Here is a 72,089-nt window from a genome sequence, read left to right on the forward strand (position 1 = left end):
AGGACAGGCGAGGGTAATTATTACAGGTTACATTCCAACATAATCCTACGATAAAGATAACCTGGAAAACCCTAATAGTATGTACCTCCGCCGCCATTGCTAAATAAATATTACCGTTTGTGCAAATCTGTAAAATTGTTTTGTATGGGTTCCGCCACACAGAGACGTAATAAACAGGCGTAATATGTAGACCCGATGAACTAATCAGAGGTTTTACGTAGATCGGGGCGGTAAACCAATCAGAGGACTAATTGGTCCTCGAGTCCTAAGACGTCGAGTATGTACCTAGGCCGCCATTGATAAATAAATACAATCGTTTGTGCAAAGAAAACAGCATTACAACCCTGTAAAAAAGCATAGACAAAGAGACATGCTTGTGAGGCACAATTCAAGCTTCCTGGAAAGCTGTAATCATTGCCAAAGAGCAATGGGACAACGTCGAGACAATGACGTGGGAAATTGCCATGTCAGATGGCGAACTTGCCCAACTGTTTAATTTGGATACAGAAGATGAGGACTTGGACAGATTTGTGTATGAATATCGATCAACATAAATGTGAGTACAGTAGAGTACATGGTTAAACAGTAGAATGAAGTACAACCGAACTCACTTTCTTACCCGTGACGTTTTTTTTTATTTTTTATTTTTTTACCGTAAATCATGGCATGCATGCGCCCTATGATGCGGTGCGCCCTATGTGTGTGTTAAATACAGTAATGGCACACATAACTGAGACTGCACCTTTTAGTACGGTGCGCCCTTTGGTCGTGAGAATACGACCAATATAATTGTGAGCGGTTATGGAAGAATTGTTTGTTGGTCCACACACAAGCCACATTAATCTCCATAAGAATCCACCAATACATCGGACAAGGCGAAGCGAAAGTTTTTTTTTTTTATTATTTGATCTTATTTCGGCAAGTACAACACACTTATTGCAACTTCATTTCACATTTTGTTTTACGACTTGTCGAAAAGGGAAGTGAGTTGACGCAATTTTGCTTATCTAGTCCCGTCCTGATTACAACCAAGGTTTGACTGCCAGACAATGTACACAATGAACATTACTTCAGTACTACTTAGTATAATACAACCCTAATCATGAAACGAGAGAAACAAAAGATAGCAGAAATTTGACCAGGATAAAACGTCCCAAAGTCTGAATGATCGTCGTCACACACAGATCTGGGTTTGGTGAAATTTGTCCCCTGCATTTAACACATCCCCGTGTGATTTTGATCCATCCCCTGGGGTAGAGTGGAGCAGTGAGCAGCAGCGGTGCCGCGCTCAGGAATCATTTGGTGATCTAACCCCCCAATTCTAACCCTTAATGCTAAGTGCCAAGCAAGGAGGCAATGGGTCCCATTTTTATAGTCTTTGATATGACCCGAACGGGGTTTGAACCCACAACCTTCCAGTCTCAGGGCGGACACTCTACCATGAGGGCACTGAGGTGAGATAACATGTGATTTGAATATAGCCATAACAAATAAAGTGCAAGTTTGAAAATGATTTGAATACAGCAGTGATTAGAATACAGCAATAGCAAATAAACTGGCAGTTTGAATATGAGTTGAATAAAGCAATAACAAATAAACTTTTGGTTTTTCATATCAATCCACATGCCAAATGTAATTTGAACCCATGGAGCGTTAGGTGCGTCATTAACCTGCTGCGTGTTCTCAGTGTAGTCCTATGTGGATTAAGTTGCTTCAACAGCTTCATTACAACATCCTGTTTAAAGGGCATGGAAAGACACTATGGGGTCCCAAAATGTATTTGATAAAGATGGACTTGTATTTTTGTAAACTGTCGTTAATTTTTTAATAAAATTGCGAAGTGAGGAGTAATCAATGAAAAATCAACAGTTTGTATGTGATCGTTGAAGTTCATCCTGGAAATTGCCGAAGTAACTGTGACGTAGATTATAAGGAGGCCGAGCGTTGCCGAGTTACTTAGCCCATGTAAGCATAATGGCGGATACAGAAGTGGAAGCGATGTCGTTTTTGTTTTGTTTTATTTACAAATAGCAAAGCGATGTCGTCTGACGAATCTCCTTCAGATGATTCTTTACCTTCTGACAAAAATGAAGAAGAGTATGATTTCTTTCTTGGGGTACAAGGCTACCAATTTGAACCAGTGAGAAGTACCCCAGCAACTGAAGCATTGCAAAACGAAGGCGCGGAAGGTACAGCCAGATCAGGAGGAAATCAATGGCTATATACTGATATTGTTTTGGGTGTCCAATTTAATGAATTGTAAGAAAGTTGCAAAGAAATTTATCTTTTAATAATATATTCGGCAACATATTTTTTATCGGGTAGAAAACAGTAGGACAATTAATTTTTAGGACTGGGAAAACCCATGAACGATTATTACTTTGTTGTGCTAATTCTTACTTTCCCTTTGCACACAGTATGTTACTACCGAAGTTACACCTATAGTTTTAAGCCTAAACTTTTTTTATTTTTCAAATAACATAAAGGTAACATTTTATTATTATTATTATTTTCATACCCCAAGAATCTCCCTTTTGGCAATTGCACGGCTCTGTCTTGGCACTTTCAAGGGGGGGGGGGGGTGAACTTGGGGGTGCTCCTGTAAGGGATTGGACAGTACAGCCAAGTGCGTAGCGACAGACTTTATTGTGGAAGGGGATGGTGGGGGTGGCTGGCGCTGAGGTGGCTGGCGCTGGAGCGGCGATCTGGCTGGGGTGGACAAGCAGTTCTGTGGATTCGAATTGTAAGTCAGATTCTCAGGGACAGATGAGCGAAGCATCACGGGACAGACTGACACTTGGGTCTGCGCTGGCGGCGCTGATATAGCGCTGTCCATGAACCCGTGGCAGGTGACGGCGATTCCACTGACAGGGGGGCGTGGTCCTGTCGCCGTGGTGACGAAACACCTCCCGCACCATGATGGACGCAGTCTGCTTCGCAGATGGGAGCTTAGGCAGAGGGATGAAATGTGTCATCTTGCTGAAACGGTCCACCACCGTGAGGACCACCGTGTTTCCCTCTGAGGGGGGGAGGCCCGTGACAAAGTCGATTGACAGGTGAGACCAGGGACGCTGCGGAACCGGCAAGGGTTGAAGCAGTCCGGCCGGAGGACGAGTAGACGTCTTGCAGCGGTTACAAATTGAGCAGGCTCTGACGTAATCACTGGTGTTCACTTGCCAGGTGGGCCACCAGAAACGCTGTGCCACCACGTACCTCGTGCGTGCAGCGCCGGGATGACAGGACAGGCGTGAGTCGTACGCCCATTGCAGCACGGACAACCACAGGCCTTCAGGGACGAACAGGCGACTCTCCGGGCAGTTGCTGGGGCCGGGTTGATTGCGTTATGCGGCTTCCACTTGGCGTTTGATCTCGCATGTAAGAGCCGCCACCCGAACCGAGCTCGGGAGGATAGTGGGAGGCGGACCCTGTCCCTCCTCCCCCCAGGAAACAAACGCGACAGGGCGTCCGCCTTCGCGTTACGGGAACCCGGTCTATAGGAAAGAGAGAACTCAAACCGGTCAAAGAACAGAGCCCACCGTGCGTGTCTAGCGTTCAGTCTCTTGGCCGATCTCAGATACTCCAAGTTGTGGTGGTCGGTCCAGACGATGAACGGAGTGGTGGCGCCCGCCAGCCAATGCCGCCACTCCTCCAAGGCCAACTTGACGGCGAGGAGCTCCCGATTACCGATGTCATAATTTTGTTCCGAGGCTGACAGGCGGCAAGAAAAGAAGGCGCACGGGTGGAGACGATCGTCTTGGCGGCTACGTTGAGACAACACCGCCCCGACACCCACGTTCGGGAACCCTGAGGATGGGAGCGGATGTGAACCTCCTCTTAAGCTCCTGAAATGCCTGTTCTGCCCGTTCCGTCCATTTGTACGGGGAGGCGGGGTGGTAAGGGCGGTGAGGGGTGCGGCCACCGTGATGTATCCACGGATAAAACGGCGATAAAAGTTCGCGAATCCTAAGAACTGTTGCAGCCGCTTGCGTGTTTCGGGAACAGGCCATGACGTGACCGCTTGCACCTTCCCAGGGTCCATTTCGATGGATCCCTCATGCACCACGTATCCGAGGAATTTGACAGAGGAGGCGTGGAACTCGCACTTCTCTGCCTTCAGGTAGAGCGAATTCTCAAGGAGACGGCGCAGCGCCCGAACATGCTTGATGTGCTCAGGGAGCGAGCGGGAGAAGATGAGGATGTTGTAAAAAATAAACGAACACGAATTTGTCCAGCATGTCTCGTAACACGTCGTTTATCAGGGACTGGAAAACCGCTGGGGCGTTGGCGAGCCCAAACGGAACCACCAAGTACTCGTAGTGTCCGCTCGGGGTGGTGAAAGCCGTCTTCCACTCGTCTCCCTCCCGGATGCGGATCAGGTGGTAGGCATTGCGAAGATCCAGCTTTGTGAAAATGGTGGCACCCTGAAGGCTCTCGAAGGCGGAAGACAGAAGAGGCAGAGGGTACCGGTTCTTTACAGTGATCTTGTTTATTCCCCGGTAGTCGATACACGGGCGTAGCGTGCCCTCCTTCTTCTTCACGAAGAAAAACCCCGCTCCCGCAGGTGAAGAGGACGCCCGTATGATACCGGCTGCCAGGGACTCCCGGATGTATTCCTCCATAGCCCGGCGCTCAGGAACGGACAGGGAGTAGACGCGTCCCTTGGGAGGGAAGGTGCCGGGCAACAGATCGATGGCGCAATCGTAGGGCCGGTGTGGAGGAAGAGAAGTGGCCCTGGCTTTACTAAAAACCTCCTTGAGTTCGGGATAAAACGCTGGGACATTGGAGATGTCGGGACTGTACCTGGGCAGGGCTCTGCCGAGTGGGCTGGTGGCCGCCTTCAGGCACACCGATGGCAGCGTTCGCTCCACTGCCGAACAAGCCCCACCTCTCAGTCCAGCACCGGGTTGTTCTGCCGCAACCAAGGGTGCCCCAGTATGAGCTGCTGTCCTGGGAGGGAAAGAAGAAAAAACTGGATGGTCTCGTGGTGATTGCCGGAGAGTAGTAACTTAACTGGTTCCGTCACGAAAGCCACCTCGCCGATCAGACGGCCATCAATGGCACGTGCAGGAATAGACAGGCTCAGAGGGAGGAAGCCGACACCCCACTGGCATGCCTGGCTAATGTCCATGATGTTCCCCTCCGCGCCGGAATCCACCAAGGCCGCCACGTTCTGGTCGCCCGCCGCAAGCTGGACGCGTGCCTGTAGCGTGAGCGTGCTGGGACTGGGAGAGCCGGTGCTGGTCGAACTCACGTGGATCCCCCGACGCCGCGTGAGCTCCGGCCTTTTAACGGGCACCCCGCCACCCGATGACCCCCCTCCCTACAGTAAAAACACAAGCCGTCGACGGTGCTCCTCCGAGGGGACCCGAGCCCCTCCCAGATCCATGGGCTCGGCGGGTACTGTGGTTGGCGGGTCCCCAGCAGACGGAGGAAGGTGACCACGCGGGTTCCGCGGGGACCTCCTCTCCCGATCGCGCCGCCGCGTCCGGATCCGCCGGTCTACTCGGGCCGCCAAGTCCATCACACACTTCAGGGTTTGCGGAAACCAGCTCGTCTTTCATGTACTCAGCGAGGCCGTTGAGGAATGTGCTAACGAGCGCCGGCGTGTTCCATCCGCTGCTGCCGGCCAACGTCTGGAACTTAAGGGCGTACTCCGCGACCGATCGGCTACCTTGACGCAGCGTCGCCAGTTCCTCTGCGGCGTCTTCAGCGGCGGAGCCCAGGTCGAACAGGCAGAGCAATTCCTCCGCGAAGGCGTCGAATGAATCGCAAGCTGGGGCCATCCTCTCGTATTCGGCCAGACCCCACAGCCGCGCCTCGCCCGTGAGGTGGGTTAGGACGAACCCGATCTTGGCAGATTCCGACGCAAACGTGACGGGCTGGAGGCTGAACATTATACAGTAGTTAGTCACGAATGCCCTCACGTGCTTGGGGTCTCTGTTAAACTTCTTGATGTTGCCAAGGCGGGGCTCCGGGACGTCCACGAGCCTCCTGGCCTCGGCAGATGGGCGGTGCGGGGGTGCCGTGACAGCCGGGGACGCAGCCACCGACAGTCTCTGGAGGGCTTGGGCCATCTCCTGCTGCTGTAGCTGTTGTTGATGACCAACCTCGATCAGATTCCGGATGTCGGCGGACAGGCTGCTGATGGCGGTCTCGGCTCGCTCCAGTCAGCTCAATGCCGTCTCGTCGTTCGCTGGCTGCATAGCGTGGTCAGTCTGTACTGTAAGGGATCGGACAGTACAGCCAAGTGCGTAGCAACAGACTTTATTGTGGAAGGGGATGATGGGGGTGGCTGGCGATCGGGTGGCTGGCGCTGGAGCGGCGATCTGGCTGGGGTGGACAAGAAGTTCTGTGGATTCGAATTGTAAGTCAGATTCTCAGGGACAGATGAGCGAAGCATCACGGGACAGACTGACACTCGGGTCTGCGCTGGCGGTGCTGATATAGCGCTGTCCATGAACCCGTGGCAGGTGACGCCGATTCCGCTGACAGGGGGGCGTGGTCCTTTCGCAGGTGGCACCAGCACGTGACAGCTCCGTTGTCTCTATTATGCTTATATGTGAAGTATTGGGGACAAATCACCAGGAAATTGTATGGATCTTCGCGCTATCAATCGGTAAACAATGGGGGGAGTCCTATCATCTACGTCACGGTACCATGTGATCCAGAATGGCGCGGTTCATGACAGGGGCAGGATAGATCGAGAAATACATACAAATTGACTGCGTTTGGCTCACGAATGCAATTTTATTTCAAATCCTATAATATTATTTGGATACAAGTGAATATAATCGAACATGTTAAAGGTGCCTTTACATACGCTTTAACATGTAACTGGTGTTTCTTTCAGTTAGGTTTTGCCGTCTGTGCAAATCAACTTCTTGCATCTTAGGTGCGTGCATACTCATATGACTGTTGTGATGAGTATATCCAGTATCACATCATGTCCAGGATCAACATTTTATTTATTTATTTATTGTTGTGTTATTTATTCATTATTTATTCAGCACGCTTTTGTTATACTTGTTTACTTGTTTGTCTGTTGTGAGCCATGTCTTGTCACCGTGGGATAGGGGGGAACGAAATTTCGGTTTCTTTGTGTGTCTTTGGCATGTGGAGAAATTGACAATAAAGCTGACTTTGACGAACAGTGCTTTGTCCAAGCAAGTTGTCCCTCTCGTTCACTTAGCTGTGAGTCTGGTAGCCCTTGCCCTCTGCTCACACGCCTCGCTTTTTCTAGTTTGTCAGCCTTTTTTGGTTTGCCAGCTTTTTCTAATCTGTCACATTTTTCTTGTTTGACAGTTTTTTCCTCTTAGTCACTTTTTCCTTGTTTGCATGTTTTTTCCTGTTTTTTCTTGTCACCTTTGTCAGCTTTTTTTGTTTGTCACATTTTCCTTATTTGCCTGCTTTTGCTGGTTTGTCACCTTTTTCTTGTTTGTCATCTTTTTTTGTTTGCCTGTCCTTTCTTGTCAGCTTTTTCTTGTTTGCCTGCCTTTTCTGTTGCATGTTTGCATGTTACCTTTTTCATATTTACCAGCCATCCCTTGTTTGACACCTTTTCCTTTTTTAAATGTTTTTCTTGTTTGCATGTTTTTCTTTTGTTTACTACCTTTTTCTTGTTTGCGTGCTATTTCTTGTTTCCCACCTTTTTCTTGTTTGTATGCTTTTTCTTGTACGTCAGTTTCCTTGTTTGTGTGCTTTTTCGAGTTTGTCACCTTTCTTTTGTTTTCATGCTTTGATTTTTTAGATTTTCATTCACATTTATGTTTTGTAATGTGTTTTTGTTTTTTGTTTGCAATTATCTTAGTTGGAAATTACTGAGAGAAGTACTTACCACTAAAAAGACAAAAATCACTTCCCCAGGGACCTTTTATGCACTGTGCATGCATGTGTGCTGAAAGGAGATAGTAGCCATTGTCAGCAGCCACACTTTCTGATTTCTTAGTGTGACTTAAGCCTTCGGCAGTGTGTTAACAACTCTGGCCTCCCTGTGTTGATTTAATGTAGGGAATTGGCTGCTGCTGCATTGAATCAGACTTGTGGCCATATTGTTCAGCTGGAGGGGATTACACGTTTAGCAGCGAGTGATCTGGCTTCAGTTATAGCACCAGTCTTATCAGCCATGAGGAGCCTAGTCACTGCCTTATTCACAACCCTCCAATACACCTTAATTGGATTTCTTTTTAGAGACAGAGAGGCTCAGACAGATCACGGCATTCAATTTACCACCTCTCGTGTCAACGCTTAGATCCCACAACCATTTCTTCTCTTACAGAAAGAGGCATCTTAACGTTAGAAAAAGAAACTTACAAAACCCAAATTCATCTCTGTTCCCTCACACACTCTTTTTCTACCGCCATCCTCCTAACCATGTCAGTCATTATATCATTTCAATGAAGGCTTGCTAGGAAATGGGCTTATCTTTAGTGGCAAAATATCTATTTCTTTCAGGCACTGATTTAGTGTGTTTAAAACCATGGCGAGAACAGGAAGACTGTCAGCTTTGTGCAGCAGTAAAGCAGTGATGTTATCTGTTTCAAGCTAAAAAAAAAAAAAACTGATAAATGAAGAGATGAAGGGAAAGAATGAGAGAAAGAGAGTGGGATGAAAATCAAAGGCAACTGCAGAAAAAACCCCTGCAGAGTGACAAGTAAGGGAGAATGTAAGATGAAAATAAGAGACAATATGTGAAAAGACAAGGGACAAAGGACTGAAACGCAATTAGAAAAACCCCAGCTCTATCAGCAGAAGAAAATAATGATGTATGAAATCACAAGAAGTGACATGAGAACCAACTGCAACAGCAAATAAAATACTTATGTAGCAGTTAATAATCAATTTCACATCAGCTTCTATTTTTACACCCCACAAGATCAATTTCACATCGGCTTCAATTTTTGCGCCCCACGAGAAGAACAACAAAAGTGGTGTGCTGTTATAACACTAAACATGCAATGTGTGTCAAACATGGAATATAAGACTAACCAGCTCTTTGTACCTCTTTGCTAGAATGACGCAAGAGACGCTCAGTCACAATTGAACTAAGTCAGAGATGTCAGAGATAGCACATTATACTTACACTTAATATACTTGTGCCAAATTTGACCTGAAGTGTAATTACATTTGGCCCGCTAAGATAAATTGTGCATCAACTTTGTGTCAATACTAAAATTGCAAATTGCCTTCACCTTTAAAAAAATAGAGATGTTTCTAGGATTTTTTATTACAATTCATCTTTTTAAAAATTTGAACATTTCTTACTAGTCTCTAGTTTCAAAACTATTCATCAGTTTGTTGTGTAGCCTATACTGTATATTATATGAGACGTCATAATGGCCCTCCAAAGGAAACTGACTACGATGCAGCCCACGACAAAAATGAATTTGATACCCCTGCCCTCAGGGGCGTGGTAAACTGTACAAATGCTAGTTTTTCATGTACAATTTTCTTTTTTGTTGACGTGGCGTACAAAGGCTTTTCAGCCAGCCAATTCAGATTTTTAGCCAATTCTGATTTTTAGCCCATCCCAATTGAAACTCGATGGCTCTTTTGTAGTCTGAACAGGTACAACACACATAAAATCAATTTCATGTGAGACAGATTGAAACTACATACTTGAGCTATTTAAAGAACTGATTTTCACAGGATTTGTCCAAGTCTGAAAGACGCCATGCCATGCACGCAAATCATTTTTTTACTGTCATGATGTCACGCTACGCGACATAAGATCCATCGTCCCAAAGCAGAGAGCACCAAGCAAAGAGTGAAGCAGTAAAGAATGGGTCACATATAAGAAATTGAAGACAGCAGGCCCTTGACATTGGAGCTCGACAGTTTGTGTCAGAACTAGTCCATTATCAAAGTTGTTGGAATAATTTTAAGTGAAGCTTTGGCCTGCTAGACCTGGAGGCTTCGCCTTTACGAGTTTATCTTTTCCTTTTATATAGGTTCTTCCTTTTTAGTGACAGGGATGTCTTTTGATCCCTGTCAGCCATTTGTATCCTTCCTGTCCTTATGTTGTCTGTGTGTTTTGGTTCCCGTAAGAGGCCTTCACTAACAATGAGCAGGGCTTATTTGCATAGGTGACATGATCTTTGTTTGATTCACAGGAACTTCATTCCTTTTATTTAGTGGTAGGTTTGGTTCTTAGCTTGTAGTTTATCAGACCTGTTTTTCTTTGTTAAAGGTTACATACAGTTAGAAGTAGTTGCATAAAAGTTATCCCATATTTACTCAATGTTTGTTAAAGGAACTGCATACCGGTTACCTCACGTTTGCTTAATGTGTGTTGAAATGTTTAGGACAAGTTACTTATTACTATTGTGTGTTAATTACCAAGTAGATAAAGTTAGCAAAGGTCTAGTTGCATTTGTTCCACAGCAAAGCGGCAATCAACGTGCGTCAGGGTATTTGTTGACCCGGGTCGAGGGAGAGTCAGCCAACTGAGGGAGGACAGCTGGGGACGGCCTCTGCGGGGGGTCACGAGCCAACAACGAAGTGCTAATTCACACCACACTACATTCTTTTGCTAATCAGCGTTGCTACAGACACAATCCCCCCTCCCTTTAGTGTAGCAACGCCTCTGTAACCAGGGCAACCATAACATTAAAAAGAGGGGCACGTGGAGGAAGGACTCAGAACTGGTGGAGGTTGTAACTGAGATTGCGTTCTCTATCGTTCTCCTCGCGAGTAAACCTGTTCTGGTTGTCTTCTCCTCTTCATTCCAGCGAGTGATTTAATGTCGTATTTAGACCCAACATTTAATTGGCCCTTCGAGCCGGATGCCAACACACCTGAGGATTCCAGCGGACGGCACCAGAGATCCAGAAAGACCGCGCGTGGCAGGACCTTCCTAGGTGGGGTCCTAGAATCCTTTTCAAAGGCTGGCTGTCTGCTCGTCAGCTGGGATCTAAGGGTTGAAGGCAGTCTGAGGTGCAGAGGTGAAGAGAACCAGAGGGTGAGTTTGTTTTTTTATATAAAAGGAATGAGCGGCCGAGGGCTCGTTGTGCCCTATAAAAGTCCTAGGACAAAACGGAGAGGTTCGTTCTAAAGGTACCAAAACGGAAAGTTCCGTTTAAATAAAAGTTACACAACGCAGGTGTAACAAACCGGTTAAAGGACAGAGGTGTCCGACGGAGAGACCCGTCAAAAAAAAAAAAAAAGGTCAGCGGAAGTCCACGTGATGCCGAAAATTCCGTAATACTGAGTGATTGGGAGTGTGAATGGGAATACGTATCACTAGATACAGTATTCCATATTAAAGCAGTGGGGAACACATAACGTAGTTCTGTGGACGCAATAGGCAAGGATTTTCCAGCAGAACGCTGGTAGACGTGAGAATCACCACAGGATCTTTTCGTTATCCCACTGGAAACACCCGACTTTAGAAACCCCTATGGTTTTACAGTTGGGACCAAATTGATTAAAATGGGGAATGGGAAGAGTAAAAATAATATCCGAGATAATCTTAAATGTAAAGATTGGAAAATAATTGAAAGGCAGGATCCCGACCGACTTAAAAAACTCGATAAATGGGTTAAGAAATATAAATTTGAGGGACAACTAAAAACAACCAAATTGATAGAACTTAGAGGCGCCATGAAAGAGAAAACAAAGAGAGACCCTAGAAAGATGAAAAAAGAAGGAGATGAGGACAGTGACGCTTTCTACCAAGATACAGGCAGAGGGTGGAAAGGTCAGAGGGGGCGAGGAGCCACTAATAGAGGAGGCTCCAAGGGCCACGGGAGAGGAGTTGTACCTTATAGTGAACGTGAATGTTGGAATTGTGGAGAAAAAGGCCACATGGCACACAATTGTCCATATAAACAAAACAATAATGACTAGTACAAGATCAAAATAAATCAGATTCTCATGTAATAAAGTGGGGACCTGGCAGCCAAAATTAAAGAGAAATTAGCTTAAATATACAGAAGATATTCGTGTTAAAAGGATAAAGTAAGATAAAGAAACACTGAAGTTAAACATTGCAAAATAAATGGAAAATAATTACAAATAGCTCCTAAAACTAAAATACAGAATGAATCTGACAAGTAAGATGAGCAAAAAGGTGTTCTTAGTACGCTCTATGTGGTTTTATATGTTGTGCGTCATCCTCTTGTGCTGGTGTTTGTGTGTGCGTGCGCGCAGAGGATCCTCATGAATGTTGTGTATATGTGTGTGTGTGTGAGTGAGATGTGTGTCCTATGGAAAAAATCAGTAATGGAGAATGTTCAGGAGGCTGTTGAGCAATAATAGGGTAATTGAGAAGTGGATGATGGTGTGCTTAAGTTGGTTGGAGAACCTAAGATGAGCAGTGTGTGGCAGTAGAGAAAATAAGACGTGTGTGGCAGAAAGTGACGAGAACGGTGGCTTGATAGGAAGCGTGCCTGCGCTCGCGCGTAGTCGCGGGTCGGGGCTGTGCGCGTAGGCCTGTGCTATGCTCGTGTGGGCGGTGGGCCGGCATCATGATTGTTGCAGGAAATGGCCAGCCTGTGACCAATCGACAATGATGCCGCGTCCCCCCCTCGCACGGGGGGTGCTATGGCTGTGGGCGAGGCAGGGAAAGTGTGAGTTTCTCAGAGAATGTTTGAAGCAGGGTGATGTTAGAGATTTGCTCACTCCAACTTATTTTGCAAGAACCACACAGAGACAAGGCAAGTTCTTTTAGACACCTGCAGGTGGAGAGTCCATTCGTCGCTGTCTGAACAGCGATTATCGAATGAAGTCTGAAAGGTCTCCTTCCTGCAAGGGCATATTTATTAGGAGGAACAGAGTGGGGGTGGGAGTGGACAGGTTTGGTGAACCCCCGGCCTCTGGTAAGATCAGAGCAGGGGGTGTTTTACGATGTTGTGGGAAACAGAACAACTTTGATTGCTTCCTCTGCAGCTAGTCAATCAGTTCAAAAGATCTTAGCACTTTGTTCTACTACTTTTGTTAAGACAGGACAGGCAAGTTTAATTATTACAGGTTACATTCCAACATAATCATAGGATCAAGATAACCTGGAAAACCCTAACAGGTGATGCTTAAGGAAGATGTGACAACATTAGCATGAAGGATAAAAGGCACTGATGAGATTAAAAAGAAAAAGCTATAACCAAAACGTCAAAATAGAGGATGACGTTTGCGCAGCGTTGTTTGTTGGTATTGTTTGTGATCTGTGTCTCTGCTGTTTTTGTGTTGTCTGTGTGCTGTCAGTGTTATGTGTTAAAAGGATGAAATTGGCTAATATACGTAGGTGCAAAAAATAATTTATTAGACTGTAGTCTATCTGATTTGCACCGCAAAACAAAATCAATTTTGAAAAAATAGGAAGTAAAGAAAAGCAAGCAATTTGTTTATGGGCAGAAACTGGTCCACACTGCATTAATGCCTAGCCTTGATGAAACAAAATTTGAGAGATGGAAAGAACTTGCTTTCTGGAATTGGATGAAGAAAAATTATGTAATAACGACATTTCAAAGCTAAATTTAAAATTTGAGAATAAGAGAGCGATTGAGCTAGTTAAAGTTAAGAAACAACAACAATTAACTATTATATTAATTCACTGGCAGTTATTTTGTTGATTTTTTTCCGATTGGTGGATTGGTTTGTCACTTTGAGAAAGAAAAACTTCCGATGCAAATGGGCAGCAATATTATGTGATCGTACAAATGAACCGATACATATGGGCAGCAATATTGAGCCATGAAGTTGTCACGTGATGTTGACACATGGCTCAACAGGGGGGATGAAAGGGCAGTTCAGTCGGCTTTATACAACATATGGATTTGATTCATATTCAAAACATTTATAAAAAAAACATTGTAGAGCTTGTTTACCATGTGCTAAACTCAATCCACAGGGTTATAATGCCTGGTCATAATAGATGCATTCTCAAAATGGATTGAATTGGCTTCAAAGTAAACACTGAATGCCTTAACAGTGGCAAAAATGTTATGTAACGAAATAATACTTTGGCAACAACAGCTGTAGAAGTTAAAGAATGAAATTAATATCTCTAAAATGAATGTTTGATAATTGGTTTCAGGTAACTACCTATAAGAGTAACTGGTAAAAGAAACGATTGATTGCTAATGGAAAAACAAGCTGCAAACCAGAGAGAAAAAAAAAGAAAAAAATGAATATGTCATGTGTATGGGTTTGCGACCGATTCTTTGTTGTACCATTACCATTGACCAAAGATTGTGTGAAATCTGTCACGTCTACTGATTGTGAAATGTACAACAGAGCGTTCTATATAATATCCGTTGAGGAAAAGAAAAGAAACCACTGCTTCTAGAGAATGTAGTCAAGCAAAATTGTATATGTATCGACACGCCAAGATCTGGGGAAAAGCTGGTAAAAACCAAAATGTCTTTAAATTTGTGAGGCGACGATGATCTGACTTTAATTGATGCAATTAGAGTCCCTAGAGGAGATCCTGATTAATAAGAATTAATTGACCAAATTGCAGCAGGATGGGAGTCTTCCATTTGTTGGTGGTGTACGATAAACAAAAACGTAGACAGGATAAATTACATCCATTACAACGTGCAAAAATTGGGCAATTGGACACAAGCGGGGCTTGAGGCAGTGCATGAACAGCTAGCCACGACTTCCCTAATGGCCTTCCAGAATCGCATTGCTCTTGATATGTTGTTGTCTGAGAAAGGAGGGGTCTGTGCAATGTTCGGAGAACAGTGCTGTACCTTTATCCCCAACAACACCGCCCCTGATGGGAGCCTGACAAAGGCCATTGAAGGCCTGCGATCCCTCAACACGAGGATGAAAGAGCACTCTGGCGTGGACACATCAATGTGGGACAACTGGATGCATGCCTTTGGGAAGTATAAAGCACTTGTGTCCTCAATTATAATATCAGTTGCAGTTTTTACTGCTATACTCACCTTGTGTGGATGTTGTTGTATTCCATGTCTGCGTGCTCTGTTTAATCGTCTCATCACTACAGCAATATCGCCCATGGAAGACAAGATGGCCCGGGTATGCCTAATGTCTGAACGCCAACATGTTGATGATAACGATGAAGATGAAATTTTTGCACTCGAGTTTACAGACTTTTTCCCAGATCTGTGTGTTTCCAAATGATGACGATGCAACAATTAATCGAGATCGAAATTACGTTCCCACTATCCCACGGTGACAAGACATAGTCCACAATGCACATACAAGTAAACAACACAAGAAAATAAAACAAGAAGGCACAAACAATGAATAAATACGAGTGATGAATAAATAATAAATAAATAAATAAATAACACAACAAATAAGTACAGGACGCTACGCAGAAGGGGGAAGAGAGTTCAGGATCCTAACAGCCTGGAGAATGAAGCTGCTGGTGAGTCTGGCGGTGCGGGAGCGCAGGCTCCTGTACCTCTTCCCAGAGGGCAGAAGATCAAACAAAGAGTGAGCGGGGTGACTCACATCACTCACAATCGTGGTCGCCTTGCGGGCGAGATGGGAGGTGTAGATGCCCTTCAGGGAGGGGAGTGAAGCACCAATAATCTTACCAGCCGTATTCACTATGCGCTGCAGGGCCTTCATGTTGTATTCAGTGCAGCTACCACCCCAGACAGCGATACAACTGGAGAGGACGCTCTCAATGGTGCCACGGTAGAATGTAGTCATGACGGCCGGAGGAGCACTTGCTCGCCTGAGTTTCCGCAAGAAGTACAGGCGCCGCTGAGCTTTTTTCGCCAGTGACGCGGTGTTGGCGGACCAGGAGAGGTCCTCACTGATGTGCACCCCCAGGAATCTGGTGCTGCTCACCCTCTCCACCACAGCACCGTCGATGGTCAGCGGCAGGTGTTGGGTGTGACCCTTCCGGAAGTCAACAACAATTTCCTTGGTCTTGTTGACGTTCAGCAGGAGGTTGTTGTCCCTGCACCACGCGGTCAGAAGGTCAACCTCCAACCTGTACCAGCACTGGTCAGAATCACAAACGACATCCTCATAAACCGCCTTCACTCCACCATCGGACTCCGCAACACCTCTCTGGACTGGTTCATATCCTATCTCTCCAAATGAACCGAATGCTTATTCTTGGGAGATGCAAAGTCCCGGACCCAGCCTGTTACCTGTGGTGTCCCACAAGGACCTGTACTCGGTCCCACTCTTTTCACCCTGTACATGTTACCCCTCAGCCGTGCCATCAACAGACATTGTTTTTCCTAACATTGCTATGCTGTTTGACACACAGCTCTACATAAAACTTGACCAAACACTTCATTCAACCTCAACTGCACTCACCATCTGCCTGGAGGAGCTAAAGGCGTGCATGAGAGAAAATGTCCTGCAATTAAATAGTTGCAAAACAGAAGCAATCCTCATCGGCACTCCACACCAGGTCAAATCGTCCCAAATAACAACCATCACTTTCTCTGGTCAGGACATCCCGCTGCCATCCGTCGTCACCAACCTCGGCGTGTGAATGGACCCCCATCTCAATTACAAGGCTTATCCTCTAGTGGCACTCACGCCACTAGATCGATCGTCGCTCTTCGGATACAAAGTATGGCAGCGGACCAAGAGGTTTGTACGGCTTCGTGCACCAACTGCACCCTTCTCTTAGAGAGGTTGTCTCTGCTAGAGGGACGTGTCCGCCAGTTAGAGCAGAATAGTGCGATAACAGTAGTTGCGGCGGACACAGACGCGGGCTGTAATCATCCCGCTAGCCCGGTTAGCATTAGCCCGAAACGGCTTGCTAATCGCGATGAGCCAGGTAAGACGCATAGCCGTCCAAAGTCATCTCGGTCTACTGGCCCTCGCACTTTGGTCATAGCCGACTCCATTACCCGAAACATTACGCTTTAAAATCCAGCCACGGTAATGTGTATTCCTGGGGGCAGAGCACCCGACATAGAAGCTAATCTTAGGGAGCTGACTCGCAATAGGCCTAGTCAACAGCGTAGTTCCACCAACACTAGCTACTCGGACATAGTGATACACGTCGGCTCCAATGATGTTAGGATGAGACAATCAGAGATCACAAAGAAAAACATAGCGAGGACTTGTGATCTTGCCAGAAAGATGAGTTGGCATCGAGTATTTGTCTCTGGTCCCCTGCCTGGGAGAGGCACTGATGAGAGGTTTAGTAGATTAGTCTCCCTTAATCGATGGCTGGCTGGGTTCTGTAAAAAGCAGGGGACTGTATTTTATAGATAACTGGTCCTCCTTCTGGGGCCGCCCCGACCTGCTGAGGAAGAACGGCCTTCACCCTAACCGTGAAGGCGCCTTCACTCTTTCTAGGAATATAGATTACTTTTTGAGCCACTCAAGACAGGTCACTTTAGAGCAGGCCAGGGTACAGGTGATTAGACCACCTGTGAGGATGGGTTTGGAGTCTGTTAAGTTAAAGTTAACTAGCGCTAGGCTAGACTTTCAGCATACACATAGCTCCTCGTGTAGACTAGAGCGCGACAGTTTAAATAGTGCTGTAGTACACATAAACACACTTTCTACTGGGGTAGTAGACAAATCCAATCCCGACCGGTCTTACTGATGAAACGGTGCCTGTTTTAGATAACTTTACATGTGTAACAAATATTCATCATCAAATTCCCACGGTCGTTTCATCCCACCGCGCTAATAAACTTTTGAGAGGTGATGTTAGGCCTAGAGAACACAATTTTACTCGCGTCCCGTTTAAAAATCCTTCGATAGATACGCACCCTGATCGACCGATTACACTTAAACTCGGTTTTATGAATATTAGATCGCTTCATACGAAAGCAGTTCTCGTTAATGACCTTATCACGGAACATAATCTAAACGTTTTTTGTTCTTTGCGAGACCTGGTTAAAACCTAATGAACTGCTGCCATTTAACGAGGCCTCGCCTCCAAATTTTGTGAGCTCGCATGTGGCACGTCCTCGAAAAAAGGGTGGGGGTGTCGCCCTCATCTCAAATTCTGAGCTTAGATTTAGGCCTCGCTCAATTCACGTATTTAAAACATTTGAAGTTCTCATTGTGCGATCCACTGTTTTACCGTCATTCTATCTTGCTGTTATTTACGGTCCACCCGGGGCTTACTCTGGCTTCCTGGATGAATTTTCAGAATTTGTGGCTGATCTAGTGACAAATGCAGATAATATAGTTATCATGGGTGATTTCAACATCCACATGAATTCACCGTCAGAACCACTGACTTCGGCATTTCAAACTTTAATCGATACGTTTGGTTTTACGCAAGCCGTACAGGCAGCAACGCATAAGAATGGAAATACCTTAGATCTGGTATTATCCCGGGGACTAGCAACCTCAAATATAGCAGTACTGCCATACACTACTGTTCTGTCTGATCATTTCTTAATAAAATTTGAAATTTTAGTTCCTTGTCAAAGACAAGAGAGCAATCAGAATTTTAGCAGCCGTAATTTTAACTCCACGACTGCAACTGCGCTATCTGAGTTACTGTCACCGGCAACCGCCATGTTTCCCCGCATACAGCGGCTCTATTGATAATCTTACAAATTAATTCAATGCGACATTATTAAAAGCCATCGACTCTCTGGCACCGCTACGTCTGAAAACTCGCCGTAGATGGCCAACTCCGTGGTTCACAGATGAAACACGTACGCTTAAACAATTATGTAGAAAGCATGAGCGCAGATGGTGTTTAACCAAACTTGAGGTTTTCCATCAGGCATGGAAGGACAGCCTCCTGAAATATAAAGATGCGCTTATTTTAGCAAAAACTCGTTATTTTTCGCAAGTCATTAATCTCAATAAAAACAATCCTAAATACCTATTTGATACAGTGGCAAAGCTAACTCTGCGCCAGCCGACCCCCGATAGCTCCTTCCACTCAGCTGACGAGTTTATGAAATGTTTTGCTCAAAAGATTGAGTCCATTAGGGACGAGATCAAGAACACCATTCCAATCGCTCCGCCGGTTACTAGCGCTGGGGATCATGCAATAACCCTCTCAAATTTTAAAAGCGTGTCCCTTGAAATGCTTACAAAATTGGTTAGTGCGGCTAAACAAACAACATGTTTACTCGACCCGCTTCCAGCCAAACTACTTAAAGAATTATTTCCAATTTTAGGACCGTCCGTCTTTAATATAATCAATCTGTCTGTTTCCTCTGGGATAGTCCCAACAGCCTTTAAAACCGCTATTATTAAACCGCTACTTAAGCGAGCGAATCTTGACCCCGGACTGTCTCAGTAATTATAGGCCAGTTTCAAACCTCCCATTCATAGCAAAACTTCTTGAAAAAGTAGTAGTGCAGCAGCTTATTGATTACATGGTCGCTAATAATCGATATGACTCTTTTCAGTCTGGTTTTAGAGCTAATCATTCCACAGAGACAGCACTTGCTAAAGTGACTAAGGATCTCCTCATAGCTATGGATTCAAATACGTCGTCTGTATTGTTACTACTCAATCTTAGTGCTGCCTTTGACACTGTAGACTTCGATATTTTATTAGGGCGTCTTAAAAGTTGTGTTGGTATCTCAGGGTCAGCACTCAGCTGGTTCAATTCCTATCTATCAGACAGGACGCACCGAGTGGTCCATGGCAATACGTCCTCTGAGCTCTATAATGTTACGTGTGGTGTCCCACAGGGATCGGTACTCGGACCGATTTTATTTAATATTTATATGATTCCGCTTGGGGACATAATACGTAAATATAATATTAGTTTTCAATGCTACGCGGATGACACCCAATTATATATGCCGTTATCGATGACAGATCCGCGGGACTATTGTAATCTCGAGGCGTGTCTTGCGGAGATCAAGCAATGGATGTCTCTCAACTTCCTTCGTCTTAACCCAGATAAAACTGAGATGTTGATAATTGGTCCTACTCGTTATCAACACTTATTTAAGGAAACCACTATAACTATAGATAACCGTACTATCACTCAGAGTGATACGGTAACTAATCTCGGGGTAATATTTGACCAAACGCTCTCCTTTCAAAAACACATTAAGAATATAACCAGGATTGCGTTTTTTCACCTTCGTAATAGAAAGATTCGTCCTATCCTCTCGACCGGGGATGAGGAAACTATTATACATGCGTTCGTCACGTCGCGCCTGGACTACTGTAATGTATTATTCTCTGGTCTTCCTAAGTCCAGTATCAAAAGTCTACAGTTAGTGCAAAATGCCGCTGCGAGGCTGCTCTCACTGTCAAGAAAATTTGATCACATTACCCCAATATTAGCCAAATTACATTGGCTCCCGGTCCATTTAAGATGTGACTTCAAGGTTTTTCTACTAACCTATAAATCACTGCATGGCTTAGCACCTTCATATCTCGTCGACCTAGTCATTCCTTATGTTCCGTCTCGTAACCTTCGTTCGCAAAACGCTAGTCTTTTAGTTACACCGAGGGCCAAGAAAATGTCTGCAGGGTCTAAAGCATTCTCTATTCGGGCTCCAGAGCTTTGGAATGCCCTACCAATGGATACTACTACTACCTCAGTAGAAACATTTAAGACACGTTTAAAGACATATTTCTATGAGATGGCCTTTAACTAACTTGTAGTGGCCGATTTGGCCGGAGTTTGTTTTGTTCTCTCTGCCCACCACCTCCCTGGCTGGGGAGGGTGTTAGGTGGCTCAAAAGCTGATAGTGGCTAGCTGGATTCTCGGGGACCAATTCAAGATGAAGAAACTGCAGCTCAACCTCTTTGAAGACACTGCCAGGACAATCGAGGGCACCTCCGACATCCATTTTTTCATTGATTTTCATATTATGAATTACTTGTGCCCTCTCTGCATCCATTACAACCTGGTGATCCTGAAAGGGGGATCCTTCCATCTGTGGTCCCTTCTCAAGGTTTCTCATTTTCCCCTGGCAGGGTTTTTTTGAGTTTTTCCTTGCCCTTTTGGGAGCTTAAGATCAGGGGATGCTTTGAGAATAATTGTCAATTTTGGCCATGTGAAGCCCTTTGAGACTGTTTGTGATTTAGGGCTATACAAATAAACTTGACTTGACTTGACTTGATCCTGCCCTCCAAATATGTTGAATATCCGAAGACAGTAAGCTCAACCACTTTCACTCATCAAGACTCTCAAGGCTAGGTTGAAGGTTTACTCCAGGTTTAGTAACAAGGGAAAAGATGAAACTAGGAGAATACAAACCACATTGTATAATCAGTCATACGAACTAAATGAATTAAATGAATAAGAAATCTCTATCATGTCACTGTAACAAACACATCTTATTATCTTATGAATCGCTGTATAGAAACACAATCACTGTGTTTATTAATTGTATTTGTCTGTTTAAACTATGAATTAGTGAATTATTATTAACATATTTATTACACATGTACACATTGACTACGGCCACAATAGGGCGACTAACGACTAGCGACTAATAGGAATGACTAACGTTAGCCATGAAACTCAATGCTAACCGACATGACGTTAGCTTTCTCAACAGATCGTCTAACATCATAGAAAACTATAATTTCTGAACTCAAAAGACGTATTTTGATACATAATAACTTATACAAAGGTACATACCAACGATGCCTTGTATAACACAAAATGTAGGTAGTAGTTTTGCCGAACTGCAGGAGAAAATAGAACAATCAGTGTTGGCTTTCAACACCGTGCTAACATGCGCTTACTTCCTGATTCTAGTCACATGACCTACTTTATCGTAACAATGATCACAGACTACAAAGACATGACAAGGCTCACATCAAACACATTTGCAAAACATCATTCTTTCACCTCAAAAATATAACCAAACTGCGCCCCACCCTGTTACTGCAGGATGCGGAAAAACTCGTCCATGCCTTTGTCTCCTCCAGGCTTGACTACTGCAACACACTTCTCATCGACATCCCTAGCAAGAGCCTTCAAAAGCTTCAATATATCCAAAACAGCGCTGCTAGGATCCTGATGAGAGGGCACAAATACAACCATATCACACCCATCCTGGCTGTCCCATTTCCTTTCAGACTTAACATAAAATCTCCCTGTTAACACATAAAACTCCATGAGTCGTCACCTTATCGTGGTGGAGGGGTTTGTGTGCCCCTATGATCCTAGGAGCCATGTTGTCGGGGGCTTCATGCCCCTGGTAGGGTCACCCATGGCAAACGGGTCCTAGGTGAGAGGCCAGACAAAGCACGGCTCACAGATGCCCCTTATGATGAGTGATATAAATGGACTTAGTTTTCCCTCGCCCGGACGCGGGTCACCGGGGCCTCCCTCTGGAGCCAGGCCTGGAGGCGGGGCTCGAAGGCGAGCGTCTGGTGGCCGGGCCTTCGCCCATGGGGCCCGGCCGGGCATAGCCCGAAAAGGAAACGTGGATCTCCCTTCCCATGGGCTCACCACCTGTGGGAGGGGCCGAAGGGGTCGGGTGCAATGTGAGCTGGGCGGCAGCCAAAGACCCTTGGCGGTCTGATCCCCGGCTGCAGAAGCTGGCTCTTGGGACATGGACCGTCACCTCTCTGGCTGAAAAGGAGCCCGAGCTGGTGTGCGAGGCAGAAAAATTCCGACTAGATATAGTCGGACTAGCCTCCACGCACAGTTTGGGCTCCGGTACCAGCCCTCTCGAGAGACTCCACTCTGGAGTTGCCCACGGTGAGAGGCGTGGAGCAGGTGTGGGTATACTTATTGCCCCCCGGCTGGGCGCCTGCACATTGGGGTTCACCCCGGTGAACGAGAGGGTAGCCTCCCTCCGCCTTCGGGTGGGAGGATGGGTCCTGACTGTTGTTTGTGTCTATGCACCAAGCGGCAGCTCAGAGTACCCACCCTTCTTGGGGTCCCTGGAGGAAGTGCTGGAGAGCGCTCCTTCTGGGGACTCCATCGTTCTACTGGGTGACTTCAATGCTCACGTGGGCAATGACAGTGAGACCTGGAAGGGCGTGATTGGGAGGAACGCCCCCCTAACCCTAACCCTAACCCCCCCCGATCTGAACCCGAGCGGTGTTCTATTGTTGGACTTCTGTGCTTGACACGGATTTTCAATAATGAACACCATGTTCAAGCATAAGGGTGTCCATGTGTGTGCACTTGGCACCAGGGCACCCTAGGCCGCAGTTCGATGATCGACTTTGTAGTCGTGTCATCGGATTTGCAGCCGCATGTTTTGGACACTCGGGTGAAGAGAGGGGCGGAGCTGTCAACTGATCACCACCTGGTGGTGGGTTGGCTCCGATGGTAGGGGAAGATGCCGGTCCGACCTGGCAGACCCAAACACTCTGTGAGGGTCTGCTGGGAACGTCTGGCAGAATCTCCTGTCAGGAAGAGCTTCAACTCCCACCTCCGGCAGAGCTTTTCCCACGTCCCGGGGGAGGCGGGGGACATTGAGTCTGAGTGGACCATGTTCCGCGCCTCCATTGTTGAGGCGGCCGACCGGAGCTGTGGCCGTAAGGTCGTTGGTGCCTGTCGTGGCGGCAATCCCCGAACCCGCTGGCGGACACCGGCGGTAAGGGATGCCGTCAAGCTGAAGAAGGAGTCCTATCGGGCCGTTTTGGCCTGCAGGACTCCGGAGGCAGCTGACAGGTACCGGATGCCCAAGCGGAACGCGGCTTCGGCGGTTGGTGAGGCAAAAACCCAGGCGTGGGAGGAGTTTGGTGAGGCCATGGAGAATGACTTTCGGATGGCTTCGAGGAAATTCTGGTCCACCATCCGGCGTCTCAGGAGGGGGAAGCAGTGCAACGTCAACACTGTTTACAGTGGGGATGGCGTGCTGCTGACCTCGACTCGGGACGTCGTGAGTCGGTGGGGAGAATACTTCGAAGACCTCCTCAATTCCACCTACACGCCTTCCATTGAGGAAGCAGGGCCTGGAGACTCTGAGGCGGATTTTCCAATCTCTGGGGTCGAAGTCACTGAGGTAGTTAAAAAACTCCTCGGTGGCAAGGCCCCGGGGGTGGATGAGATCCACCCCAATTTCTTAAAGGCTCTGGATGTTGTGGGGCTGTCATGGCTGACACGCCTCTATAACGTTGCGTGGACATCGGGGACAGTGCCTCTGGATTGGCAGACTGGGGTGGTGGTTCCCCTCTTTAAGAAGGGGGACCGGAGGGTGTGTTCCAATTACAGGGGAATCACACTCCTCAGCCTCCCTGGTAAGGTCTATTCAGGGGTGCTGGAGAGGAGGGTCCGTCGGGAGGTCGAATCTCGGATTCAGGAGGAGCAGTGTGGCTTTCGTCCTGGCCGTGGAACAGTGGACCAGCTCTGCACCCTCGGCAGGATCCTCGAGGGTGCATGGGAGTTCGCCCAACCAGTCCACATGTGTTTTGTGGATTTGGAGAAGGCGTTCGACCGTGTCCCTCGGGAGGTTCTGTGAAGGGTGCTTCGGGAGTACGGGGTGCCGAGCCAACTGATAAGGGCGGTTCGGTCCCTGTATCACCGATGCCAGAGTCTGGTCCGCATTTCCGACAGTATGTCGGATTCGTTCCCAGCGAGGGTTGGACTCCGCCAAGGCTGCCCTTTGTCACCGATTCTGTTCATAATTTTTATGGACAGAATTTCTAGGCGCAGCCGAGGCGTTGAGGGGGTCCGGTTTGGGGACCTCAGCATCGCGTCTCTGTTTTTGCAGATGACGTAGTGCTGTTGGCTTCTTCAGGCTGTGATCTCCAGCTCTCACTGGAGCAGTTCGCACCAGAGTGTGAAGCGGTTGGGATGAGGATCAGTACCTCCAAAGCTGAGTCCACGGTCCTCGGTCGGAAAAGGGTGGAATGCCTTCTCCGTATCAGGGATGAGATCCTGAAGGAGTTCAAATATCTTGGGGTCTGAAGGAATGAGGTCGAAATACAAAAAGTCCTGCCTCGCTACAAAAACAGATATGCTCAAACCTCATTGAATAAAGTACATAAGCAGACAAGTATATTCACATATTAAATAAATAAAAGAAACATTTGAAGCATATAATTATACGTACACACCAAATCAATAAAGAAGACATAACTAGACATTTTTGATAAGTGGTGATGAGAAAGGTTTTTATAACTTTATGATCTGATATATATATTTCTGAGGACTTTGAAATAACAAATGACTTTTGATATATTGCCTAAATAGCTTAATGACCCTTAAGGAACTGTGGAATGCATGCCTGATGTTTTTTCTCTGAATCATGGACATGGCCAGAGTCGTCTTGACCGTTCAGTACTTGATTGTATCTTATGTTTTGACTAATGCTAGACGCCAGTTTTTGATTACTACTGAACGCTCTGCACAGAGGGAAATAGTTTGTCTAACAAAGAAAAGATACGGTTGAATGCGGTACGACAGTGTATGTCCAAGATTGGAGAAGAATGTTCACAGGAAGGTCACGTGGAGATAAAACCAGTGGGTGCCAGAAGGAGCCACCCGAGAACTCGGCCAAAGATGATCGCCAAGGCCGAGAGACGGGATGGAAGACAACAGCCCCCTCCACACACACACACACACACACACACACACACCAACAGCCCCCCACCAACACACCGAATCGCCCATAACCAGCACCACTCCCATGGAAGCAGACTCTCCTTCGAACTTGCCCCACCCCGAAGACTCATCGCCCATCAATCCCAGCCCACAATGTGCTACTGAATATAAAACTGATCTAACAACCTTGGACTTTGCCTTTTCTGAATGGAGACTTTCCGCTCTTGAAGGGCCCAGCGCTGTATTGTACTTTCCTGAAAACCGAGCTTTTTGAACAAGAATTGTGATTGAACTCAACCAATCTGCGTAAGTCTAATTTCTGCTTCAGTGTCTTTGCATTTTCCTAAATCTGAAGAAATCAAACGAACACGCAGTGAGTAAATTGGATAACAGGTGATTGGCAAAGGCTTGTGCCGTGAGGCGCATCTAGCGCGCTCCCTAAATTGTGGACAAAATCCAACAGTATGTATGTATGTTAAATGTTTGTGTGTGAGATATATGTATGTATTAATATTGTGTAGGTATACGTTTAGTGTTCTAGCGATCAGCAGGTGGAAGATAATTTCGTAGTTTAGTATTTTATTGGGATAAGTGAGGAAAAATGATTTATGGCTGGGTATTTAGGGATTGTTAAAAGGGGGTGGGATTAAATGAATTATACTTCTTCCCACTCCTTTTCAGGCATGTGAATATGATTAATGGTTACTATTTTTGGTTATATCTTGATTGCTACTCTTTTATTTTATGTGCGTGTGTATCTGTATGTATGAAATCAAACGAGCACGCAGTGAGTAAATTGGATAACAGGTGATTGACAAAGGCTTTTGCCGTGAGGCGCAGATAACGCGCTCCCTAAATTGTGGACAAAATCCAACAGGTCTTCTTCATGAGCAAGATGGAGCGTGAGATCGACAGGCGGATCAATAGAGCGTCGGCTGTAATGCAGACGCTATACCGGTCCGTCGTGGTGAATAGAGAGCTGAGCCAAAAGGCAAAGCTCTCAATTTACCGGTCGATCTATTTACCGGTCGACCGGTCGACCCTCACCTATGGGTCGAAAGAACAAGATCTCGGATACAAGCGGCCGAAACGAGTTTCCTCCGCAGGGTGTCGGGGCTCTCCCGTAGAGATAGGGTGAGAAGTTCGGTCATCCAGGAGAGACTCGGAGTAGAGCCGCTGCTCCTCCTTCTTGAGAGGAACCAGATGATGTGTTTCGGGCATCTCACCAGGATGCCTCCTGGACGCCTCTCTGGGGAAGTGTTCTGGGCATGTCCCACCGGCAGGAGATCCCGTGGGCGACCCAGGACGCGCTGGAGAGACTATGTCTCTCAGTTGGCCAGGGAACATCTTGGGATCTCCCGGAATGAGCTGGACGAAGTGGCTTGGGAGAGGGAAGTCTGGGAGTCCCTCCTAAAGCTGCTGCACCCGCGACCTGACCCCGGATAAGCGGAGGGAGGGAGGGATGGTAATGTTGGCTATGTCAATCCTCAATAATATATAATGAGTGTGAAAGAGAGAAAGAGAGTGCTGCTGCATAAGTGGTGAAAAGATGATTGTGAAAGGTTAGATTAGATAGACACTTTATCGATTTCCGGGGGGAAATTCAGGTGTCAGCAGTTAGATACAGAAATACACAGATTAAACAGATATACAATATTGCTTAATATTAATAAATAACAAATAAATAAATAATAATTAATAAATAACATATATATAAATAGATTAACAATTAATGGATAAACAATAAACAGTGTAATCCTCACAACCCCCTTTCCCTTGTACAGGTGAGAAAGAGAGCGATGCAGCATATAGGCAACAGCATCCTCTGCCCCCACCTTCTCTCGATACGCAAATTGTAGAGGATCAAGAGTATGGCAAACCTGAGGCCTAAGGTGGTGAATCAGAAAACGCTCCAGAGCTCAGCGCAAGACAAGTGCTGTTGAACCTGTTACAAAAGTCATTCAGCTGGTTCGGCCTCTCCACACTGCCACTAGCGGTGAGACTTTGCCTCGGACCACAGCTGGTGATCAGCCTCAGTCCGTCCAACGCCACACTGTTCCACTTTAGCTTCTGTTCCAACTTCTTGAGCTGAGCCCTGAGCTCCTTCTGCACACGGGTGAGCTCCTGCTCATCACCGTCCTCGAAGGCCCACTTCTTTTGATTCAGGAGGTCCTTGATCCCACTCGTAATCCATGGCTTGTTGTTGGCATAGCAGTGCACCCTCTGTACTGGAACCACAACATCCATGCAGAAGTTGATGTAATCAGTGATATGGTCAATAGCCTCCTCAAGGTCCTCAATGCGTGGCCCCCCCAGCAACACATCCCAGTCGATAGTCCCAAAGCAGTCCCTCAGCAACTGCTCAGCCTCAGGAGACCACTTCCTGAACAGGCGAGTGGTCACTGGAAGTCTCTTCAGTCTAGTCTTGTAGCGCGGCCACGGGAGAACCAAATTGTGATCTCCTCTCCCAAGTGCTGGCAGAAGGGTGGCACTGTACGCATTCTCGACGTTCGCATACAGCAAGTTGATCGTCTTATTTCCCCTGGTGTAATAATCCACATACTGGGTGAAGGCAGGTAGGGTCTTGTCCAAAGTCACATGATTAAAATCCCCAGAAATCAGCAGCATTGCCACAGCGTGTTTCGTCTGCAAGTCAGCAACCTCAGAGTGGATGACGTCACACACTACTCCAGTGTCGGCACGGAGGAGCAATACCTGGATCTGATATCGGCTCCGATCTTGACAAATTAGCTGGCTCAGATATCGGATATCCAATCCATCATTCTGATCCCGTCATTTCTTTTTTAGCAAGACCGTTACTGTGATCGAGCCTAGTTACTTCTGTTTGCAATGCAGGTTACCCCAACACGTAGAGCACGCACACCACCAGCTAGTGTTGACAAAACAGAGCACCATGGAGCAAGCACCGTACCGAGCCAAGACAGCGATTCCAAAATATTTCAAAGTCGACATGCCAACAAGTCTGACTGCAATATGCAAAATCAGCAACATGACAGTTTCGCGGGGTGGTGATAAAGTCGGAAAATTCAACATCACAAATTTCTAAATGCACCTCCAAAAACACCATGCAAAAGAGCATGAAGAGACGGTGGAAAGTACAACAAAACAGCTAAATTTGGTGGATGCAATGCAACGACTGGAGAAACTGCCAGCTGGCAGCATAAAAGACAACTAACATAACCGAGAAGGTTATGGAGTTTATTGTTTTGGATTTGCAACCCCTCTTTGTCGTTGACAACGAAGGATTCTGCCGCCTTTTTGAACACAATGAGCCCAGGTACAGTTTACCGTCTCGAAAATATTTTTCTGAGACTGCTCTGCCTGAACGCTACAAAAAAGGGTGCAAACACATATCACAAGATATGTACTAGCATCAACGGGCTTCACTACTAACATCTGGACCTCTGACATGTGACCCATGATTCTCTTAAGTTTAACTATCCACTGGTTATACGTGAGTTATGCACAGTGCAATGCTCCAGGTGAAAAACTTTCAGGGATCACATACCAGAGACGCAATTTCCACTGCAATAATGGAAATTCTTTAGGGGTCGGGAACCTATGGCTCGCAAGCCAAGTGTGGCTCTTTTGATGATTGCATCTGGCTCGCAGATTTCGGCTCCTCAGATAAAATATATTATCCTATTAATCCAGCCATCTATTTTCCGCGGCTAAGTCCTGAGCAACTGTCCATTGTTTTATTGGATAATAGCCTACAGGTAAACATCCCCTTTAGAATTAGTTTGCTCGGTCATTAGCTCAGGGGCTGAGGAGCAACTGTCCATTGTTATAATTGGATAGGTAAACGCCCCCTTTTGAATCAGTCTGCTCGGCCATTAGCTCAAAGCTAACCCTTCGACAAAGAAGATGGCGAAAATAAAAAAAGATGAGTGTCGTACATTTCAGAATGAATGGACCAAATAATTCGCAGGTTCTACGGTGTGTCTAATTTGCAATGACAAAATTGCATCGATGAAACGGTCGAATGGAAAGCGGCACTTTGACACGCGCCATGCTACCTTTGCATCACAACAGCAGACAGCAGAAAAAAAGCGTGCCAAGAGCTACAGAGCAGGGTGCAAGCTAGCCAGCTGCAACGCCGCGTCTCGACCTGGCAGGTGACTATAATTCTGCTAGCTTTGCTGGATCTTTAGCAACAGTGAGGAACGGAAAACCATTCACAGATGGCGAGTATGCTAAAAATTCAACCCGAAGACCATTCGACAAAGAAGTCCATTATCTGTACCGCTTGTCCCCACGAGGGTCGCGGGCGTGCTGGAGCCTATCCCAGCAGTCATCGGGCAGTAGGCGGGGGACACCCTGAACTGTTTGCCAGCCAATCGCAGAGCACACAGAGACGAACAACCATTCGCACTCAGACTCACAACTAGGGACAATTTGGAGTGCTCAATCGGCCTACCAAGCATGTTTTTGGGATGTGGGAGGAAACTGGAGTGCCCGGAGAAAACCAACACGGGCCCGGGGAGAACATGCAAACTCCACACAGGGAGGCCCGGAGGTGGAATCGAACCCGCACCCTCTTAACTGTGAGGCGGTCGTGCTAACCAGTGTGACCCAAAGACCAGCTGATTCTTAAAACTTGGAACACACTTCCTGTCACATACCACACACTGCAGCGTGTGAGTATTGGTGTATTGACCATGTTTGGATCTCCGTATGCATGTGAGCAGTCATTCTCACATCTTAAAAATATCAAGAACAATCTATGATCACGACCTTGGCGGTCTGATCCCCGGCTGCAGAAGCTGGCTCTTGGGACATGGAATGTCACCTCTCTGGCTGGAAAGGAGCCCGAGCTGGTGTGCGAGGCAGAAAGATTCCGACTAGATATAGTCGGACTAGCCTCCACACACAGTTTGGGTTCCGGTACAAGCCCTCTCGAGAGGGGCTGGACTCTCTTCCACTCTGGAGTTGCCCACGGTGAGAGGCGTCGAGCAGGTGTGGGTATACTTATTGCCCCCCGGCTGGGCGCCTGCACATTGGGGTTCACCCCGGTGAACGAGAGGGTAGCCTCCCTCCGCCTTCGGGTGGGGGGACGGGTCCTGACTGTTGTTTGTGTCTATGCACCAAACAGCAGCTCAGAGTACCCACCCTTCTTGGGGTCCCTGGAGGAAGTGCTGGAGAGCGCTCCTTCTGGGGACTCTATCGTTCTACTGGGTGACTTCAATGCTCACGTGGGCAATGACAGTGAGACCTGGAAGGGCGTGATTGGGAGGAACGGCCCCCCTGATCTGAACCCGAGCGGTGTTCTATTGTTGGACTTCTGTGCTCGACACGGATTTTCAATAATGAACACCATGTTCAAGCATAAGGGTGTCCATGTGTGCACTTGGCACCAGGACACCCTAGGCCGCAGTTCGATGATCGACTTTGTAGTCGTGTCATCGGATTTGCGGCCGCATGTTTTGGACACTCGGGTGAAGAGAGGGGCGGAGCTGTCAACTGATCACCACCTGGTGGTGGGTTGGCTCCGATGGTGGGGGAAGATGCCGGTCCGACCTGGCAGACCCAAACGCTCTGTGAGGGTCTGCTGGGAACGTCTGGCAGAATCTCCTGTCAGGAAGAGCTTCAACTCCCACCTCCGGCAGAGCTTTTCCCACGTCCCGGGGGAGGCGGGGGACATTGAGTCTGAGTGGACCATGTTCCGCGCCTCCATTGTTGAGGCGGCCGACCGGAGCTGTGGCCGTAAGGTCGTTGGTGCCTGTCGTGGCGGCAACCCCCGAACCCGCTGGTGGACACCGGCGGTAAGGGATGCCGTCAAGCTGAAGAAGGAGTCCTATCGGGCCGTTTTGGCCTGCAGGACTCCGGAGGCAGCTGACAGGTACCGGATGCCCAAGCGGAACGCGGCTTCGGCGGTTGGTGAGGCAAAAACCCAGGCGTGGGAGGAGTTTGGTGAGGCCATGGAGAATGACTTTCGGATGGCTTCGAGGAAATTCTGGTCCACCATCCGGCGTCTCAGGAGGGGGAAGCAGTGCAACGTCAACACTGTTTACAGTGGGGATGGCGTGCTGCTGACCTCGACTCGGGACGTCGTGAGTCGGTGGGGAGAATACTTCGAAGACCTCCTCAATTCCACCTACACGCCTTCCATTGAGGAAGCAGGGCCTGGAGACTCTGAGGCGGATTTTCCAATCTCTGGGGTCGAAGTCACTGAGGTAGTTAAAAAACTCCTCGGTGGCAAGGCCCCGGGGGTGGATGAGATCCACCCCAATTTCTTAAAGGCTCTGGATGTTGTGGGGCTGTCATGGCTGACACGCCTCTATAACGTTGCGTGGACATCGGGGACAGTGCCTCTGGATTGGCAGACTGGGGTGGTGGTTCCCCTCTTTAAGAAGGGGGACCGGAGGGTGTGTTCCAATTACAGGGGAATCACACTCCTCAGCCTCCCTGGTAAGGTCTATTCAGGGGTGCTGGAGAGGAGGGTCCGTCGGGAGGTCGAATCTCGGATTCAGGAGGAGCAGTGTGGCTTTCGTCCTGGCCGTGGAACAGTGGACCAGCTCTGCACCCTCGGCAGGATCCTCGAGGGTGCATGGGAGTTCGCCCAACCAGTCCACATGTGTTTTGTGGATTTGGAGAAGGCGTTCGACCGTGTCCCTCGGGAGGTTCTGTGAAGGGTGCTTCGGGAGTACGGGGTGCCGAGCCAACTGATAAGGGCGGTTCGGTCCCTGTATCACCGATGCCAGAGTCTGGTCCGCATTTCCGACAGTATGTCGGATTCGTTCCCAGCGAGGGTTGGACTCCGCCAAGGCTGCCCTTTGTCACCGATTCTGTTCATAATTTTTATGGACAGAATTTCTAGGCGCAGCCGAGGCGTTGAGGGGGTCCGGTTTGGGGACCTCAGCATCGCGTCTCTGTTTTTGCAGATGACGTAGTGCTGTTGGCTTCTTCAGGCTGTGATCTCCAGCTCTCACTGGAGCAGTTCGCACCAGAGTGTGAAGCGGTTGGGATGAGGATCAGTACCTCCAAAGCTGAGTCCACGGTCCTCGGTCGGAAAAGGGTGGAATGCCTTCTCCGTATCAGGGATGAGATCCTGAAGGAGTTCAAATATCTTGGGGTCTGAAGGAATGAGGTCGAAATACAAAAAGTCCTGCCTCGCTACAAAAACAGATATGCTCAAACCTCATTGAATAAAGTACATAAGCAGACAAGTATATTCACATATTAAATAAATAAAAGAAACATTTGAAGCATATAATTATACGTACACACCAAATCAATAAAGAAGACATAACTAGACATTTTTGATAAGTGGTGATGAGAAAGGTTTTTATAACTTTATGATCTGATATATATATTTCTGAGGACTTTGAAATAACAAATGACTTTTGATATATTGCCTAAATAGCTTAATGACCCTTAAGGAACTGTGGAATGCATGCCTGATGTTTTTTCTCTGAATCATGGACATGGCCAGAGTCGTCTTGACCGTTCAGTACTTGATTGTATCTTATGTTTTGACTAATGCTAGACGCCAGTTTTTGATTACTACTGAACGCTCTGCACAGAGGGAAATAGTTTGTCTAACAAAGAAAAGATACGGTTGAATGCGGTACGACAGTGTATGTCCAAGATTGGAGAAGAATGTTCACAGGAAGGTCACGTGGAGATAAAACCAGTGGGTGCCAGAAGGAGCCACCCGAGAACTCGGCCAAAGATGATCGCCAAGGCCGAGAGACGGGATGGAAGACAACAGCCCCCTCCACACACACACACACACACACACACACACCAACAGCCCCCCACCAACACACCGAATCGCCCATAACCAGCACCACTCCCATGGAAGCAGACTCTCCTTCGAACTTGCCCCACCCCGAAGACTCATCGCCCATCAATCCCAGCCCACAATGTGCTACTGAATATAAAACTGATCTAACAACCTTGGACTTTGCCTTTTCTGAATGGAGACTTTCCGCTCTTGAAGGGCCCAGCGCTGTATTGTACTTTCCTGAAAACCGAGCTTTTTGAACAAGAATTGTGATTGAACTCAACCAATCTGCGTAAGTCTAATTTCTGCTTCAGTGTCTTTGCATTTTCCTAAATCTGAAGAAATCAAACGAACACGCAGTGAGTAAATTGGATAACAGGTGATTGGCAAAGGCTTGTGCCGTGAGGCGCATCTAGCGCGCTCCCTAAATTGTGGACAAAATCCAACAGTATGTATGTATGTTAAATGTTTGTGTGTGAGATATATGTATGTATTAATATTGTGTAGGTATACGTTTAGTGTTCTAGCGATCAGCAGGTGGAAGATAATTTCGTAGTTTAGTATTTTATTGGGATAAGTGAGGAAAAATGATTTATGGCTGGGTATTTAGGGATTGTTAAAAGGGGGTGGGATTAAATGAATTATACTTCTTCCCACTCCTTTTCAGGCATGTGAATATGATTAATGGTTACTATTTTTGGTTATATCTTGATTGCTACTCTTTTATTTTATGTGCGTGTGTATCTGTATGTATGAAATCAAACGAGCACGCAGTGAGTAAATTGGATAACAGGTGATTGACAAAGGCTTTTGCCGTGAGGCGCAGATAACGCGCTCCCTAAATTGTGGACAAAATCCAACAGGTCTTCTTCATGAGCAAGATGGAGCGTGAGATCGACAGGCGGATCAATAGAGCGTCGGCTGTAATGCAGACGCTATACCGGTCCGTCGTGGTGAATAGAGAGCTGAGCCAAAAGGCAAAGCTCTCAATTTACCGGTCGATCTATTTACCGGTCGACCGGTCGACCCTCACCTATGGGTCGAAAGAACAAGATCTCGGATACAAGCGGCCGAAACGAGTTTCCTCCGCAGGGTGTCGGGGCTCTCCCGTAGAGATAGGGTGAGAAGTTCGGTCATCCAGGAGAGACTCGGAGTAGAGCCGCTGCTCCTCCTTCTTGAGAGGAACCAGATGATGTGTTTCGGGCATCTCACCAGGATGCCTCCTGGACGCCTCTCTGGGGAAGTGTTCTGGGCATGTCCCACCGGCAGGAGATCCCGTGGGCGACCCAGGACGCGCTGGAGAGACTATGTCTCTCAGTTGGCCAGGGAACATCTTGGGATCTCCCGGAATGAGCTGGACGAAGTGGCTTGGGAGAGGGAAGTCTGGGAGTCCCTCCTAAAGCTGCTGCACCCGCGACCTGACCCCGGATAAGCGGAGGGAGGGAGGGATGGTAATGTTGGCTATGTCAATCCTCAATAATATATAATGAGTGTGAAAGAGAGAAAGAGAGTGCTGCTGCATAAGTGGTGAAAAGATGATTGTGAAAGGTTAGATTAGATAGACACTTTATCGATTTCCGGGGGGAAATTCAGGTGTCAGCAGTTAGATACAGAAATACACAGATTAAACAGATATACAATATTGCTTAATATTAATAAATAACAAATAAATAAATAATAATTAATAAATAACATATATATAAATAGATTAACAATTAATGGATAAACAATAAACAGTGTAATCCTCACAACCCCCTTTCCCTTGTACAGGTGAGAAAGAGAGCGATGCAGCATATAGGCAACAGCATCCTCTGCCCCCACCTTCTCTCGATACGCAAATTGTAGAGGATCAAGAGTATGGCAAACCTGAGGCCTAAGGTGGTGAATCAGAAAACGCTCCAGAGCTCAGCGCAAGACAAGTGCTGTTGAACCTGTTACAAAAGTCATTCAGCTGGTTCGGCCTCTCCACACTGCCACTAGCGGTGAGACTTTGCCTCGGACCACAGCTGGTGATCAGCCTCAGTCCGTCCAACGCCACACTGTTCCACTTTAGCTTCTGTTCCAACTTCTTGAGCTGAGCCCTGAGCTCCTTCTGCACACGGGTGAGCTCCTGCTCATCACCGTCCTCGAAGGCCCACTTCTTTTGATTCAGGAGGTCCTTGATCCCACTCGTAATCCATGGCTTGTTGTTGGCATAGCAGTGCACCCTCTGTACTGGAACCACAACATCCATGCAGAAGTTGATGTAATCAGTGATATGGTCAATAGCCTCCTCAAGGTCCTCAATGCGTGGCCCCCCCAGCAACACATCCCAGTCGATAGTCCCAAAGCAGTCCCTCAGCAACTGCTCAGCCTCAGGAGACCACTTCCTGAACAGGCGAGTGGTCACTGGAAGTCTCTTCAGTCTAGTCTTGTAGCGCGGCCACGGGAGAACCAAATTGTGATCTCCTCTCCCAAGTGCTGGCAGAAGGGTGGCACTGTACGCATTCTCGACGTTCGCATACAGCAAGTTGATCGTCTTATTTCCCCTGGTGTAATAATCCACATACTGGGTGAAGGCAGGTAGGGTCTTGTCCAAAGTCACATGATTAAAATCCCCAGAAATCAGCAGCATTGCCACAGCGTGTTTCGTCTGCAAGTCAGCAACCTCAGAGTGGATGACGTCACACACTACTCCAGTGTCGGCACGGAGGAGCAATACCTGGATCTGATATCGGCTCCGATCTTGACAAATTAGCTGGCTCAGATATCGGATATCCAATCCATCATTCTGATCCCGTCATTTCTTTTTTAGCAAGACCGTTACTGTGATCGAGCCTAGTTACTTCTGTTTGCAATGCAGGTTACCCCAACACGTAGAGCACGCACACCACCAGCTAGTGTTGACAAAACAGAGCACCATGGAGCAAGCACCGTACCGAGCCAAGACAGCGATTCCAAAATATTTCAAAGTCGACATGCCAACAAGTCTGACTGCAATATGCAAAATCAGCAACATGACAGTTTCGCGGGGTGGTGATAAAGTCGGAAAATTCAACATCACAAATTTCTAAATGCACCTCCAAAAACACCATGCAAAAGAGCATGAAGAGACGGTGGAAAGTACAACAAAACAGCTAAATTTGGTGGATGCAATGCAACGACTGGAGAAACTGCCAGCTGGCAGCATAAAAGACAACTAACATAACCGAGAAGGTTATGGAGTTTATTGTTTTGGATTTGCAACCCCTCTTTGTCGTTGACAACGAAGGATTCTGCCGCCTTTTTGAACACAATGAGCCCAGGTACAGTTTACCGTCTCGAAAATATTTTTCTGAGACTGCTCTGCCTGAACGCTACAAAAAAGGGTGCAAACACATATCACAAGATATGTACTAGCATCAACGGGCTTCACTACTAACATCTGGACCTCTGACATGTGACCCATGATTCTCTTAAGTTTAACTATCCACTGGTTATACGTGAGTTATGCACAGTGCAATGCTCCAGGTGAAAAACTTTCAGGGATCACATACCAGAGACGCAATTTCCACTGCAATAATGGAAATTCTTTAGGGGTCGGGAACCTATGGCTCGCAAGCCAAGTGTGGCTCTTTTGATGATTGCATCTGGCTCGCAGATTTCGGCTCCTCAGATAAAATATATTATCCTATTAATCCAGCCATCTATTTTCCGCGGCTAAGTCCTGAGCAACTGTCCATTGTTTTATTGGATAATAGCCTACAGGTAAACATCCCCTTTAGAATTAGTTTGCTCGGTCATTAGCTCAGGGGCTGAGGAGCAACTGTCCATTGTTATAATTGGATAGGTAAACGCCCCCTTTTGAATCAGTCTGCTCGGCCATTAGCTCAAAGCTAACCCTTCGACAAAGAAGATGGCGAAAATAAAAAAAGATGAGTGTCGTACATTTCAGAATGAATGGACCAAATAATTCGCAGGTTCTACGGTGTGTCTAATTTGCAATGACAAAATTGCATCGATGAAACGGTCGAATGGAAAGCGGCACTTTGACACGCGCCATGCTACCTTTGCATCACAACAGCAGACAGCAGAAAAAAAGCGTGCCAAGAGCTACAGAGCAGGGTGCAAGCTAGCCAGCTGCAACGCCGCGTCTCGACCTGGCAGGTGACTATAATTCTGCTAGCTTTGCTGGATCTTTAGCAACAGTGAGGAACGGAAAACCATTCACAGATGGCGAGTATGCTAAAAATTCAACCCGAAGACCATTCGACAAAGAAGTCCATTATCTGTACCGCTTGTCCCCACGAGGGTCGCGGGCGTGCTGGAGCCTATCCCAGCAGTCATCGGGCAGTAGGCGGGGGACACCCTGAACTGTTTGCCAGCCAATCGCAGAGCACACAGAGACGAACAACCATTCGCACTCAGACTCACAACTAGGGACAATTTGGAGTGCTCAATCGGCCTACCAAGCATGTTTTTGGGATGTGGGAGGAAACTGGAGTGCCCGGAGAAAACCAACACGGGCCCGGGGAGAACATGCAAACTCCACACAGGGAGGCCCGGAGGTGGAATCGAACCCGCACCCTCTTAACTGTGAGGCGGTCGTGCTAACCAGTGTGACCCAAAGACCAGCTGATTCTTAAAACTTGGAACACACTTCCTGTCACATACCACACACTGCAGCGTGTGAGTATTGGTGTATTGACCATGTTTGGATCTCCGTATGCATGTGAGCAGTCATTCTCACATCTTAAAAATATCAAGAACAATCTATGATCACGACCTTGGCGGTCTGATCCCCGGCTGCAGAAGCTGGCTCTTGGGACATGGAATGTCACCTCTCTGGCTGGAAAGGAGCCCGAGCTGGTGTGCGAGGCAGAAAGATTCCGACTAGATATAGTCGGACTAGCCTCCACACACAGTTTGGGTTCCGGTACAAGCCCTCTCGAGAGGGGCTGGACTCTCTTCCACTCTGGAGTTGCCCACGGTGAGAGGCGTCGAGCAGGTGTGGGTATACTTATTGCCCCCCGGCTGGGCGCCTGCACATTGGGGTTCACCCCGGTGAACGAGAGGGTAGCCTCCCTCCGCCTTCGGGTGGGGGGACGGGTCCTGACTGTTGTTTGTGTCTATGCACCAAACAGCAGCTCAGAGTACCCACCCTTCTTGGGGTCCCTGGAGGAAGTGCTGGAGAGCGCTCCTTCTGGGGACTCTATCGTTCTACTGGGTGACTTCAATGCTCACGTGGGCAATGACAGTGAGACCTGGAAGGGCGTGATTGGGAGGAACGGCCCCCCTGATCTGAACCCGAGCGGTGTTCTATTGTTGGACTTCTGTGCTCGACACGGATTTTCAATAATGAACACCATGTTCAAGCATAAGGGTGTCCATGTGTGCACTTGGCACCAGGACACCCTAGGCCGCAGTTCGATGATCGACTTTGTAGTCGTGTCATCGGATTTGCGGCCGCATGTTTTGGACACTCGGGTGAAGAGAGGGGCGGAGCTGTCAACTGATCACCACCTGGTGGTGGGTTGGCTCCGATGGTGGGGGAAGATGCCGGTCCGACCTGGCAGACCCAAACGCTCTGTGAGGGTCTGCTGGGAACGTCTGGCAGAATCTCCTGTCAGGAAGAGCTTCAACTCCCACCTCCGGCAGAGCTTTTCCCACGTCCCGGGGGAGGCGGGGGACATTGAGTCTGAGTGGACCATGTTCCGCGCCTCCATTGTTGAGGCGGCCGACCGGAGCTGTGGCCGTAAGGTCGTTGGTGCCTGTCGTGGCGGCAACCCCCGAACCCGCTGGTGGACACCGGCGGTAAGGGATGCCGTCAAGCTGAAGAAGGAGTCCTATCGGGCCGTTTTGGCCTGCGGGACTCCGGAGGCAGCTGACAGGTACCGGATGGCCAAGCGGAACGCGGCTTCGGCGGTTGCTGAGGCAAAAACCCGGGCGTGGGAGGAGTTCGGTGAGGCCATGGAGAATGACTTTCGGACGGCTTCGAGGAAATTCTGGTCCACCATCCGGCGTCTCAGGAGGGGGAAGCAGTGCAACGTCAACACTGTTTACAGTGGGGATGGCGTGCTGCTGACCTCGACTCGGGACGTCGTGAGTCGGTGGGGGGAATACTTCGAAGACCTCCTCAATTCCACCTACACGCCTTCCATTGAGGAAGCAGGGCCTAGAGACTCTGAGGCGGATTCTCCAATCTCTGGGGTCGAAGTCACTGAGGTAGTTATAAAACTCCTCGGTGGCAAGGCCCCGGGGGTGGATGAGATCCGCCCAGAGTTCTTAAAGGCTCTGGATGTTGTGGGGCTGTCATGGCTGACACGCCTCTACAACGTTGCGTGGACATCGGGGACAGTGCCTCTGGATTGGCAGACTGGGGTGGTGGTTCCCCTCTTTAAGAAGGGGGACCGGAGGGTGTGTTCCAATTACAGGGGAATCACACTCCTCAGCCTCCCTGGTAAGGTCTATTCAGGGGTGCTGGAGAGGAGGGTCCGTCGGGAGGTCGAACCTCGGATTCAGGAGGAGCAGTGTGGCTTTCGTCCTGGCCGTGGAACAGTGGACCAGCTCTACACCCTCGGCAGGATCCTCGAGGGTGCATGGGAGTTTGCCCAACCAGTCCACATGTGTTTTGTGGACTTGGAGAAGGCGTTCGACCGTGTCCCTCGGGAGGTTCTGTGGAGGGTGCTTCGGGAGTACGGGGTGCCGAGCCAACTGATAAGGGCGGTTCGGTCCCTGTATCACCGATGCCAGAGTCTGGTCCGCATTTCCGGCAGTAAGTCGGATTCGTTCCCAGTGAGGGTTGGACTCCGCCAAGGCTGCCCTTTGTCACCGATTCTGTTCATAATTTTTATGGACAGAATTTCTAGGCGCAGCCGAGGCGTTGAGGGGGTCCGGTTTGGGGACCTCAGCATCGCGTCTCTGCTTTTTGCAGATGACGTGGTGCTGTTGGCTTCTTCAGGCCGTGATCTCCAGCTCTCGCTGGAACGGTTCGCAGCCGAGTGCGAAGCGGTCGGGATGAGGGTCAGCACCTCCAAATCCGAGTCCATGGTCCTCGATCGGAAAAGGGTGGAATGCCCTCTCCGGATCGGGGATGAGATCCTGCCCCAAGTGGAGGAGTTCAAGTATCTTGGAGTCTTGTTCACGAGTGAGGGGAGGATGGAGCGTGAGATCGACAGGCGGATCGGTGCAGCGTCGGCAGTAATGCGGACCCTGTACCGGTCCGTTGTGGTGAAGAGAGAGCTGAGCCAAAAGGCAAAGCTCTCAATTTACCGGTCGATTTACGCTCCTACCCTCACCTATGGTCACGAGCTATGGGTCGTGACCGAAAGAACGAGATCTCGGATACAAGCGGCCGAAATGAGTTTTCTCCGCAGGATGTCCGGGCTCTCCCTTAGAGATAGGGTGAGAAGCTCGGTCATCCGGGAGAGACTCGGAGTAGAGTCGCTACTCCTCCACGTTGAGAGGAGCCAGATGAGGTGGCTCGGGCATCTTATCAGGATGCCTCCTGGACGCCTCCCTGGGGAGGTGTTCCGGGCATGTCCCACCGGTAGGAGACCCCGGGGACGACCCAGGACGCGCTGGAGAGACTATGTCTCTCAGCTGGCCTGGGAACGCCTTGGGATCCCCCGGGATGAGCTGGATGAAGTGGCTGGGGAGAGGGAAGTCTGGGAGTCCCTCCTGAAGCTGTTGCCCCCGCGACCCGACCCCGGATAAGCGGAAGAAGATGGATGGATGGATGGATCTATGATCACGTTTAACGGATGAAAGTCTCAATGCTTGCATGATGGTTAACCTCACCAAGTACCAACCAGATTACAAAGACATCAGCAAATCCATGCACCACCAGAAGGCGCATTAATGCGCCTTATTAATGCGCATTATTATAACATTATTTAAAAAAAATAATTCAGAGGCTTATTATACTGACATTTAGTTGAATTTACTTTTAAAATGTATTATATGTCTCTCACTGAAACAAATCTCCAATATGTTGCTTTTATGGCTCTCTTAGTCAAAAAGGTTCCCAACGCCTCATTTATAGGGACAATGTCAGCAATATGAAGAAAGCCATGGACACGATGGGAGTGTGCAACTTGGGTTGCTTTGCTTATACACTGCAGCTCGTAGTCAACGAGGGACTGTTGTCACATAGTATATTAAATATACATACAGGACTGTCTCAGAAAATTAGAATATTGTGATAAAGTTAATTATTTTCTGTAATGCAATTAAAAAAACAAAAATGTTATGCATTCTGGATTCATTACAAATCAAGTGAAGTATTGCAAGCCTTTTATATTTTAATATTGCTGATTATGGCATACAGCTTAAGAAAACTCAAATATCCTATCTCAAAATATTAAAATATTTCATCAGACCGAGTAAAAAAAAAAGATTTATAACAGCAAAACAAAATCAAACATTTGAAAATGTCCATTAATGCACCCAGTATTTGGTTGGTAATCCTTTAGCACGGATTACTACAACCAATGCGGCGTAGCATGGAGGCAATCAGCCTGTGGCATTGCTGAGGTGTTATGGATGCCCAGGATGCTTCAATAGCGGCCTTTAGCTCATTTGCATTGTTGGGTCTGGTGTCTTTCAGCTTCTTCACAATACCCCACAAATTCTCTATGGGGTTCAGGTCAGGGGAATTGGCAGGCCAATCGAAGACAGTAATGCCATGGTCAGTACACCATTTACTGGTGGTTTTGGCACTGTGGGCAGGTGCCAGATCATGCTGGAAAATGAGATCATCATCTCATTAGAGCTTTTCAGCAGAGGGAAGCATGTAGTGCTCTAAAATCTCTTGGTACACAGCTGCATTTACTCTGGACTTGATGAAACACAGTGGACCAACACCAGCAGCTGACATGGCTCCCCGAACCATCGTTGACTGTGGGAACTTCACACTGGATTTCAAGCAACTTGGACTTTGCTTCTCTCCAGCCTTTCTCCAGACTCTGGCGCCTTGACTTCCAAATGAAATGCAAAACTTACTTTTGTCTGAAAAGAGGACTTTGGACCACTCTGGAACTGTCCAGTGCTTCTTTTCCATAGCCAAAGTCAGACGCTTCTTCCGTTGTCTTGAGTTCAGAAGTGGCTTGGCCATGGGAATAAGGCTATTGTAGCCCATTTCCCGGACACCTCTGTGAACAATGGCTTTTGATACCTGGACTCCAACTTCAGTCCACTGTCTTTGAAGCTCCCCCAAATTCTGGAAGCGACTCTTCTTCACAATGCTGTGAAGGGCTGCGGTCATCTCTCTTGGTTGTGCAGCGTTTCCTGCCACATTTCGCCCTTCCAACAGACTTTTTGTGGATGTGCTTTGAAACTGCACTCTGAGAACATCTTACTCTTTGAGAAATTTCTTTTTGTGTCTTACCCTCCTGATGGAGGGTGTCAATGATGGTCCTCTGAGGATGCCATCTGCTCTGCCCTCCACTCGGCCCTCACCCACCTGGAGAGAAAGGACTCATATGTGAGATTGCTGTTTGTGGACTTCAGCTCTGCCTTCAACACCATTGTGCCGCAGCGACTCATCTGCAAACTCGACGAGCTGGGCCTCAGTACCTCCCTCTGCAACTGGCTACTGGACTTCCTCTGTTAGAGGCCTCAGGTGGTGCGTGTTGGCGACAAAATCTCCGCCAGCATCACGCTGAGCACGGGGGCCCCCCAGGGCTGCGTGCTGTCCATTGCTCTTCACCCTGCTGACGCATGACTGCACTGCGACCTACAGCGACAACCGCATAGTGAAGTTTGCTGACGACACGACTCTGGTGGGTCTCATCACGAAGGGCGACGAGACTCGGTACAGATCGGAAGTTGACCTTCTGACCACATGGTGCAGGGACAACAACCTCCTGCTGAACGTCAATAAGACCAAGGAAATCATTGTTGACTTCCGGAAGGGTCACACAACACATCATGATCATCGACGGTGCTGTGGTGGAGAGGGTGAGCTGCACCAAGTTCCTGGGGGTGCACATCAGTGAGGACCTCTCCTGGTCCGCAAACACCTCGTCACTGGCAAAGAAGGCTCAGCGCCGCCTGTACTTCCTGCGGAAGCTCAGGCGTGCATGTGCTCCTCAGGCAGTCCTGTCTACATTCTACCGTGGCACCATTGAGAGCGTCCTCACCAGTTGCATTGCTGTCTGGGGTGGTAACTGCACTGAACAGAACTTGAAGGCCCTGCAGCGCATAGTGAATACGGCTGGTAAGATTATTGGCGCTTCGCTTCCCTCCCTGAAGGACATTTACACCTCCCATCTCGCCCGCAAGGCAACCTCGATTGCCAGAGATGTGAGTCACCCGGCTCACTCTTTGTTTGACCTTCTGCCCTCTGGGAAGAGGTACAGGAGCCTGCGCTCCCGCACCACCAGACTCGCCAACAGCTTCTTTCTCCAGGCTGTTAGGGCCCTGAACTCGCTACCCCCTTCTGCGTAGCGTGCGGCACTGTTGCGCTATTTTCGGGAATGTCTGCTGTACGCGCACTTGCTCCTTTTTTTTCTGCTCCTCTTATTTATTTATTTATTTATTGTTGTGTTATTTATTCATTATTTATTCAGCACGCTTTTGTTATACTTGTTTACTTGTTTGTCTGTTGTGAGCCATGTCTTGTCACCGTGGGATAGGGGGGAACGAAATTTCGGTTTCTTTGTGTGTCTTTGGCATGTGGAGAAATTGACAATAAAGCTGACTTTGACTTTGACTCTGGACAGCAGTCAGATCAGCAGTCTTCCCCATACTTGTGATTCAGTTTACTGAACCAAGTTGAGTGTTTTTCAAGGCTCAGGAAACCCTTGCAGGTGTTCCGAGTTAATTAGACGATTCAAGTGATTAGTTGAATACCCTACTAGTATACTTTTTCATGATATTCTAATATTTTGAGATAGGATATTTGAGTTTTCGTTAGCTGTATGCCACAATCAGCGATATTAAAATAATAAAAGGCTTGCAATAGTTCAGTTGATTTGTAATGAATCCAGAATGTATGACATTTTTGGGTTTTTAATTGCATTACAGAAAATAAAGAACTTCATCACAATATTCAAATTTTCTGAGACAGTCCTGTACATATATTATTATACCTTTTAAAATATCAGTTTGAAGTGTTATTTATTTACTTATGCTGCTACGGTATTTTTTTATTTGTCAATAAATTAATTTATATCCGTGTTAATTATTTTTTTCTTAACAAAGATAATTGTTCATGTCAAGCCTGATGCCGTCATTCAGCCATCAGTAGTTGTTGGAATAATTTAGCGGTGAAGCCTTGGCCTGCCAGAACAGGGGCCTTATATTTTTCAAGTTGAACTCCTTTCCTTCAACTAAGTTCTTCTTATGTAGTTCCAGGGATGTCCTTTGACCCCAATCAGTTTTATGTATCCTTCCTGTCCTTTTCTTATCTTTCTGTTTAAAGTCAAAGTCAGCTTTATTGTCAATTTCTCCACATGCCAAAGACACACAAAGAAACCGGAATTTCGTTCCCCCCTATCCCACGGTGAGAAGACATGGCCCACAATAGATAATCAAGTAAACAAGTAAACAACAGCGTGCTGAATAAATAATGAATAAATAACACAACAAATAAATAAATAAATAAGAGGAGCAAAAAGGAGCAAGTGAGCGTACAGCAGACATTCCAGAAAATAGCGGAACAGTGCCGCACGCTACGCAGACGGGGGTAGCGAGTTCAGGGTCCTAACAGCCTGGAGAAAGAAGCTGTTGGCGAGTCTGGTGGTGCGGGAGCGCAGGCTCCTGTACCTCTTCCCAGAGGGCAGAAGGTCAAACAAAGAGTGAGCCGGGTGACTCACATCACTCGCAATCGAGGTTGCCTTGCGGGCGAGATGGGAGGTGTAAATGTTCTTCAGGGAGGGGAGCGAAGCACCAATAATCTTACCAGCCGTATTCACTATGCGCTGCAGGGCCTTCAAGTTCTGTTCAGTGCAGTTACCACCCCAGACAGCGATGCAACTGGTGAGGACGCTCTCAATGGTGCCACGGTAGAATGTAGACAGGACTGCCTGAGGAGCACATGCACGCCTGAGCTTCCGCAGGAAGTACAGGCGACGCTGAGCTTTCTTTGCCAGTGACGCGGTGTTTGCGGACCAGGAGAGGTCCTCACTGATGTGCACCCCCAGGAACTTGGTGCAGCTCACCCTCTCCACCACAGCACCGTCGATGATCAGCGGCAGGTGTTTTGTGTGACCCTTCCGGAAGTCAACAACGATTCCCTTGGTCTTGTTAACGTTCAGCAGGAGGTTGTTTTCCCTGCACCACGTAGTCAGAAGGTCAACTTCCGACCTGTACCGAGTCTCGTCGCCCTTCGTGATGAGACCCACCAGAGTCGTGTCGTCAGCAAACTTCACTATGCGGTTGTCGCTGTAGGTCACAGTGCAGTCATGTGTCAGCAGGGTGAAGAGCAATGGACTGAGCACGCAGCCCTGGGGGGCCCCCGTGCTCAGCGTGATGCTGGCGGAGATTTTGTCGTCAACACGCACCACCTGATTTCTGTAAGAGGCCTTCACTAGCGATGAGCAGAGCTCCTTCGCACAGGCAAAATGTTCTTTGTTTCGTTCAAAGGAACTAAACTTGTGAGTGTTTACTGAGTGTTTGTCCGGCGGTTTTGTGTATGTTCATCTCGTGTGATACGCCGTGCTACTAGTAAGGCGGGCATGTTCTGCTCAACATCGGCGGAAGTGGGTTTTATGGCGTTCTGGACTTTGGTGCGGAGAGATTAAGGGCGCTCGGACTGCTTCGTCATGGAGCGACGCCGGACTGGCCTGCTCTTCCTCCCCCGGTTGGACTGCGTCGTGAGCTCGGACTGCTCCGTCCTGGAGCATTGTTGGGATGCGTCGGCAGCGGGTCTGCGAGGCAGCGGAAGAGGGGCCAGCGCGGAGACGTCGGGCCAGGCTTGCGGCCAACCCAGCTCGCCCAGCCGTGCGGCCCTTCCATTCTCCTGGCGTACGTTTGTTCGCGGGACGATAAGATGGGTTGCGTTCGCCTGATCCACGAACCGGACAGTGCGTGCCTGCTGTGTGCTCGTGTTCACAGTGGCCTGGTTGACTGTCATCTTTCCGGACTCTGCTGTGCATCGGGAGCGGCTAGCGTGCTATCACTCTTATTGTTCATCTTTTTGTTTTAATTTCCCTGTGTTGTTTACTTGTATGTGCGTTGTGAACTCTGTCTTGTCACCCTGGGATAGTGAGAAACGTAATTTCAATCTCTTTGTGTGTCTTGACATGCGGAGGAATTGACAATAAAGGAGACTTTGACTTTGAAAAAAAAAAAAACTTCTTTCCTTTTTATTAACTGTAGCTTTGATTCATAGATTGTTGTTGATCGGAACTGTTTGTCTTAAGTGTTATAGAAAAGACATACAGTTTGAAGTAGGTGGATATAAGTTATCCCATATTTACTCAATGTTTGTTTAAGGAACTGCATACAAGTAACGTCACATTTACTTAATGTGTGTTGAAGTGTTTAGGGTTATTTACTCATCATTATTGTGTGTTGTGTTAGTTTACCAAGAAGATAAACTTAGCAAAGATTTAGTTGCATTGTTCCACAGGAAAGTGGCATTCAACGTGCTTCAAGTTATCTGATCACAGTCGAGGACTAGTCAGTCAACCATGGAGAAGCCAACTGGTTGAGGTAACAGGACAGACGCTGCAATTCCAGTGCTGGGGTCACGGGTCAACAATTAAATGCTGAGTCACACCACACTACATTCCTTAGATAGGCAGCGTTGCTACAGTTCCAACTCCCTCCCTTTAGTGTAGCAAACCCTCTGTAACCAGGGCAACCAAAACAAAGTGGAGTACGCAGAGTAAGAACTCAGAATTGATGGAGAATGTACCCAGACCGCTCTCTGCAATTCTCCTCACGAGTAAACCATTGCTGGTTGTCTTCTTTTCTTTGTTTTAGTGTGTAAAATAATGCCTGATGGTACTTGAACCTGACAGTAGTATTGGATAGGTATGGTATATCGGTTGATACGCTCAGACCAGGTAAAACATCTCTTGCATCTCTTTCAACAAGTCATCAATCAACACACTTATAAATTATCTGTGGTGCACGTTTTACAAAACAATTTGTTTCTAAAAAGCATAATAAGATAAAGATAAAACACACCTTTTTAACAACTTTTAATTTTGGACCATGAAAAATATATGTACATTATGGGAGAAGTCATCTCCACCAAGTCGTCTGGGGGGAGTCATTAATGAGCCATTTGACATTTGTTTTGGGGTTTTTTTTGGGGGGAGAGGGGGGAAGTGGTTGATGAAAGAGATTTGGATTTTCAAGATGGTATCAAAGTCAAAGTCAGCTTTATTGTCAATTTCTCCACATGCCAAAGACACCCAAAGAAACCGAAATTTCGTTCCCCCCTATCCCACGGTGACAAGACATGGCCCACAACAGACAATCAAGTAAACAAGTAAACAACAGCGTGCTGAATAAATAATGAATAAATAACACAGCAAATAAATAAGAGGAGCAAAAAGGAGCAAGTGAGCGTACAGCAGACATTCCAGAAAATAGCGCAACAGTGCCGCACGCTACGCAGAAGGGGGTAGCGAGTTCAGGGTCCTAACAGCCTGGAGAAAGAAGCTGTTGGCGAGTCTGGTGGTGCGGGAGCGCAGGCTCCTGTACCTCTTCCCAGAGGGCAGAAGGTCAAACATGTGAAGGTTTGTGAAAAATCCTAATAGTATATTATTAGATATGTTAAAACAATGCTTTAATGCCCTAACTAGATGTGCACTCTGTTTATTTTTAGCATGGATTATATGTCTTGTAAGTTTTGGTCCATTTCAGTTAAGACTGAACTGGGTTCAGAATTAACATTGAACTTCTATTCCCACACACTTCAAAGTGTCACTAAGAATTATGAGATTTTTAAACCAGTAATTTTGATATTAGTCCCTAGAAATCCAATTTATCTATGCCAGACGGTTAAGGATCAGTTGGGTAAAGTCCTGTTCAAAAAATACAGTGGAGGAAGTGAATTTAATTAAAGATAAGTGGTTCAGAACGCTATACTGCACATGTTAATCTGAATCCAATAAAATGGTTGTAGCAGCTAGGAGGGCTTTGCAAAGCAAAGGCTCTATTGAAGAACTGCATTTCATTTTGCTGGGAATCGATGAAGATTGACACCACTTAACATGCAAATAATGTTCAGGTAAGCTAATGGCTTCCTGGTGATTGCCCACCATCAACAACCTCACTCTCCTTTTCACTGACTACTCCATCACACTTTATATTTTATTCATCTTTTTTTTTTTACTATCACCTCCACCTTCTTTAAGTTATTCAAAGAAATCGCCAAACTGGCTACACTTTTTACATACTGTATAACAAATAACAAATATTTAGGATATTTAACCATTAAAAAAAATGAGAAACCCAGAGAATATTGATCACTTGATAAACGAGCACTGATAACAACTAAATGTGAATAAAGTCAGTATGAACCCTTCCTGATGTGTGTGTTTTAGCTTAAGGCACTTTATTAGAGATTATGTGGATCAATAAAGTGTATTTGGGGTTCAGCCTGTAGCTATCCTTCCAATTATACATTTCCAACAGTGTGGCCTAGTGCGTCTCTTTATAAATGCCCAATTGGATAAGCTCAGAGAATCATCAATGTGCACTTGCACACATTGATAGAGCTTTACAAGCTAAGCATTCTTGAATTGATTTGTTAAACACTGCTGTGAGCCTGGGCATTCTCTGCAACTTTGTAATTACTGTGAAAGCTGACACTATATATGTGTTGTGATTTTGTGAGTGTCTAGGGTGTGCGATCAATGTATTCACAACACAATTGTGTTTTGAACAGGTTGTAATTTGAAAATGGGTAGAATTATTTTTAAAAGAGAACATTTGATTAATTATCTGAAATCACTACACATAGCTTGCATCAAAACAATTTTCCTCATGCCTCTCCTTTTATTTTTAGCTTTCAAAACTGTTTAGTGCCAATTGGGATATTTGGCAGAACGAACATCTGCTGATTAATTAACTTGTTAAATTAATAAGATAATGCTATTTTGGTTCCTTATTTTTTACAACAATGACGTGTCATCCAGGAGTCTCGCCCGGATCGCGTCACAACGCCCGTGTTGAAAAGACCTGCAGAACCAGACTTCCAGTGAGGAGGTCAACCCTTCAGCTGAGTGTGGGCGTTTACAGCTCTTCCTTTTTGGATAGCGCCTAATGTGGCACCCCATACGTGGACTTCAGGGGAAGTCAAATGATCCCTTACTACTTTTAATTGACTATATAACGACATATGAACAATTCAGCTTACATAAAGCCTCTCACATGTTGTGTTTGCTTATGTTAGTGACTGGTGAAAGAAAATTGATGTGACAGAATACTTTAGCTGCAGAGAAGCTGTACGTTTCTCTTAATCAGCCACAGAGAGGCTCATCCTTGTGATATGTTGAAGTAGTCACAAGTAGAGATGTCTACGTAAATTTTGGTGCGAATTGATAGCTGTTTTTGTACATTTTAAGTGAGAGCTTTTACAATAATTTTTAATTTAAAAAAAAAAAAAAAAGCTTTTACATCTCTTCCTTCCGTGACGAAGTCAGGCTGATGTCTCAAACCAAGCAGACTCTGCCCAAAAAGTGGGAGTCTGTAAGTGTTCTGTTCCAAAATACCATTAACTCTTTTTTTTTTTTTTCAGGGGGCAATTGTAGCACTGACATTTAAAAAAATATATATATACAATTCTATCACATAATCGCCAATGTTGGGCTCGCTTTACCCTCCCTTTATGATCAGGGGATGTTTACTATAATTGTCAATTGTGGCCATGTGAAGCTCTTTGAGACATGTTTGTGAGTGCTATCCTAATAAATTTGACTTGACTCGACTTGACTAGGATTGTGTATGTATTAGACAAGTCTTGAGCTGGCAAGAATACCTTTATTAAAGTAAAGAATCAGAATCACCTTTATTGTCATTATAATTTACATTGTAATGAAATGTGGTTGCAATTCCAAGAAGTGCTTGCAAGCTGGGCTATGTCTATCACTCTCTGCACCGCTCTTCTGTCTGTTGCTGAGCACCCCTCATACCATACAGTAATAATAATAATAATAATACACTTTATTTATAAGGCGCCTTTCAAGGCACTCAAGGTTGCCGTACAAACATAAAATGGCATACACAATTGAAAGAAAAAAAAGAGTATAAAAGCAAAGAAACATCTGCAGAAAATCAAAGCAAAAATGTTAAAAAATGACCAGAGTGATGCCATATGCAAGGATGCTCTCTATGGTGGCTATGTGGAACAACACCAGCAGTTTCTCCTCCAGATTATTCCTCCTCAGCACGCTTAGGAAGTGGAGTCGCTGCTGTGCTTTCTCCACCACCACTTAGTGTTGGCAGACCAGGAGAGGCTGTCAGAGATCTGCACTCCCAGGAACCTTATGGAACTGACCCATTACACACAGTCCTCAGTGATGTAAAGCAGGGCTGGGTCAGCACTGCCTTTTCTGAAATCTAGAATTATTTCCTTTTTCTTTGTGGTGCTCAATGTCAGGCTGTTTGTTGAACACCGCACTGTCAGTTGGTTGACCTCATCCCCTGTAATCAGACTCATCTCCTCCTGAGATGAGCCCAAACATAGTGGCATCATCTGCAAACTTTACGATGGAGTTCAAGGGATGGGTCGGAGAGCAGTCGCTGGTGTGTAGGGTGAGCAGGAGAGGGCTCAATACACAGCCTTAAGGAGTGCCGGTAAGTGTGACGGTGGAGATGAGGTGGGGTCCTAATATCACGGATTGTGGGTGCAGGTTTGTTAGTAGAGTGTCATACACTGAGCGGAGCAAGAAAGAGATGCGGAAAGGCTCCAGTCTCCAGAGTTCGGGCCAAGTGATCTTACGCTTTGGCAGGTCCCACTTCGTCCAGGCTCCTTGAGATCCAAGCTCCACGACCCTGGTTGTTCTCCCGTTTTCTGTGGGTTTTACACAGAGTATACTACTACTACTACTACTACTACTACTACTACTACTACTAATAGATCGGTTTTATATAGCGCTTTTCTAAACACTTAAAGCCGCATTACATAGAAAATTCACAAACGCGCGCACACGCACGCGCTCGCCCGCGCACACACACACACACACACACACACACACACACACACACACGAGTTAGGGGTTATATGCAGAGTTGAAGAGGTGTGTCTTGAGATGGTGTTTGAAGGAGTGCAGGGAGTCAGCATTACGGATGGTCAGGGGCAGAGAGTTCCAAAGAGGGGGGGCAGCAATGGCAAAGGCTCTATCCCCAATGGTCCGGTATTTGGTCGAGGTAAAGTGATGAGTAAGTTGGCGTCAGCAGAGCGGAGTCGGCGAGTGGGGGTAAAGCGGTGCAGGAGTTCAGATAGGTAGGTGAGGGCAAGGTTGTTTAGGCCCTTATAGGTGGTGACAAGGATGTTGAAATATATGCGCTGTTTTATGGGGAGCCAGTGAAGATGACGGAGAACAGGGGTGATGTGCTGTCTGCTGGGGGAGTGGGTGAGCAGTCGGGCAGCAGAGTTTTGAACATATTGCAGTTTGTGAAGGATAGTTGAGGGGAGACCGTATAGGATGCTGTAGCACTAGTCCAGTCTGGAGGTAATAAATGCAGGAACTAATGTCTCTGCTGCAGGCGTGGAAAGAAAAGGACGTAGGCGTGCAATGTTTCGTAGATGGAAGAAGGATGTTTTGGTGACGTGGTTGATATGTGATTTGAAGGAGAGTGTGGGATCCATATAAAGTCCAAGATTTATGACTAGAGGGGAGGGAGTGACAGAGTAGCCGTCAATGCAGAGTGTGAAGTTGTGGTAGGTGGGGAGGCTGGATTTAGGACCGAAGATTATGAATTCCGTTTTGTTACTGTTTAGTTTGAGAAAGGTTTGAGTCATCCGGTCTTTAATGTCTGTGAGGCAGCGAGTGAGGGTGGAGAGAATGGCAGGGGAGATGGTTTGGGTGGAAATATAGAGTTGAGTATCATCAGCGTAACAGTGGAAATTGAAACGACGGCGGCGGATGATGTGACCAATGGAAAGCATGTACAGAGTGAAAAGAATGGGGCCCAGAACTGATCCTTGAGGGACTCCGTGTGCAACAGGGGTGGTATGGGATTTGTGTTGGTCAATGGTGATGTTGTGAAATCTGTCAGACAGGTAGGATTTGAACCAGGAGAGGGCGGTGTTAGTGATGCCGATGGATTCTAGGCGGTTGAGAAGAATGGAATGCTGTATTGAAGGCAGCACTCAGGTCAAGGAGGAGAAGGATAGTGAGAGAACCAGAGTCAGAGGAAAGCAGGAGACCGTTAGTCACTTTAAGTAGGGCCGTTTCAGTGCTGTGGTGTGTATGGAAACCAGATTGGAATGGTTCATACAGGTTATTTGAAAGGAGATGGGTCTTGAGTTGAGATTTGATGGCTCTTTCCAGTAGTTTTGATAGAAATGTAAGATTAGAGATGGGTCTGTAGTTGTTGGGGTCCCCAGGGTCAAGGCCAGGTTTTTTGAGGAGAGGAGTGATGGCTGCAAGCTTAAGAAGTGAGGGGACTGTGCCAGAGGTGAGGGAGGAATTGATGTCTATGATGATTGGGGCAATGGGGGTGAGGCAGTCTTTAACTAGCTGGGATGGCATGGGATCCAGGGGGGAGTTCGAGGATTTCATGGTGGAGAGTATTTGGGAGAGGTCAACAGAAGTTATGGGGGGGAAAGTTGATAGTCGGGGGATGGATGATAAAAAGAATGTGGGTTCAGGTTGTGGGGTACTAGAGGGGGAGGATAAGAGCTGGTGGTAGATGTTTTCTATTTTTGAGTTGAAAAATGACGAAACAGTGTCACATTTCTCTGGGGTGAATGATGATGAAGTATTGTTATGGGGTTTGAGGAGTTTGTTTATGGTCGAAAACAGGGAACGTGGGTTTGAAAAACCAGAGTGGATGATACCAGAGCAGTAAGATGAGCAGGCTTTGTTAAGGGCTGATTTGTAGTGATGCATAAGGTCTTTGTAGGCAAGGGCATGGACTGTGAGACCAGTTTTCTTGCATAATTGTTCTAGCTGTCGAAATTGTTTAAGTTTATGGAGTTCCGGGTTGAACAAGGGTGCGGAGTGAGTAAAGGTGACTGTTTTGGTTTTCAGAGGAGCCACTGAGTTGAAAGAGGTAGACATAATGTTGTTGTAAGTGTTGACAAGGTCCGTGGGCGTTGGGTTTTCCGGGTGGGGGGGGGGGGTGAGGACGGAAAAGGTTTTTGATATGCAGGTGGAGAGAGTGTCTAAGCAGATGGCAAAGATGCGAAAGATGATTGTGCGGTTTTGTTTTGGATCGAGGGCGGGGGTGTCAATTTCAAATAAGATGGCTAGGTGGTCAGATATGGTGAGGTCGGAGCTAGAAATGTTGTGGATGTGGAGGCCAGTGCTGCAGACCAGGTCTAGGGTGTGTCCATGCTTGTGGGTAGGGAAGGTAATATGTTGAGTGAAGCCGGAGCAGTTGAGGAAATCCAGGAAGTCCATAGCATGTTTACAGTCAGGGGAATCAATGTGCAGGTTAAAATCACCAAGAAGCAGGAGGGATGATGAAACAGAGAAAAGTGCAGTGATGAATTCTGAGAAGTCAGATAGGAAAGATGGGTTTGGTGTGGGGGTGCGGCAAATAATAACAGTAATGAGGTGTTTAGGCACTGGAAGTTTAAAAGCCAGATGTTCGAATGATGGGGCAGAGGGGAGGTACAGGGTGCGGGGTTTGAGGTTTTGATTAAAAATGGCAGCGATGCCACCTTCTCTGCCCTCAATGCGTGGGCTGTCCAAGTAAGAGTATCTTGAAGGGGTGGTTTGATTTAGTGAGAAATAGTCCAGGGGTTTTTGCCATGTTTCATTTAGGCAGAGCAGATCAAGTTGTCTATGATGAATTCGTTGAGGATAAGGCTTTTATTGTTGAGGGAACGTGTGTTGAAGAGGGCAATTTTCAGGTGCTTTTGTTTTAAAGCCGTTGAGGAGGTGGTTGGGATTGTCAGGAGGTTGAAAAGGTTCACAGAGGACGAGTTCTGATGACGTGGGTTGGTGTGATGACGTAAGGAGGAAGTGTCGAAGCCGTTGTGTGAGCTGTGGTCAGTTCAAATTGTTGGAATACAGTTTTCAGTATTTGAAGTGTGAATGCATTTTCGGCGAGATCCGCGGTGGATGTAGGGGGGTCGGCGTAGAAGGGCAAGGTCTCGGAGTGTGCTAACCAACTCCCCGGAAGGAGGATGCGCGGGAACTAGTCGGCGAAGCTCGGGGGGCTTATAAAGGAGTACCATGACGGATGTGGAGAAGTGGCGGATCCTGGAGATGAGTGGAGGCATTAGATGGTGAGACGCGCGAGCGGCAACGGCGTCGTCCTCGACGGCATCATCCTCGACGGCGGCGCGCCGGGCAAAGCCCTTGGAGCAGGAAGCCGCGGCAGCACCGGCCAGCGATGCAGGGCCGCCAAGGAGCCCACCACGTCCAGGTCGCGTTGATGGCTCCTATGCCAAGCCTCATGGCACCAACAAGTCCAGCCAGCACACTGCAGACACAGATCATGCCAAGGTTTTTGAAACTGTAACCTCGGTATTTCAGCAGGTAATCCGGTTTGAGATCGAGGTAGAAATCAGTCGGAGTCGAAGTCGGCGCAGCGAGTAGTCCTCACGCGTGCTCAATCCCAAATAATAAGGCAGTAGGTGTGACTTTTGGCATATTCCGGCATGCATTATTTGGTTTTACATTGATTCCTATGGGAAATGTTGCTTCTACTTACAAACCTTTCTACTTACAAACCCGATCGCGGAACGAATTAAGATTGTACGTAGAGGTACCACTGTATGTCATCACTGGTAGGGTATATGTGGAGAATTGGTGATTCTGCAGATTCTGCTGCATATGTTTAGATCTATTTGGATGGCTATGTGATTTGATACATGTGATAGTTTGCTGGATGCAGCAGTCTAAAGAACGAAATTGAATAAATTACCATTGTCTGCACTGAATTTGATTGTTTCTGACTGTGAATTTGCTCAAGCCACAAGGGGCCCCTCAGCAGTCTCTCCTTTCTTTGCATCTGCAGTAATACTGTATATGTATTGGTGCCTTTCCACTTGTAGCCTTTCTTTCTTTGTTAGGAAATGAATTGATATTTCGTAGGCCTGATTTATGGATAACGTGATGTGACAGCGACAAATGCCCTGGTGAGAACGGTTTTGAAAACCATGGCCCAAATGAATGTTATTACAGGATTAATGCACATTTCTTCATATTGGCAGCAGAGGCAGCCCCCACCCCCCCATGGTTCTGTGTATGAGTTTATATGAGTTGAATATGGATCAATTTCTAGGGTAATTGAATTGATACTGTCATGCATGGGGGCAGTGCCACATTGGTCTGCCACGCAGATGGCGGTCTGATTGAATTTGGATAGGAGGAAAACATCCGTGTGTGTGTGTGTGTGTGTGTGTGTGTGTGTGTGTGTGTGTGTGTGTGTGTGTGTGTGTGCGTGTGTGTGTGTGTGTGCGCGTGTGTGTGTGTGTGTGTGTGTGTGTGCGTGCGTGTGTATCTCTGGATGTGTAGGAATGGTTGTCAGCTACCACTGTCAGATAACACACCTGACTGTTCTCATGATTACTGCCTTACAGCCAATTGTCTTCTGTTTATCTGCTGCCACAACCCTGACACATTCAAATATACACAATTGCTCATCCACTCAGACGCAGACTGATATTTGTCACACAACATCAAGGTCATTTAAAATGCCAGGTTATGCAAGCATGCCACTAAATATTCATTTTGTTTCTCCTGGTTGAGATTTGCTTCCATTCAGCCACAACCGATTGATGAGAGAGAAGAGGGGATCCGACGGCCGCTAATTTACTCTCCTTACCCCTGATTAGAAACACTACCATTGTATTATTAGAAAGGTGGGGGGAGGGGTGAAAGACAGTGGCAAGGAAGGGAACCTGAATGAAAGTAATACAAGGTGTGCAACAGGGCAAGAACTGATTAAATGGCAGAACTAATTGAAAGAAGCAAGAAAAGAGAAGAATGGGTGAATTGGGAAATTTGTGGGACAGTATGAATAAGAGAAATATGAAAACAAATGTGAAAAGGCAAAGATGTGAATACAGGAAGACTAAGAATAGATTAAAAAAAGTCCCTGTAAAAAAAAATGTTTTCTCGACAGGCCACAGAGAAGTGTTGGTGATAACCCTGCTAAATTAAAATAAAAGCATTGGCAAGCATATAAAATGAGGCATTAAAATAATAATAATAGGGATTAAAATAATAATAAAAATAATTCCTTTGTTCCTGCTCGAGTACTCTCGGTGTTTCAGCTGAATGCGCTGAAACCACATGCTGCTCATGTCACGTCTCGTCCCCAACTGCTCCACTATGTGTCTGTTGTCTTGGTTTCTGTCTGTGTGCTCGCCCCTCCCCTCCTGTGTGCCCATGATCAGTGTGATTATTCCCACCTGCCTCTCGTTACCTGTCGGGTATATAAGTCCTGTCTGCCCCTCACTCCCGGTCGGATCATTGGTTGTGGTTGTTCGGTGTTGGATTTACGTTGTGTGTTCCTGTCATGAGGTCTTTTTGGTTCCTGTTGTCGTCCGGTCTTGCTGTCGTCATGTCCCGATGTCGTCTGGTTACACGTCCCGGTCAGTCATTCATGTTATTGTGGTTACGTCGTGTCAGTTTGCCTTTTTTGAGTTCACCAATAAACCCTGGTCCAAGCTGCACCTGGTCGTCCTGCTCCATGCTCCACCCGACCGTGACAGAATGATCCGACCACCAAAACGACCAGCGCTTGGACCCCCCTCCACCACCAGCTCCCGCTGCGACGCACGATCCACGTCTGAGCAGGTTCCAGCGCCATGGGCTCCACAGCTGCCGTCTAACTTGCTCCTGCGACCCCGGAGCCGCGGCCGCCACCAGACTTCGCTCCAGCGACTCCGGACCCGCGGCCGCCATCAGACTCGCGGCCACAATCGGGCCTCACCCTGGCGCCACTGGACCCACGGCCGTCGTTGGACTTCGTGCCAGCAACGCCGGACCCGCGGTTGTCACCGGACATTGAGCCAGCTGCACCTGGCTCCACTCCCACTGCTGCGGCGCGTGATGGCTCCTACGCACAGCCACGCCTTCTGAAATGCCGCCGATCGTGGTACGGACTGTCAGAGTTGCCGCCGATCGCGGTACAGACTTCTAGAGTCGCCGCCAATTGCTGTACGGACTTCCAGAGTCGCCATCCGAATGCATTCTATGTTTGGGTTGCCGCCCGAGTGCGGTTCATGTTTGTGTTGCCGCAGATTGCGGTTCATGTTAGGGTTGCCGCCCGAGTGCGGTTCAGGTTAGGATTGCCGACCGAGTGCGGTTCAGGTTATGGTTGCCGCCAGAGTGCGGTTCATGTTATGGTTGCCACCTGAGTGCGGTTCAGGTTAGGGTTGCCGCCCGAGTGCAGTTCATGTTCGTGTTGCCGTCCGAGTGCGGTTCAGGTTATGGTTGCCGCCCGAGTGCGGTTTACGTTAGGGTTGCCGCCCGAGTGCGATTCAGGTTAGGGTTGCTGCCCGAGTGCGGTTCGTGTTTGTGTTGCCGCCCGAGTGCGGTTCAGGTTAGGGTTGCCGCCCGAGTGCGGTTCATGTTAGGGTTGCCGCCCGAGTGCTGTTCAGGTTAGGGTTGCCGCCCGAGTGCGGTTCATGTTCGTGTTGCCGTCCGAGTGCGGTGCAGGTTATGGTTGCCGTCCGAGTGCGGTTTATGTTAGGGTTGCCGCCCGAGTGCGGTTCAGGTTAGGGTTGCCGCCCGAGTGTGGTTCATGTTCGTGTTGCCGCCCGAGTGCGGTTCAGGTTAGGGTTGCCACCCGAGTGCGGTTCATGTTAGGGTTGCTGGCCGAGTGCGGTTCAGGTTAGGGTTGCCGCCCGAGTGCGGTTCAGGTTATGGTTGCCGCCCGAGTGCGGTTCTGTCCCCCGAGTCGCCGCCCGAGTGCGGTTCTGTCCCCTGAGTCGGCGCCCGAGTGCGGTTCTGTTCCCCAAGTCGCCGCCTGAGCACGGTTCGGTTCCCCAAGTCGCCGCCCGAGCGCGGTTCGGTTCCCCAAGTCGCCGCCCGAGCGCGGTTCGGTTCCCCTAGTCGCCGCCCGAGTGCGGTGCGGTTCCCCTAGTTTTTTTGGGACGTCGGGAGCCGTCCCTTGTGCGGGGGGGTTCTGTCACGTCTCGTCCCCAACTGCTCCACTATGTCAAAGTCAAAGTCAAAGTCAGCTTTATTGTCAATTTCTCCACATGCCAAAGACACACAAAGAAACCGAAATTCCGTTCCCCCCTATCCCACGGTGACAAGACATGGCTCACAACAGACAAACAAGTAACAAGTATAACAAAAGCGTGCTGAATAAATAATGAATAAATAACACAACAATAAATAAATAAATAAGAGGAGCAGAAAAAAAAAGGAGCAAGTGCGCGTACAGCAGACATTCCCGAAAATAGCGCAACAGCGCCACACGCTACGCAGAAGGGGGTAGCGAGTTCAGGGCCCTAACAGCCTGGGGAAAGAAGCTGTTGGCAAGTCTGGTGGTGCGGGAGCGCAGGCTCCTGTACCTCTTCCCAGAGGGCAGAAGGTCAAACAAAGAGTGAGCCGGGTGACTCACATCTCTGGCAATCGAGGTTGCCTTGCGGGCGAGATGGGAGGTGTAAATGTCCTTCAGGGAGGGGAGCGAAGCACCAATAATCTTACCAGCCGTATTCACTATGCGCTGCAGGGCCTTCAAGTTCTGTTCAGTGCAGTTACCACCCCAGACAGCGATGCAACTGGTGAGGACGCTCTCAACGGTGCCACGGTAGAATGTAGACAGGACTGCCTGAGGAGCACATGCACGCCTGAGCTTCCGCAGGAAGTACAGGCGGCGCTGAGCTTTCTTTGCCAGTGACGAGGTGTTTGCGGACCAGGAGAGGTCCTCACTGATGTGCACCCCCAGGAACTTGGTGCAGCTCACCCTCTCCACCACAGCACCATCGATGATCAGCGGCAGGTGTGTTGTGTGACCCTTCCGGAAGTCAACAATGATTTCCTTGGTCTTATTAACGTTCAGCAGGAGGTTGTTGTCCCTGCACCACGTGGTCAGAAGTGTGTCTGTTGTCTTGGTTTCTGTCTGTGTGCTCGCCCCTCCCCTCCTGTGTGCCCATGATCAGTGTGATTATTCCCACCCGCCTCTCGTTACCTGTCGTGTATATAAGTCCTGTCTGCCCCTCACTCCCGGTCGGATCATTGGTTGTGGTTGTTCGGTGTTGGATTTACGTTGTCATGAGGTCTTTTTGGTTCCTGTTGTCGTCCGGTCTTGCTGTCATCATGTCCCGATGTCGTCTGGTTACACGTCCCGATCAGTCATTCATGTTATTGTGGTTACGTCGTGTCAGTTTGCCTTTTTTGAGTTCACCAATAAACCCTGGTCCAAGCTGCACCTGGTCGTCCTGCTCCATGCTCCACCCGACCGTGACAGCTCAATTATCATCTGTCAATCAAATACTACACTTTCTGTTAACTAACAAGTTATTAATGTGTTTGTTCACATTTTCTTAAGGGTTTATAATTGTGCCTTACAAACAGGTAATATGTTATTTACAAACTGCTAGTTGTTGAGTTAGAAATGACCTGTGACTGTACGTTCATTACATTATATATATATATATATATATATATATATATATATATATATATATATATATATATATATATACACGTCTATTGTCATTCTTTATGTACTTCAACACAGTCGTACTGTCTGTCCAAAACACGGATGGTTCCAGTTCCATTTTCAATTAATCTACAAGCATCCGTTCTATACGAACTGCCAGCACTGCAGCAGTCAGCTCAAGACGTGGGATTGTCATCAATTTCAATGGTGCCACTCTTGATTTCCCCATCACAAACTTCACATGTACCTGTTCCTGACTATTGACCAACCTCAGATAGGTCACCATGCCATATCCTACTTCACTTACATCGCAAAAGTGGTGCAATTGTGCATGTTCAACTTTTCCAAAGTTCTTTTGTTTGAAACTGCGGGTGATGTTGAAGTCTGTGAGAGTCCTAAGGCTATGCAGCCAACGTTTCCAAGATTGTGCATGAGTGTTCGGTAAGTCTTTGTCCCAGGTAAAGTTCAGCCTGCAAAGTTCCTGCAGCAAATGTTTTGCTGGAAAAGTCACTGGGACAAGAAATCCTGGCGGGTTATAGATTGAACTGACCATGGACAGGATGCCTCACCTGGCGCATGGTTGTTCTTTGAGAACCACGTGGAACTTGAAGACGTAATCTTCTGCACTCCAGTGCACACCAAGGGCCCTTTCTAGCTGGCAGGTCTTCCAAGTCTAGGTCCAAGTCCTTCACTCTCTTAGCCATTTCACATTCAGGAATGTGGACCAGGACATTTCAGCTGTTACTGGTCCACTTGGTGAGATTGAAACCTCCTGCTGCACACAGAGCTTTCAATTCCTTGCACAGTTGAATGGCATCAGTCTCTGTATCCACAAACTTCAGCAAATCATCAACATAAAAGTTGTTGAGGACTGTGTTCACTGCTTCAGCTGAAAAGTTGCCTTTGTGATCCTCAGCAGTCCTCTTTAGGGCATAACTGGCACAACCGGATGATGATGTTGCTCTGAAGATATGAACTGTCATCCTGTATTCCATGAGAGGCTGAGATGTGTTGCCATCTTCCCACCACAAGAAGCGCAAAAAGTCAACATGCTCTGGTGGTATCTTCACCTGATAATACATCTTCTCTACATCTGCCGGTATGGCTACATTCCCATGACAGAAATGTAGCAGGACACCAATTGAGGATTTTGTAAGATTTGGGCCCTTCAAGAATTCAGTGTTGAGAGATGTTCCTTGGTAAGATGCGGAGCAATCAAAAACCACTCGCAAGTTTCCTTTTTTGGGATGACGTACTCCATGGTGGGGTATGTACCAGCCTTTGCTATTCTGTATTGCCTCTTCCTGTTTGGGTACGAGTTCAGTATGTCCACATTTCAACATGGTGTTCATGAACGGTGTGTATTCTTCCTTGAAAATAGTGTTCCTCCCAAACTTGCGCTTCGAAGGCTCGGCCCGCTGCTCTACCATCAGACGGTTGTCGGGCATTTTGGGATGTCCTTTAAATGGCAGCGGCAACTGATAGTGTCCATCTTGTACTTTGACGGAGGTGTTCATTATGTTTAGAAATCTCAGATCCTCTTGAGACATTTCTTCATTTTCATATGCACGCTCCGGAAAGTCATGGTTGAATTGCTGCACCAGAAGGTCACGTACAATATCCACAGAAATCCGATTGGTGTAAACATATGGCTTGCCTTGCTTACTCAGACTTGTGTGCTCATCATGGAGGAGACAACTGACAACCCAGCCCAGCTGCGTTTTGGTTGCAAAAGGCCCATTGCCGTTGCCATTAATCACCCTCCATGGCTCCATGAGTTTGGGCACATTTGTTCCAATCAAGAGATCGATGTCAGCATCAATGGTAGGCAGAAATACATACTTCAAGTGTGGCCGTTTCTTCAAATCCTTCTGCTTTGGTATGTGGTCTTTACTGACTGGAATTTCTTTCTGTGTGTAAACATCAGGCAATCCATAGAAATGTTTCCCTTCCAGACTGCTTACTTCTAAGCCGCTGATGACGATGCGTTCGGTGGGTTTTTCTTGACCCATAGTTCGCAAAAGGACCCTGTGATGTCTTCCTCTTGCATTCAGTCGTCGTCGGAGCTCTCAGTGCAAAATGTGGCAGAACAGCCTGGATCAAGGAATGCATACGTCTGGAATAACTCAGCTTCACTTGAACGGGTACGATAGCTAATGTGCAGTGATCATCACTAGATCCAATGCTTTCCTTTTCCAGTGAGACCAATCCACTATGTATTGCCGTTTCAGATCCACTGGAGTTCCCCTTGTGGTCTGTGATTCCATCATCTGTCTTCTGAATATGCAGTATGTCTGGATGCCTTTTAGAACACACAGAACAAGTAAGGCGCCGTTTACAATCTTTGCTCATGTGGCCCTTTACCAAACAGCCAAAACAGACACCTTTTCTCTTCAATATTTCAACACGTTCTTCATGTATCTTAGAAAGCAACTCTTCACATGAAGTCAATGAATGTGTTTATTACAAATTGCACAACTTCTTGTAACAGGAGACTTGTTATTAGCAGATTGTTGCTTTGGGACATCACTCTTGGGAGGGGCAGAATTATTTGCCACAGCAGTTACAAAACTACCTTTGCTTTTAAATGGAAGCTTGGAATCTGATATGGGTTTGGGCTGCAAGAAGTTCTTTGTGGAAAGTGGCTGTTGGATGTCACCAAAGAGAGGATCTTGCATGATCCTGCCATGTCTTTCAATAAAGATAACGAGGTCAGAGAAAGTAGCCTTGGTTTGTCTCTGCTCCATGATGTCAAATGCTCTTGACCGCAATCTTTCCCTCAACTTAATAGGAAGCTTTGAGACAAGAAGCCTCAGGTTAGAGGGTAGACTCAAGTCCTCCATATCTTGCAGACTTTGAGACAGGTTGCAGCATGCTCAAAAGAAGAGTGCATAACTGTACAATGCCTTTCCATCTTCTGCCTTAATGGTGCTCCAGTTCAAGGCTTTCTCCTTGTATGCATTAGTGAGCTTTATCTTGTCACCAAACTCCTACTTCAGCAATCGTTTAGCCTCTGCATATCCATCACCAGCACTCATATGCAAACAGCTTCTCACCAGTTCCTTTGATTGGCCAGAAGTGCATTGCTCCAGGTAATATAAGCGGTCTTGATTACTTATGGCCTTATTTTCAATTCCATGCATGAATGCTTGCATAAAAGGCCTAAAGTTCAAAGGTTCCCCATCAAAAACAGGTATATCCCTAGTGGGAAGCAAAGATAACCGCTGCTGCTGAATAAAGAGGTTTGCAATGTCACTTAAACCGCTATTTGTAATTGGCTGTGCAGAGTGTGTGGTTCGATTAGCTGCTGCAGTCATGAGCAGTGGAAGCAGTGGGAGCAGAGGTAGCTGCTACTTTGTTGGGAGTGGAAGCAGCAGCTGTAAGAATGGAAGGGGCTGCGACACCGGCTGGAGTGGAGGTGGCAGGTGTAGGAATGGAAGCTGTGGGAATGGAAGCTGTAGGAATGGAAGGGGCTGCTACAGCGGCTGGAGTGGAGGTGGCAGCTGTAGACTGAGGTTGATTAGAAGGTAATTGATAGGAGAATTGGGTTTGTCTTTGTGCTGTAAGCATTTGAAGAGCAGTCTTGGGGACAGTTTGTATATTTGCATATCCAATTGAAGTCTCCGGCTCCATAAAAGTTTCCTTTACATTTTTTCCATGTGCCTCCAGGTAAGAATTCATGCCATCCATGGATTCTGACAAAAAGAGCCTGCTTTTATTTCCATTTGTTTTTCATAATAGGAGTGACAGCTCACACACAGGAGTGACAGCTCACCCGCAGGATTGCTGCAACTGCACGGAAACAACAGGTCGGCAACAACGTCCACTTTCAGGTTTTCAACTTTTGTGAATATTTTGTGTTCGATTTGAAGAAGCTTTGTTTGGTGCTGTTAGGTTCACAGTTCTTTAATGCTCAATATGCTAACAGTAATTACCAAGAGGCAGCCTTCACAGTTTAACTATTTAATGTATGCCAGAATGATCGATGCACAGCTGTGGAGCCCTTTCTGCGAGATGCGGAAGAAGGTCTAACTCCCAGCGCCAAGGTTCCTGCTCTTATACTACTTTACAGCGATATAACGGCATAGCTCAAGCTACCTAGCTAATCACATGTGCCAAAGAGGCCTAATAATCCCCCTGTTTGAATGACCTTACAGGTCACTCAACTAAACTTGAGCTTTTGATATAAAATATGTGTCTCTCCCTGTTGAACTGGCCTAAACTGCCAGTTCCTCCCACCCCCTGTTCGTGTGTGCATAAATCCAACCTACATCGTCCTCCTCGACCACATCCTCCAATCCGGGAACCGGAGGGACCGGCAAAATATCGTGCCTGCCCAACTGGGCGGCTTGGAATGTCGGGGGCCTTCCATGATCACCCACTGCACGCTCGACGTTCCTAATGATCAAGACCCTAATACAAGGAACACAACAACAACCACAAAAGACAAACACTCCCAATATCATCCCATCAGAAATAATTACATTACTGACTACCCCTTTCCACTTACCGAACCATTTTTCTAACATGTCAGTAAATGAGTTAGACACACCAGAGCATGATTTTAATTTATACGACAGACCCCAACAGTGAAACTCCAATGCGGGAGTCGTATTATAGAACAGTAAAAATTAACATCAGAAAATATATACGTACATACAAAAATACACGCAAACAAATGTTAAAAAAAAAAAAAAAAAACACCCTGGTCACCTACTACCTTATCTCTGGGTAGGAAACCAAATGAGTGTCGTTTGTAGAACTAATGGAGTAAATGACCTCCCCTCCAAAACACTTATTTTTGGGTATAACGACAAATATTCATTCTCAGAATGGATTATTTGATTGGTCAATTGTGTTTCCAAAGAGGAAAATATAAGAACAGTCCCCATGAGTGCAATGAGAGCTCAGGTTGATCAGGCCTGTTAGCTCATTGCATCTCTAGGGGTTAAAAAGAGCTTGTCGGTACCCCCAATTAGTGTTATTTCTAGGGCCCATCGCTTATACATATAGTCCAATTGCATCCATGTCAGGTTCAGATTCAGCAAAAGGATCAGCAGACAAAACCAGTGAGGCAGAATGTTGAGTCTTTTCTCGCGAGGAGTGCATTCAGACTTACATCAATCCAACTACACTAAAGGTCTTGTTTACACTCCTCTCTTTTTATTCAGGAATGCCCTACCTACAATGTGAGACTAGCCCCTGATAGGTGGGGGGGAAAGTGTGGGCTTTGTCTCATGAGAGAAGAAACGAGATTCTATGTGAAACTAGAAGTCGCAGACAGGATCCCATGAGAAACGAAAAGTGTGCAAGGATAAAATGTTATGGGAAACAAAGTAGTCATGTGAAAAGAGTGCATAGACAAAATGACATCAACAACTTTCTTGGATTCCCAGATGTGTAGAAGGTCAGGAAGCTCCAGACAGCATCGTTTGACTTGTTGTGGACTGGGTGATGTCTGCAAGAAGAAACAGTAAGCATTCTGCTCAATAACTTTATTAATAAGTACTCATTAGGGAACGCATGATAACATATATATACAATTTATCTAACAATTCCCCCCTGTTTTATCATAAGTTCCCGGAGAACAACTCATCACCCATATGGCCACTTCAAAAAGATTTTCAGCCAAGGGATCACATTTCGCAAGAACTAACTTACACTCAGGAGGAAACTGAGTCATAATCGGCAAAGCTAGGGTCAAGAAACAAACCGGACAGGTTTACCACAATAGAGTCGCCGACCGGGTCGCCACTAGAGAAGGAACCCGCGTCGATCGAAAGGTCATCCCTTTGGAGCAACGGCAAAGTCTCAGCTGGTGGAGAGATAGCAGTTGTAATTAGTCTGTTAATTAGGGATCGGAGACAAGGGATGCAACAACATCCACACAAGGTCAAAATGGCAGAGAAAACGGCTATGGAGACCAGGGCAGAGGAAACCAGGGTGCGGTACTTTCCGAACACGTTCAACCAGTCGGTCCAAACCTCTGTGTTCACCCCACTGTGCTCCTTCATCTTCCCGTTCAAGGTCCGCAGGCCCTCAAGGGCCTGGGACAGGCTTCCGCCGGCTGCAGTATTATTCGGAATAAACGTGCAACATTGCTCACCGAACATGGCGTAGACACCGCACTCTTTTGAGAGTAGCATGTCAAGGGCCATTCGATTCTGGAAAGCCATGAGGGAAGTACCGGCCAGTTGGGAGTGGACCGCCTTGAAACTCGCCTCGGACCAGTTTCCAAGCCTCTGCACGTTGTAATGGACGTAGTTAATCCTGTCAACATTTTTGTTAATAGTACACCACCAACACAGGGCGGATTCAAAACCAGCTGCTATCTGATTCACCAGCTTATACTCATCCGGTACTCCTCTAGGAACACCAATGGCGTCAATGTAAGTTGGATTAGCCGCGCCCCGCCATTCGGCATTTCGTTTCGTTCTCGGCCAGAATACGGGAACCACGGACTTAGCAAAAGATGTTAGATCATAAGAGGACATCGGTATCAAATGAACAGGTAGCAATAGGGTTACCAAAGCGCAAATTCCGGAGCTGTCGAAAGGCAACCTATCATAAAGTTTGTTACTATTACACCAAAACCAAACATCACTACGAGCAATGGGCAAAAAAGGGGCAGTGACATTGGTCATGGACCCACACCATAGAGGAGGTAGGGCGCCGAGCTTGTCACCGGTACCAGGTAATCTAATACACGTAAAATTACCCTTAGCTACATCGGACGAAAAAAGGGGTTTATATTTTGTCATAGAGGCAACAGGGTAAACCTTATCACATTTAAAACAATCATGAGTGGGTGAAATGGATGAGTTTTACATTAAAGCAACAGCACACTTAGGACCTATATTCGCAGGTATGATTTTCAAAAGAGGTCTTGGACCCATGCATGCAATGCAACTGGTGTCAGCCATCTTTGCGGCCTGCTCAGCCATAAGAAGCCAGTTGTTGGTATGACCGCTTATCCCTGTGGAGGCCACAAAATAGCTGTCTACATCAGTGAGGAGCGTACTTGTGATTTTTGCTCCTGCTGACAGGGTGTATTTATTTGTAACGGGACGGTCTGCGACCGACATTGTTCTATTAAGGCAAATAGCAATAGGAAAGCGAGGATCGATTCCAGAGGACCAAGCCCACAGTTGAAAACCCCAACAAGAAGTGTTAAACAAGGTGGCATTTGGAGGACGAATTCTACCATCAGGGAGTGTAAGAGTCAAAAGGAGGCTTGTGCCCTGATTTTTCAAAGTCACTCGTTTAGCAAAGAACACAGCCTCTTCACTGGAACCAGAGGGCCAATACTCCCGCATTTGTGTGGTGACAAGGGTGCCCCAGCCGGTGTTAACCGGGTGGCCAGTTAAATACCACCAATACCCGAGCCATTTATCTCCAGTAGTGGGGCGACCATTACGAAACCCTTTCAAACTTTTCATAGGTAAAATAATAGAAGATGTATTAGGAGCCACAGTAAACATTAATGAGTTATTATAAGCCCAAGACAAAAGCCATGGTACACAAGTTGGAACACGGACGGCTCCTGGAACACAAACAACATGATCAAAAGGGGATTTAGTGTCGCGCTTATGTCTAGCAATTTCTCCCCATGAGCCATATCGATTAGAATTAGCGTTAGTAGTCGCCTGAGAGAAGAATGTTCGAGGCTCATGGTACTCTATCCCTCCAAATAAAATAACCCCCGAAAAAACACAATGGTAACACAAACCAGCAAAAGCAACCAAAAACACATGGCGGACTTAGCGCAGGCCACAGCCTGATTAAAGCACTCACCAAATGACTCTCTAATGCTCATGTTTTTGGATCTCCTCAGAGTCAACACCCTGAGCTTCGGGTTGGTGTCTTGGAAATTGGCTTCTGCTAGCTTTCGTGTCAACCCTGGATCTTGGCACCAGGATCAGGCACTATTACCAGACTTTGCTCACCTTCCGTACTTAGGTTGGGTCTGCAGAGATCACCTCTTTACAATGAGATAAATGAATCCACGTGTTGCGTTCGGCTATTTTCAAAGCATTAGGTGTCGTGAGTAGTACCAAAAAGGGACCTTCCCACTTGGGTGAATGCCAATTCTTCCTCTTGATACTCTTGATCAAAACCCAGTCTCCCGGTACCACTTTGGGGTCTTCCTGCGGAGAAATGGGTTCACCATCAGTGTTATTGGTTAGATTCTTTTGACGTTCTAACATTTTTCTCATGTAATCAGCTAACGTGGCTTCCTCGGGGATCTCCCATATGGTCTTGAACTGAGGAAGCCTGTAAGGTCTTCCAAACATAGTTTCATAGGGAGTTAGCCCTGTTGTACTTGTAATATTTATGTACATTTTGACCAGGTCTAAGCACTGAGTACATGGTCGTGTGGTTTCTTCCATACAGTTCTTTAATCTTGTCATGCGGTCGCGTTTATTTTTCCGGGTTTCTGTCTCGTCGATGTCGTAATTTTACTTCCGGTTTTATTTTGTCGTCCCTTCCGTTTCAGTTTGTGTTTCCTTCCTCGGTGTTGGTTGTCTTGTCTTCCCTGATCCCGATTGTGTGCACCTGTGTAATTGACAATAATGGTCAGCACCTGTGTCCACGCCCTTTTGTGGGTATTTAGTCCGTGTCTTCCCCTTGTCCTGTGCCAGTGTGTCTTGCCTCGTCCCGACCACCAGCGATTCCTTGATGTCCGAGTTCTCAGTAAGACCCCTCCTCTTTGTCTCGCCACCGAGCGACGCTTTTGTTTGTGCCTGGATCCCCATAGCCCTTTTGTCTCGCCTCAGTGCGACGCCTTTTGTTTGTACTTTTTGCCGCGTGTTTTCCCTCGTAAGAGGCGTTTTGATTTGTACTTTTAGCCTTTTATCTCGCCTCAGTGCGACGCCTTCTGTTTGTACTTTTTGCCACGCGTTTTCCCTCGCAAGAGGCGTTTTGATTTGTACTTTTGATCAGTGTGCTTGCTGGAATAAATCCAAGAAAGAAACGACTCTGCATCCGAGTCCTTCGCCTTGTCCCCTGCCTGACAGTACACACTGGCCAGACATGGACTCGGCAGAGTCGGAGCACCTGTGCGCCGCAGTGCACTCCCATGCCTCACTGCTCGCCCAGCACCAGAGGGAAGTGGGTGACTTGGGAGAAGAGATCCGAGGACTCGCTAAGAATCAAGAAGATTTCAGAGGAGCGGTCGCCACCCAAGTAGCAAAGCTGGGTCAGCAAATGCAGGAAGTGCTCTCCCTCTTAAACGCGGGACCAGCAGCGACCTCCAGTACACCCGTTGCTTCCCCCATTACTCCCCTTGCAATAGCTCCCATGACTGGCGGTGCCAGACTGGCTCCTCCAGAGCGCTACTCCGGAGAACCCGGCCTTAGCCGGGCGTTTATTACAGAATGCGAGATGCATTTTGAGAGTTCCCCAGCAGATTTCCCCACCGAGCGCTCCAAGGTGGCCTACATGGTATCATACCTGACGGGAAGGGCCCGCACGTGGGCCACCGCGGAATGGGCCAGGGATTCCATCTCCTGTCGCTCTCTCCCCGCTTTCATCCAGGCCCTGCGAACGGTGTTCGATCCAATCTCCGCTGACCGAGACAAGGCTCGCCAACTCTGTCAGATAGTCCAGGGACAAGACACCGTCGGAGACTACGCCATCCGGTTCCGCACGCTGGCCGCGGTGTGCGGTTGGAACGCGGCGGCACTATATGACATCTTCCTCCGGGGCCTGTCTGGATCCATACAGGATCAGCTAATCCCCTTAGACCTTCCCACCGACCTCGACGCCCTCATCGCTCTGGCTATCCGCACTGACAACCGGCTGCAAGAGTGGAGGAAACACCGAAGCAGCAACGCCCCCGCCTTCGTCCCAGTAGCCGGCCCTGACGTTCACCACTCCAGGCTGTACGGGGATCGGCAGCGCCAGGAGCCAGAACCGATGCAGTTGGGCAGAGCTAAGTTAACAGAGGAGGAGAAGTTACGGCGGCGCCGAGAGGGAAGATGCGACTACTGCGGCGAGCTCGGACACCTCCTTCTCTCCTGTCCAGTGAGGAGGACCCTGAAGGTAAGCGCCTTCTCTGCGGCTCTGTCCCCGGGGCGAGTGCTCCCCAAGGGCAGGATTACACAGTTGGGAAGAGAAATAGAACTCGAAGTATTAATAGACTCAGGAGCGGACGAAAGCTTGATAGACTGGGCATTTGCTCGCCGGTGGGGGGTAAAGACTGAGCTACTGAACACTCCCGTGAAAGCTAAGGCACTCAATGGACAGGCACTCTTTGAGATAACTCACATAACAGAACCAGTCTCGCTGTCAATTGGTCCCCACCAGGAGAACATACGGCTACATGTCGTGACCTCTCCAATGAACCCTCTCATTCTCGGGTATCCATGGCTTCAACGCCACAACCCCGCTATAGACTGGGGATCAGGGGAAATAACGGGATGGGGGTCCGACTGTCATGATTCCTGTATCAAGTCTAACCCGCGCCCTGTGCCTCCTGCTCCAGACGCGCCAACCCCAGACTTAACCGGGGTCCCTGCGTGTTACCACCAATGGGCCGAGGTATTCAGCAAGGCCAAGGCTACCTCTCTGCCTCCCCACCGTCCGTATGATTGCGCCATTGACCTCCTGCCGGGTTCAACTATACCCAAGGGGAGGCTTTATTCTCTTTCGGGACCTGAAAAGCAAACCTTGAATGAATATATAGACTCCTCCCTGCAAGCAGGACTGATTCGACCATCGTCGTCGCCTGCGGGGGCGGGGTTCTTTTTCGTGGGCAAGAAGGACGGCACCCTACGTCCCTGCATTGATTATAGTCCCCTCAATCAGATCACCATCAATAATCGGTATCCGCTCCCACTGATGTCGACCGTGTTCGACCAATTACAGCAAGCCCGGGTGTTCACAAAGTTAGATCTGCGCAACGCCTACCATCTGGTGCGCATCCGGGAAGGGGACGAATGGAAGACAGGGTTCAACACCCATCGAGGACATTTTGAATACCTCGTCATGCCATTTGGCCTCACCAATGCTCCCGCTGTGTTTCAGGCCATGATAAACGATGTTTTGAGAGACTGTTTGGACCGGTTTGTGTACGTATATTTGGACGATATTTTGATTTATTCCCCAGATCTGAAGACCCATAGGGTTCACGTCGAGACGGTGTTGCAACGACTCCTTGAACACCAACTATACGTAAAGGCCGAGAAAAGTGAATTCCACAAGAGCACCGTTTCTTTTCTCGGCTTCATCGTAGCCCCGGGCAAGGTTGAGATGGACCCGGCGAAAGTAAGCGCGGTAACGGAATGGCCTACCCCTGACTCACGCAGGAAAGTGCAGCAATTCCTGGGCTTTGCCAATTTTTATCGGCGGTTCATCAAGGGCTTCAGTGCCACAGCGGCTCCCTTGCACGCGCTCACGTCTCCTAAGGTTCCCTTCCACTGGTCGGCGGAGGCGGAGGCGGCCTTCCAGGAGCTAAAGAACCGCTTCAGCACCGCTCCCATCCTCACGCTTCCTGATCCGTCGCGGCAGTTTGTGGTGGAGGTGGACGCCTCCAATCAAGGAGTAGGTGCCATCCTTTCACAGAGAGCCAAGAGCAACAACAAGCTCCATCCGTGCGCGTTCCTGTCTCGACGGCTGACGCCCGCCGAACAGAATTATGATGTGGGGGATCGCGAACTGTTGGCAGTAAAGCTGGCATTGGAAGAATGGAGACATTGGTTAGAGGGAGCACAGCAGCCTTTTTTGGTCTGGACAGACCATAAAAATTTAGAATACATAAAGTCAGCTAAGAGACTGAATTCACGCCAAGCCCGCTGGTCACTTTTTTTCAATCGTTTTAACTTCACTCTGTCCTACAGACCGGGAACCAAGAACACCAAGCCTGACGCCCTCTCCCGTGTTTTCAACTCGGATCCAGAAATTAAGAAGCCCGAAACCATCCTGCCTCCTCATTGCCTGGTTAGAGCAGTGACCTGGCCTATCGAAGGCCGAGTACAGCGGGCCAATGGTAACAAGCCACCCCCTAGTGGTTGCCCTGAGAACCGACTATTTGTTCCTGCTCAATTACGATCCCAAGTCATCCATTGGGCTCACACCTCCAGACTCTCCTGCCATCCGGGCATGCGCCGAACGCTGTTTGTCATCCAGCAGCGATTCTGGTGGCCCTCCATGAGGGCAGACGTCAATGAATACGTTGCAGCCTGTCCCGTCTGCGCCCGGAATAAGAACTCCCACGGCGCCCGTATGGGGTTGCTGCATCCCCTACCCATTCCTTCGCGCCCATGGGCAGAGATATCCATGGACTTCGTCACCGGCCTTCGCATGGGCGAACCACCA

The 72,089-nt window shown here is 47.6% G+C and overlaps 2 long non-coding RNA genes across 2 annotated transcripts; one reads left to right on the forward strand and one right to left on the reverse strand.

Annotated features, from left to right (window-relative positions):
* The first annotated feature begins 9,980 nt into the window (after positions 1-9,980).
* Positions 9,981-20,960, forward strand: LOC137840507 (uncharacterized). The gene is made up of 2 exons (XR_011087199.1): positions 9,981-10,957; positions 16,388-20,960. It is a non-coding gene; the product is annotated as an uncharacterized lncRNA (long non-coding RNA).
* Positions 12,659-21,597, reverse strand: LOC137840508 (uncharacterized). Its single transcript, XR_011087200.1, has 2 exons — positions 21,485-21,597; positions 12,659-21,081 (listed from the first exon to the last, which is right to left on the reverse strand). It is a non-coding gene; the product is annotated as an uncharacterized lncRNA (long non-coding RNA).
* Between the last annotated feature and the right edge of the window lie 50,492 nt (positions 21,598-72,089).

Source organism: Syngnathus scovelli, chromosome 1 (assembly GCF_024217435.2).
Source record: "Syngnathus scovelli strain Florida chromosome 1, RoL_Ssco_1.2, whole genome shotgun sequence".
NCBI lineage: Eukaryota > Metazoa > Chordata > Actinopteri > Syngnathiformes > Syngnathidae > Syngnathus > Syngnathus scovelli.